We start from the raw sequence: 72089 nt of genomic DNA, 5'->3' as shown, positions 1-72089 counted from the left end.
AATGAGGAGACTGGCCACCTGGTCTCGCCTTTTCACCCTGAGAGTGTACAGGTGGCCACTCATTCAACTGCGACCTAGCAGGCACATGGAACGAAGAGATTACTAGTTACCAGGGGCTCTAACATTAAGCGCGTTATAGAGCTCCTTAGGTGGAAACCGTTCAGGGATGGAAAGAAAACCAATGTGCACTTGATACATCTGCCGGGGGGCCTCATCCGAGATGTGGTGGCGGCCTTGCCTGCGGTTATCGAGCGTACAAGGTGCAGTGGTCAACAAGTTGGGGCTCACGTCGACACCAACGACGGCTGTCGCATTGGTTCTGATGTCATCCTCAGTTCATGCAGGTGACCGGCGGAGGTGGTGAAGATGGCTGGCCTCACGTGTGGGATGCAAGCAGAGCTAGTAATTTGCAGCATTGTTCCCAGTGTTGATGGGATCCTTTGGTTTGTATCCGAGTGGAGGGTCTGAACCAAAGGCTTCATCGACTCTGTGACGGTATTGGCTGCAGATTTCTAGACCTGGTTTATCGTATGGCGAATTTTAGGACATAACTTGATACGTCATGTTGTGCACTACACAAAGGAAACAGCTACTTGGGTAGCAGAGTACTTCTGTAGTGGACATGAGGACCTTTTATGCTAGATGGTAGTTTGAGGTGGTCTGATAAACACTCGCCAGTCGATACGCAGCAGGGTAAGTCAGACGGCATTCAGAGTAAAGACCCATTGATTGTCAACATCTTATCAGTAAACTCTTGAAGTGTTCGGAATGACGTTCTCAAATTTACTGCCCTCCTGGAAAGTTCTTGCGCTGAAATTATTCTTGGAAGCTATAGCTCTGAGATATTTAGTGAGTCGTGGAACATATATCGGAAAGACGGATTAGAGGCCACATGAGAGGCAGTATTCATTGCAATTGACAAGTTGAGGGTCACAGTGAAATTATTTGGCACGTATCCAACCAAGTTAGTTGTTGAATGTTTTTACCAGCCACCCAATTCTGCTGTGACAGTTCTAGAGCCATTCAGAGAATGTCTCCAGTCAAAAACGCGTAAATATTCACATTATGCAATACTAACTGAAGGTGACTTTACCCTACAGAGTATAGACTGGAATGTCTATGGCTTAATTTCATTGCAGGGGGTACAGACAGACAATCATATGAAATACTTTTGAACACGTTTTCTGAAGTCTTGGGCAGCTATTTCGGCAGCCCACACGCAATGGAAATATCTTAGATCTTGTAGCTGTAAATAGACCGGACCTTATCGACAATGTCAGTTAAGAAACGGAGAATGGCGATCATGATGTCATCTATAGCAACTATGGTTACGAAAGTTAATGAGTTAGTCAAGAAGAATAGGAGAATGTTTCTACTAGATACAGCAGATAAGCGGTTACTAGCATCTCACTTAGACACTGAATTGGCATCACTTAGTTCTAGTAAGAGGAATGTAGAGGAATTATGGGAAAAGTTCAAGCACACTGTAAATCATGGTCTGGAAGGTTATGTGCCTAGTATGTGGATAAGGATGGAAAAGACGCAACAGGGTTTTATAACGAAAGATGCTGAGGAAGCAGAGTCTGTTGCACTCTCGGTTCAAAAGAGAGCAAAGGTTAGTAGTGATTCGTGCGTCTGTGAAAAGATCTATGAGCGAAACATACAACTACCATGGTCACACCTTAGCAAAATATCTGGCAGAGAACTCGAGAAAATTCTGGTCCTTTGGAAAGTCGCTCAGCGGGTCTAAGCCTTCCATTCAGTTCCTTGTTGACCAGTCTGATGTGGCAGATGAGGGTAGAAAAACGAAAGCTGAATTTTAAATTTCAAGTTCTAGAAATCGTTCACACTGGAGAATCGTACAGACATACTGTCATATGACCATCGGAGAGTATCATGTTCTCAAACAATGATGTAATTTTCTTGGATGACAATGTGCCTTATCTCCGAGTCACAACTGTTCGCAACTGGTTTTAAGAACATTCTGGGCAGTTTGAGCGTATGATATGGTCACCCAGATCGGCCGACATTAATTAAATCGAACATTTGTGGGACACAACTGGGAGGTCAGTTCATGCACAAAATCCTGCACCGGCAACATTTCAGCAATTATACAGGGTGTTACAAAAAGGTACGGCCAAACTTTCAGGAAACATTCCTCACACACAAGTAAAGAAAAGATGTTATGTGGACATGTGTCCGGAAACGCTCAATTTCCATGTTAGAGCACATTTTAGTTTCGTCAGTATGTACTGTACTTCCTCGATTCACCGCCAGTTGGCCCAATTGAAGGAAGGTAATGTTGACTTCGGTGCTTGTGTTGACATGCGACTCATTGCTCTACAGTACTAGCATCAAGCACATCAGTACGTAGCATCAACAGGTTAGTGTTCATCACGAACGTGGTTTTGCAATTAGTGCAATGTTTACAAATGCGGAGTTGGCAGATGCCCATTTGGTGTATGGATTAGCACGGGGCAATAGCCGTGGCGCGGTACGTTTGTATCGAGACAGATTTCCAGAACGAAGGTGTCCCGACAGGAAGACGTTCGAAGCAATTGATCGGCGTCTTAGGGAGCACGGAACGTTCCAGCCTACGACTCGCGACTGGAGAAGACCTAGAACGACGAGGACACCTGCAATGGACGAGGCAATTCTTCGTGCAGTTGACGATAACCCTAATGTCAGCGTCAGAGAAGTTGCTGCTGTACAAGGTAACGTTGACCGCGTCTCTGTATGGGGAGTGCTACGGGAGAACCAGTTGTTTCCGTACCATGTACAGCGTGTGCAGGCACTATCAGCAGCTGATTGGCCTCCACGGGTACACTTCTGCGAATGGTTCATCCAACAATGTGTCAATCCTCATTTACGGATGAGGCTTCATTCCAACGTGATCAAATTGTAAATTTTCACAATCAACATGTGTGGGCTGACGAGAATCCGCACGCAATTGTGCAATCACGTCCTCAATACAGATTTTCTGTGAACGTTTGGGCAGGCATTGTTGGTGATGTCTTGATTGGGCCCCATGTTCTTCCACGTACGCTCAATGGAGCACGTTATCATGATTTCATACGGGATACTCTACCTGAGCTTCTAGAACATGTGCCTTTACAAGTACGACACAACATCATGCACGATGGAGCTCCTGGATATTTCGGTCCAAGTGTTCGTACGCTTCTCAACAACAGATTCGGTGACCGATGGATTGGTAGAGGCGGACCAATTCCATGGCCCCCACGCTCTCCTGACCTCACCCCTCCTGACTTTCATTTATGGGGGCATTTGAAAGCTCTTGTCTACGCAACCCCGGTATATAGAGACTCTTCGTGCTCGTATTGTGGACTGCTGTGATACGATACGCCATTCTCCAGGGCTGCATCAGCGCATCAGGGATTCCATGCGACGGAGGGTGGATGCATGTATCCTCGCTAACGGAGGACATTTTGAACATTTCCTGTAACAAAGTGTTTGAAGTCACGCTGGTACGTTCTGTTGCTGTGTGTTTCCATTCCATGATTAACATGATTTGAAGAGAAGTAATAAAATGAGCTCTGACATGGAAAGTAAGCGTTTCCGGACACATGTCCACATAACATATTTTCTTTCATTGTGTGTGAGGAATGTTTCCTGAAAGCTTGGCCGTACCTTTTTGTAACACCCTGTAGACGGCTATAGAGCAGTACCTCTCAACGTGTTTACAGGGGACTTGTTCTGTCCACACCATGTCAAGTTGCTGCACTACTCCGGGCATAGAGTTCTTAGGTCAGGTATCGAATGACCTTTGTCGATTCAGTGTATTTAGCGATACATTACAATACTACACTATCCAGGACGGTCATCGTCGGGGAGTAGAGCGGAGCCCTGGGGGCAGATCCCAATCGTCCCATCTTTTGGAGAGACTGTTGTGCGAAGCCATGCTATACGGCGTCCGGTCACGGCTTACAGTGACAGGTGACCCTGACAACAAAACGGTACGTCACGGACACCCCATGTTTTCAACCGGACAATACTCGTCCAGAGATATCGCTGCTCTCTATGGACCGTCTGCAGGATGTTGAGGTACTTTCGTCGCCAGTAACGTCCACAGATCTGTCTCCGATAGAAGAAATGTGAGACCATGTCGGACCTCATCTTCGTCCCGTGTCAGTATCCAGGATACCAACGAACAGTTACAACGGTCGTGGGCTATCTTACCTCAGGACAAGGTACAACGGCTTTATAAGGATATTACCAACCAAATTATGACATGCATCCGGGCCACAGAGGGGTGCAATTTCAATATGTCGGGTGAGTCCATACTGCCAAGTCCCTTGTAAATCTGACTCGATTTTGTAGACATTACAGAGCCTCCACCAGCTTCAACAGTCCCCTGCTGACATGCAGGTTCATGGATTCATGAGGTAGTCCCCATATCCGTGCAAGTCCATCCGCTCCATACAATTTGAAACAACACTGTTCCGACCAGGCAACATGTTTCCAGTCATCAGCAGTCCAATGCCGGTGTTGACGGATGAGGGGTAAAGCTTTCTGTCGTGCAGTCATCAAGGGTATACGAGTGGGCCTTCGGTTCCGAAAGCGCATATCGTTGATGTTTCGTTGAGTGGTTGAAATCAGCAGCAGTTTGCGGAAGGGTTGCAATTCTGTCACGTTGAATGATTCTTTTCAGCCCCGTTCTTGCAGGAACTTCCTCCGGCCGTAACGATGTCGGAGATTTGATGTTTTTTGGGATTCCTGATATTCACGGTACACTCGTGAAATGGTCGTACGGGAAAATCCCCACTTCATCGCTACCTCGGAGATGCTGTGTCCCATCTCTCGTCCGCCAATTATAACACACGTTCAAACCCACTTAAATCTTGATGACCTGCGATTGTGGCAGCGGTAACCGATCTAACAATTGCGCCAGACACTTGTTGTCTTGTATAGGCGTTGCCTGTTTGGATATCTCTGTATTTAAATATGAATGCCTATACCAGTTCCTTTGTCGCTTCAGGGAATATGGATCGAGTTTACTGAAACTTCATTTTTTAACAGGTAGAATCTGCTCCTGTACCACCTTTGCCGCACGTCCTGCTATTATCATCGATAAAAACGGTCACGTCACCCTCATGTCAAGGCTGTGCGTGAATCGCCTGAATTATAATTGGATTACTTTACTGAAAAGCTTAGAACTCAGTGACACAACGTTCAATATCTTCTTGCTCGTGCTTACAGTCTGTACTGACATTAACTTTCATGTTACAGTACGTTCAAGTCCTGCATATAAAGTGATTTTAAGTAAGAAGAAATGAAGGAAGATTGGTTTTAACGTTCAGTTGATATCGAACTCAATTAGAGACCGAGCGCTTACTCGGATTTTGCCTAGGATGAGGAAGGAAATCGGCCGCGCCCTTTCAAAGGAAACATCCCGGCATTTGCCTGCAGCGATTTACGGAAATCACGGGGAACCTAAATGTAGACGGCCGTACTCGCATTTAAATCGTAGTCCTCCAGCATGCGAGTCTAGTGTGCTAGCCACAGCGCCACCTCGCTCGGTTTTAATTTAGTATTCGGTTTGTTAATTTAGTAATTCGTTGTGTGGGTGATTGCCAGATGGCATTTGAGATGAAATAAAATGAAATACTTAATTTCTATGATGGTGCTGACGGTGCCATATGCCACGAAAATGTGAATGACATGGTCCGTGCTGCTGAGTCCCTTGCATCTTGGATGGCACTGGTGGTGGGATCTTATGGCCTCCATCTTTATTGTTTCCCTTCTTAATCATATAATCCTATGTTCAATTATTGCAGTTTCTCACTGAAACGTTAATTTAAATTTTATTTGCTTGTTAAGGTAGTAAATGAAATCTACGTATTTTAAGAACTAACACCTGCACAACTTATTGGATAAATTTAATGAAAGAAAGCGTTCGTACAGTTAGCTATGTAACTGGGTGTCAATAAACAGAAATATATGTCTAATATCCTTTGTATCGAGGTACGTCAGGAAAGCAAGGGAAACGTGTGGTGCCGCTTTCGGATATCGCCGGATAGTCTTTGTGAATACCTGTCCTGCTGAAAACGCTCCATTTCGTGACTCAAGCTACGTGACGTGACCTTGCTATCTTGGACGGCTGAGTGAACGATATAGCTGTCCTCTCGGGTGCTGGTCGTGTGGGACCACACTCAGCTCCTGCTGTGCGTCGAGTGCGGCCCTCTGATCGGTGTGCGGCTTTCGTTCACGCAGTTTGTTCTTTGGCATTTTGTCACATCAAGTGGCGTCTTGTTTCTTCTTTACTTACTGGCGTAACGAAGTTGCTGGCTTGCCACCTTGAGTGGCAGCAGCATCGCTTATCGATACTAGTACTGTCGTACTATCTTTGGTGTGAGCGCTAGTATTTCCGGGTGGTGGTGATGGTGGTGGTGTGAGTGGTGGTCAGCCATTTTGGACGGAGTAGTGAGGAAGTCTCTGCGAGGCCAGGCCGGGACCACTGGCAGCATGCACGCGCTGTCAGATCGTGAGACGCTAGCTGCGAGAGCGACGAAGTTCGTTGCCCACCGAACCTGGACGCTGAAGTTGAGTGATCAGTTAAGCTTTATGAAATCTCAACTATTGTGACATTGTGACATCTCTTCGTTCATTTGCAGGTTGTTGCTCTCTGGGCCGTTTGATGTAGCAGCAAAGTATGATGCGTTGGAGTTGCCGAAATCTTGCAGCCGTCTTCCTATATTGTGATTAATTATTAAATTGACTGTTACTTGCCAGTGAAGTACACCAGCGGTATTTTCTGCCCTGTGGCCGTTAACGCCCCAGTTATCTGCCCTGGCCGTTAGCGTAGTTTTCCTGCAGTGTGCCTTTCCTCGTCGTGTTGATGGTGTCCGGCACGGCGTGTAGTTCGACAGACTTTTAAGTTGGTTGGTTCTTATTTTGCTTAGAGTGGTTATTGTTCCTTTGGCTGTTTTTAGACACCAATTTCTGAGGACGTAGTGCTGTTTGTATCCTCGTCGTCGGCTGATATTTTCCGTCGTTGTGCCATTGGTTGGACGGAAGGGAATTGGTTAAATAGTTGGTCGGTCCTTGGGCCGTCCACAGTTTGAGTTGCCATCCGACTATTTAACTTCAACTCTTGTCTGCCTGTCTCACCTCGCCTTACGTTTGAGCTACCTTCTCATGGCGACCCTTGGAGCACCATTTGTTACCTGTTTGTTTCATATTGTGATTTTCATTTTAGTTTGAAGTATTGTGTGAGGCCTTCAGCCGTGTATTAATTGAGTTCTTTTACATTTTACATAAACGCCTTCAGCCGTGATAAATTTGGAAGATTGATTTTATTTAAAAAAATTCCTTAAAATTTGTTCTATCTGAAAGGGTTTGTAATCCAGTTGAAGTGTTATGTGTGGCCTTCAGCCGAGGATTTACGTGTACTCTTTCTAATAAGGCCTTCAGCCGTGTGTACTCTTTAAAGGAAAACTTTTTATAAGAAGGAAGGGGTTTATTTTAAATTGCTTGCCTGACTTGTTGTTCAGGCCTTCACCCGTTGTTTCAAATTTGTTTGTGTCGTTCAGCTGTGCAATAAAATAATTTCCTTAGTTAGGCTTTCGGCCGTTCTATTGTTAGCTTAAAAACAAAGTTCTTGCTCAGAAAAATTGTTTATTAATGTCTTTTAATTACAGTTGTCTTTCAGACGTGTAGTGTAGGCCTTCAGCGGCTAATTGTTTTCAATTGTATTTTTATTTAATTTTTTACCTTCTATTTTTAATTGCTTTTGATTTCTAGGCCAGGCCTTCAGCCGTTCTTATGTTTGGTGTGGTTTTGGACCTTCAGCCCAGAAAGCATCTCAAGTTTTCTTTAAGTAGGCCTTCAGCCGTATTGTCTAATTGTGATCTTTTAAAGCAGTGTGTAGATAAGTGGTTCTTAGAAATATAAAGTTGTATGTTTCATTGTGCAACTCACAGCAACAGTTTACTGGCCCATTCACAATTGTAACTTTATCCTGTGCGCTCTCTGAGTACCTACCAACCAGAGTTTTGCCACCCTAAAGCCATACATCCCATTTTTCGGGACAGAAGTGAGAGAGCGAGGAATGCGTGCACTGATGTCACGGAACGGTAAATCTCCATCTCAGTGGGGCATGATAGTGCTGCAGTCAGTGTCCAGTACGTGCTTGTAGACGCTTCCCCATAGAATGATGTTCTGGTAAACAACCAAATCAAAATATGATTTCTTAGTGAGAAATCCACGTAATAACCTTTTATTATATACATACGATGGCATAATTCCTATCTACACTGTGCAACAGAGTTAAGGGATCACTTCCCAGAAATTCCCTGATTGTCTGTCATTGGGACGCATATGATTGAAATGTGGCTCAAAGGTGCGTACGACCTTCTTCTGTAGCGGTGCCAATGCGTGGCCTCCTGAAATGTCACCCTCGGGCTCGGCGACGGTTCAAACAGCAACGTGTCGACTCATGTGGAAAAATAGATCAGAACTCAGAAGCTCATGTGACGTGAAAAGTGTGTCAGTCATATCACATTGACACAAACTCTCACCACAATTCTGCCGAAAGCCATCGCGGACATGTCACAGGATGCGAACGTCTTCAGAACCCCTCTTATCCACATTTTACCCATTCTTTAACCGCTATGCCGGCCGCGGTGGCTAGCTGCTCTAGGCGCTTCAGTCCGGAACAGCGCGACTGCTACCGTCGCAGGTTCGAATCATGCCTTGGGCATGGATGTGTGTGATGTACTTAGGTTAGTTAGCTTTAAGTAGTTCTAAGTTCTAGGGGACTAACGACCTCTGATGTTAAGTCCCATAGTGCTCAGAGCCATCTGAACCATTTTTTGAATCTCATGGGTATTTGAACCGTCTTCTTGCTAAATACGAGGCCAGTGTGGTGACCACCGTGCCACTACCGTTGGTCTAATATGTAACATCTGATGTACTTCGCTGGCTACTGATGTCAAGTCCCATAGTACTCAGAGCCATTTTTTAACGGCTATACGTTGGATGTCACAACCCAGGCGGTCTAGCGTTGAAATCACGTGGTTTCCTCATAATTGGGCTAGGAAAACATTTCAGACATACCACCGCTCAGAATCGACACGACAAGGCCACAGGGGGTGGCATAAAAGGCGTCAATGAAACCACCCCTTTCTTTGAAACGTTGATCCTCACATATTTCGCTGTTGGCAACGATAGTTGGCAGTGCGCTGACGAATAGGAAGACGTCTTTGATACCACTTACATCTCCCCGCCGCTTCAACCCTTCTCTCATCGTGGCATATATAACACTTTGAACGTGGTCTGGTCACTTCCGAGTCTACTGCGAGCCCTATTTTTTACTCTTGTGTGCGGGGTCGAACCACTAGGGCGCATTCAAAGCAATTCGACGAAATTTGAACATGATTCACAAGAGGATCCTTATGCTTTTTCAGTGCTCTTGTTCCACGCTCTCCTGTGGCTTGGAGGGATGTGACATTCACACTCGAGTGAATAAAACTGAAACGGTACTTCTAAGGCCACCAGTTTCCCAATACCCTCTATGGCACGCTGACAGAATTTTAAAAATGCACAAAGGCAACCTGCAAAATAGGCCTGGGTGCCTGCAGGTAGACAACTAGCGTCGGAGATGTGTCAAATGTTTGCCTGCCTGCAGGTGCCTAGAACTACTATGCAGGTTTTCGCTGTAAAGATACATTTTACAATTCTAGGTCAATATGGGAGGGTGTCATCGGAGGTATTGACCAACTGGGGCGCCGTAGGAGACTGCATGGGGGCCCATTTAAATATATAATGATTGAAACTGATTTTTAGTAGTAGCTGTCTGTCCGATTACGTAGTGTCTCGTAATCGGTTGGCCCTGACTAGTATTATTACGCTATCTGACTGCAACAAACAATGTAAGAAAATTTTCGTAAACACAGTTAATTAATTAAGTCCCCAGCAACTATAAAACCTACAAAACCAATAAGCACAAGAGTAACTGTTCTGTATGTAGGAGTGTGACTCAACGTCCACATCTGGCACGGTTCTTCTCCAACAAGACAAGAATTCTTAAATACCAATTATACTGACGTGACAAAAGAAATTTAGAAAAACTATAATTACGCAAGAAAACCAGAATTCACTCTAATGCAAGAACACAAGCCAGATGCTTTGTTGACTGAACCTGTAGTGACGCATTATTTCAAACACACAAATAATAAAAGAACATTGTGGTTTTTACCTTCATATATATTCACGAAATGCACTCTGATCATTACAACAACATCTGCTATCTCTCCCATCCAAATAACTGCATAAAACATGGAACAAACACTCTTTACTACCACATCTCACTCCGACTTCACGACAAGCAGTGCCCACTAGCCCATCTCGGTACGAACTCTTAACACACACACTGCTCTCTACGAGCTCTCGACAGGCACTGACTGCCATGAACTCTCGACAACCACTGTGGAGGCGGCTTAATAGTACTCTTTGGCGCAATCTCTGGCGCAGTGGCACAGTGTAGCCACCTTTCAAGACCCTATACCGTTTTGTTGACGCGTGTGTCAAAAGAAGGGGTAAAGTGTGGGTAAGAGGATTTACAACGCCAGCTTCATCATGTTAAACGTTCACTGTAGTGTCGGGCAGAACTATGGTGAAATTTGGTGCCAATCTGACATCATTAGCCCACTTTACATACGAGCCTCAGAGCTCTGGCCTTTTCTTCGCATATGTCGACGCCCTGGTGTTTCAAGAGTCGTCGAGCCCAAGGGTTCCACCGTTACAGAGGGAGGTCGCAGGCAGAGTTGAGCCGTATTTCAAACTTATGAAATGCAATGGGAGAGACCTACCGGTTTCAAAAGTGATCCTTTTATTGTGTTGCGCATTGTACATAATAAGTAACTCGTCTAATTTCTAAGTAGGGTCATGAGCACGGCATACCTCCTTAACTGAAACGTCTTCTGTTTTAGCTTATTAATGAGTTTCTGAGACAAAGCTTTAGTCCATGCTACAGCAATCGCAGGTGCGCTCGGACCGGCAACAGGCAACCACACACACTGCTGGGTGGTGCGGCAGCCTCTCGTCCAAAGAAAGGCAAGGGGGGTGGTCCACGGTTCCCCGGCCGGGACTCCACAGTGCGGCTGTTGGGTGCTCGTGGAGGCGCCGGTGGAGCGTGTTGTGAAACTTACTGGCAGATTAAAACTGTGTGCCCGACCGAGACTCGAACTCGGGACCTTTGCCTTTCGCGGGCAAGTGCTCTACCATCTGAGCTACCGAAGCACGACTCACGCCCGGTACTCACAGCTTTACTTCTGCCAGTACCTCGTCTCCTACCTTCCAAACTTTACAGAAGCTCTCCTGCGAACCTTGCAGAACTGGCACTCCTGAAAGAAAGGATATTGCGGAGACATGGCTTAGCCACAGCCTGGGGGATGTTTCCAGAATGAGATTTTCACTCTGCAGCGGAGTGTGCGCTGATATAAAACTTACTGGCAGATTAAAACTGTGTGCCCGACCGAGACTCGAACTCGGGACCTTTGCCTTTCGCGGGCAAGGTTCGCAGGAGAGCTTCTGTAAAGTTTGGAAGGTAGGAGACGAGGTACTGGCAGAAGTAAAGCTGTGAGTACCGGGCGTGAGTCGTGCTTCGGTAGCTCAGATGGCAGAGCACTTGCCCGCGAAAGGCAAAGGTCCCGAGTTCGAGTCTCGGTCGGGCACACAGTTTTAATCTGCCAGTAAGTTTCATATCAGCGCACACTCCGCTGCAGAGTGAAAATCTCATTCTGGAAACATCCCCCAGGCTGTGGCTAAGCCATGTCTCCGCAATATCCTTTCTTTCAGGAGTGCCAGTTCTGCAAGGTTCGCAGGAGAGCTTCTGTAAAGTTTGGAAGGTAGGAGACGAGGTACTGGCAGAAGTAAAGCTGTGAGTACCGGGCGTGAGTCGTGCTTCGGTAGCTCAGATGGTAGAGCACTTGCCCGCGAAAGGCAAAGGTCCCGAGTTCGAGTCTCGGTCGGGCACACAGTTTTCATTTGCCAGTAAGTTTCATATCAGCGCACACTCCGCTGCAGAGTGAAAATCTCATTCTGGAGCGTGTTGTGTTCTGTGCCGCAGGCGTGGCCGCAGAGCGCACGCATACCTTTGATCATCGCACGAACCAGCCGCCGTCCCGCCGGAGTGTTCGGACGGATAAGGTCTAGCAATTCCCCACTTTCATCCTGCCAGACACTTTCGTTTAAACGACGTTTGCCATTAATTGCCGATGCTGGCGCCCCTAGAGACTGTAACCTTCCCGTATGGATAAAAATTATATAAAATAATGATGTGTAGCCTTTACGAACAGAAAATAAAAAATAAAAATAATTAAATTTGGTTAATTAAATTCTGACGTATGAAAATTGATAAATCGTAACTCATGAAAAACTGATAAATTTTGACGTAAGTAGCGCTACGCCATGGCCCTGTGAAATCAATATGAATCTGTCAGTGACAAATACAGTAAACTGAAAAATTCTTACCTCGTGATGGTGTCGCCGGATAACGCTGTCTATATGTCAGCTCGTAAATGGCACAGCTTAGTTCAATGCTGGCGTATCAACTAATAATGGATAACATTTGTCTGAGATCTGAATTACGACAAAAACTTACTTTACTGAGTAACACACTTGCACAGCTGGTCGTCTGATTATTAAAGAACACATGACTGTGATCTGACAAAAATTCTGGAATATTTCAATTTAGATAAATGACTGGATCGGGACTGGCAATGACTTAAGGCGAAATTATACCTTTATAGCTGACTGGTAAAAATTTTATTCTGAAAATTTTTACGTTATTGATAAAGATCTGCAATCCATTACACGGGAAAATTTAATATATTATGTGGTTGAGTCAAATGAAAACATTATATATATTTTTAAAATATTATTTATTCTCCAGAAGTGGTACAAAGCTGTATCACTTTTCAACATAATCTCCCCCACGCTCAATGCAAGACCTCCAGCGCTTACAGAGTGCATAAATACCTTTAGAAAAAAATTATTTTGCTAGTCCGCGCAACCACTCATGCACCGCGTGGCGTACCTCTTCATCGGAGCGGAAATTCTTTCCTCCCATTGCATCTTTGAGTGGTCCAAACATTTGGAAATCACTTGGGGCAAGGTCTGGTGAGTATGGTAAATGAGGAAGACACAAATTGCAGGTCTGTGATTGTTGCAACTGTTGTACGGTCAGTGTGGGGTCTTGAATTGTCATGTTGCAGAAGGACACCTGCTGACAGCAATCCACGTCGCTTTGATTTCTTTGCAGGCTGCAGATGATTTTTAGGAGATCTGTGTGTGATGCACTGGTGCCAGTAGTCCCTCTAGGCATGTAATGCTCCAAAATGACGCCTTTTTCGTCCCAAAAGAGTCAGCATTCTGCCCCATCTTCAGCAGGAGTGGCCACCAACCTTACTTTAAGCAGCAAAATATATGGAAACTATTTTAAGAGAGCCTCGTCGTTTAGAGCCTTAGAGTTAATTAAAGTATCAGTATTGTATTCAGAAATGAAAAAAAATTTGCATTAGTGAATAACGTCTTCTTACACGGCAGGAATTAAGAAGGTAATTTTGCGATATAGTGTTTCTTGTGTTCATATTTGCTTTTTTCTGTTTTAAATCTGGCGATGGTGAACACAGTTCGCGATACTAGATTTTATTATTCGTCAATTATCTCAGATAGGAATTTAGACTGAATGAGTATCACTGTTGAAGTTGATGATACGTAACAAGCACTGTATGTTACCAAGTCGACGAAAAAGTCTTTCTCTTTCTCGCAGGTATTCTTTAATTTGATCCCTTATCAGAAAAATCTACCTGGGACTTTGCCTACTTGTAGCAGGCTATGTAAGCAGTACCTAAATACATCGCCATTAAATCATTTGAAGTTTTCCTGCGTCTTGGTAGTTGAGCCGATGTATTTGGCAATTTTTAGAACTATCCGCATACCTTATAGATCTAGGCGTATCTGCCCTATAACTGTGTCACGGCGAGAAATATTTTTTGTGTACAGCGTTGTCAGGTCAATGACAGCCACACTAGATAGAGTGTGCTCACTATGTTCTTCTTTATCCTGTGAATAAACAAGGAATCTTTCGTTAACATCCACAAAGGCCTATAGATACTGCTGGAGCACGTAGGTTATCAAGTAAGCGACAATCCATAACTGCACGTGAGCATTGCGGTAGTCAAGCAAATTTTACTAACCCAGGCATCACCTGTGTTACCTGATTCTTATCAGCGAGAGGAGCGAAAGGAGTTACTAAGGTACTGAATTTCTTAAATGTGCAACACCATAAGAAAGCAGAGGTTGAAAATATCGTTACAGTTCTAAAGTTATTACTACACGACCGGGCTCTTATACGCCCATTGGAGCTCGTAGGTAGCACACCGCGATTCGTACACGTATACCGCGGCTCTCGGGGGTTACCGCACTAAGTTACGACACCTGAAGTTGGGCGTGTAAGAACCCGAAACAGGTAGTGTGATAATAAAAGAACTTTATTACTGTAGCGGTATTTTCAGCCTCTGGAAAAATGCTCAGTTGCGAATGTTCCTCCAACAGGATTGTTTGTACCATAAGATAGATTTAAATCAACAGAATAATTGGCTGATAATTAGAGTTTACGAATTTTAGCACGTACCCTTCTATGCAACCATTTCTCCAACTATAGTAATCTGAAGAAAAGACAAAGTGTCTAGAAACACTCTCTGAAACTCTTAAAAAGTTATATGACATTTTGCAAAGCTATAGCCCGCGCCGTAGTACTATCGTACAATGCCCGAAGACGGCGAACCCGCGCAACTGGTGTCATTACATAAATACGTTGAGTATTTCGGGTCGCTTAAAATGTAACATTTAAATTGACTTAATCTTTGTGTGTACATGGAACAGATTTCTATCAACATAATTTGATGCGTCATTGGTTTCTACTGACGTGCGTAAACGTCCTATGATCACGCAAGTCTTCACAGAAATGAACGGAATTGAAATACGTTGACAAATAGACATAAAAAACATCACAGAATGTGCCGAAATCTTTCCTGTTCCAACAGAGAAAATGTACTCTTGCTAGATGTTGTCAAGAAAGTATGCTGAATAAATATCTCATATCTAATACCCAAAGTACGCAGTTTTATAGCAGGTACTTGAGAAACATGGGAACAGGAAGTAAGTGAAAACTAGAAACACTGGCAACATGCCACTGCTGAAAGACGCCAAAAATTAATCACCAAGACAAAGTAAAAAATTAATTATGACGGAAATAAGTCAGAAGTTCGTGTAATAAGAAACTGAATGGTGATTAGAGCAACGAAGGAAAGAAAGCTGACAGTGGAATAAATATCTCATACCTAATACCCAAAGCAAGCAATTTTATAGCAGGTAATTGAGAAAGACGGAAAGAGGAAGTGAGCGAAAACTAGAAACACTGGCAACATGTCACTGCTGAAGGATGTCAAAAATTAATCACCAAGACAAAGTAAAAAACTACTTATGAGGATTGAAACACGTGGGAGGGAAGTTAAATATAGTTAAGTACGCAGGAATGAATGGAGGGACTAGAAAGGCGTTTTCTATAAACAATGAAAATTAGATTTAATAAATGTAGCTATATCTGATGGTACTTGACTCACAGCAGACATTGCGAAACTGACAATTTTTGCAACTGTCTGAATAACATGTGGATGTTGGACCACCTCTCATGCACAAGGTGTAAAGGCGACAAGGAGAAATAATATCATACTCAGTTGTGTTTGATGTCCCACGAAAAACTGTCAGCTGAGTGTTCTGTACGTCTTTTTCTTTTGTAACAAAATTTCACAGAAAAACGAAGCTTATACCAACAAACTGAAGTTGTCTAGTTTCTAGACGATGTAAGACAATTTACTTACCGGAAAGATTTGATACAGTGGCTAAGTGGGAATCCATGAAAGCTGTTGGGATTGCCACTTTCAATAATAAATGCGTAAGACAGTTTAAACATATTCTCCAACAGGCAAAGATGATGGTCAAGTTGGTACAGACCTTATAACCGACAGGACATCAGTAGCCATCGGAGTTCATCAGATGTTATATATTCGACCAACGGAAGTGGTACGGTGGTCACCACTCTGGCCTCGTATTCGGCAAGAAGACGGTTCAAATACCCGTGAGACCATGCAGTTATTTATTTATTTATTTATTTACACGTCAAGTTCCGTAGGAGCAAATCTCCAAGCTCATAGAACGTGTCAGTACATGAAATTACAACATAAAAGTAATAACAGATAAAAATAAATGTTCATGAACCTGCAAGAAAATCAGTCCATAAGTTTAAGCAAACGCTATCAGCTATACAATGAGAATCAGCTTAATTTTTCAAGGAACTCCTCGACAGAACAGAAGGAGTGACCCATGAGGAAACTCTTCAGTTTCAATTTGAAAGCGCGTGGATTACTGCTAAGATTTTTGAATTCGAGTGGCAGCTATCAAATTATTTAAGTGGTGCTCTGATATACCAATAATTTCAGAGTTAACATCTATTAGCAGTTCACTAACTTTATCTCTAATACCCCTTATATTTTGATGCAATATGCTATTTCCTTCTCTACTTGGAAGCATTACATCCTCTGGAGGTGAGCCCTTAGTTAGAGGCACTTCCTTTAAGGAAGTATACCTATCAGCTGAGTTCAGTCTAAAAAAGGTGCAGCTCTGACACCAACTACTACAGGAATTTTTCCATGAGTGATACCACTACCACCACCACCACCACAAACTACACTGTTACCTATAGGCTTAGCCAGCCTCCCCATCCCATACCTACTGAGGTGCAGGCCATGCCTAGTGAAACCCCATCTACTGATAGACCCAACTGGCACCACTGAGATGTGATCCGTGCCCTCCGCCATCAGTGCCCTCCCCAGCCCCACATTAACGCGCCTAACAGCCGCATTAAGGTGAGGCCGATCATGACGCTGAAACAGTTGCACGAAATGCACATTAGTGCCACCAGTTTGAGAAGCTATCTTAACCAAGTCACCACTGACATCATGTTCCCCGTCCCTATCGAATCTGTTCCCTGCTCCACCCACTATCACTACCTGATCCTCTTCCGTAAAATTCTTACATAACCCCCCTATGCTTTCAGTCACCTGAGCCAACCCTGTACTAGGCTTCACAATGTTGGTGACCTGGTACTTACTCCCAAGCACTTCTTGCAACTGTTGGCCCACACCTCTACCGTGGGAACTACCTAGCAGCAGAAACTTCATTCTGCTAGACTTTGCAACTAACCTAGGCCTCCTAATTGCTGAGGACTGCTGCAAGATACCTACATCTACGGCTACACGAGGCTCCTCTCCACTCAACTCTGACAGTTGGTCGTATCTATTGCATGTATGCAAAGTAAAACTATCTGAATACCTCCTCTTCCTAGCTACCTTCTTGCCAACTGCCAGTTCCCATTCCCCACCACCCTTCACCATCCTCAACCAATCTAGTTCCTCCTTTGCGCATTGTAACTGCACCTGAAGGGCACAGATCTTACGCTCCTGCGCCTCTATTAACTTGTTTCTACTACAGATTCTACATTCCCAGGAGAGGATCTTCCTAAAATGACCACTGGCTTCCCCACTGCATTCCTCCCAATGAAAATACTTTGAACAAATCCCACACCGTAATCCACTACTCACAAACCTACGACAAAGCCCACACTTTTCACTCATGATAAAATTTTACAGTTGCTGAAAAAACTATACGTCTACGTTACCAAAGTTCAGCTACACCAGTAGAACTATTTAAAAACTAACAATAATGATCTCGAAATTCTCTGCCTACTAAGATAGCAGCTACTTGTATTGATACTACTACAACACAGCCGATATCAATACCAGCAAAACTTTACAAAATTATTAGTTAAAACCAAAAAATTAAAACGACCACTGTAACATTAAGCGAAGTTAAAACACTAAATGAAATTTTACTGAAATATTTCACTAGAAAGAATAATAAACGTCAGTGGAAAACTAAAGCAAGAAATTTACTAAACGACTTCAACACACTGAAAACTCTATAAAACACAGCGAGCGAACGATTACAAAAGTTTATTAAGTCGTTATTTCGCCACAAACGGCACGCAACACCGCTGAAATCTATTAAATTTAATAACTGTATTACAGAGCACAAATAAGTTTGTCAGTACTTAGCTTATAACCGCTACAGCGTGATTCGCGTAAATATCTCCGGGCTAATGCGGAGATGGTTCCTTTGAAAGAACAGCTCCATCCTTCCGTAATCCGAGCTTATGTTCCGTCTCTAATGACCTCATGTTAAATTCTAACCTTACTTTCCTTACTGCATATTCCAAGCTATTAATTAACTACACTAGGTGTCTAGTACTTACACTGAACAAGTGTAAAAGTCGTCGTTCATCATTTTTAATGCTTGTAAGTACTTCTTATTACAGAATGCAAGATTTTAATAATAATGATGTTAATTCTCTTCTTTCCAGTTTTTATAGAAGTCAATCAAGAGCTACATGCTTTTCGTTATGATTTAGAACTGTGATATTTGTGTCTAACTTGCTTTGGCTGCTTTCCGAGAACAATATAATAATGTCAAATTTAGATTATAGCATGTTCCTTACTATGGGTGCAGCAAAATGCAGTTAAACAACTTCGCATGGTTCGAGAAAAAAACGTACATTCGCACTGAAAATTTGTATTCGGCTCTGACGCATAAGAAAATTCTGTAAGTGTATCGAGGAAGGCAAAATCAACGCGTTCTCAACCCTTTTTCTGATGCTGGTAGTTACGAGCTGCTCCATGCGTATCGTTTGTGGGTTGCCTGCCTTTTCACAAAGCGAGGCTCTGGTGGAAGCATTGTGTGTGTGTGTGTGTGTGTGTGTGTGTGTATGTGCGTGTGTGTCTGTATATATCTGTGTGCGTGTTTGCAGCAAACTATTGTCCTTTCATCAAACGGTTAGCAAATGAGAGACTCTTCAAGGGCTGTGGACAGAACATTGTGTTCCTACATGCTTTTATTGCATCCGGCCTCCATTACGCAGTGCGAAAGACACGTCATATGTCCAAAACGGAGCTCTGTTACATCACCCAGATACGACACCGGAGGGAAAAAATGATTTTTCTCTACGAACTTCTATTTCACCGTAACAGTAGTTTAACGTAACGTTTGCTTTGCATAAGATGCAACGTTCTCCTCAAAGATCTCTCAAAAACAACTGATGCATCGTAATTGACGAGAAACATGGAATAATGTATGTGCAGGCTCTTTTTCTGTACTTATTCTCAAGTGCACTTGCTATTTGGTGCCGGCCGCGGTGGTCTCGCGGTTCTAAGCGCTCAGTCCGGAACCGCGCGACTGCTACAGTCGCAGGTTCGAATCCTGCCTCGGGCATGGATGTGTGTGATGTCCTTACGTTAGTTAGGTTTAAGTAGTTCTATGTTGTAGGGGACTGATGATCACAGATGTTAAGTCCCATAGTGTTCAGAGCCATTTGAACCAGTGTTTACTATTTGGTTTCAGACAAACCGGCGGACATAAAAACATACTGGATACGGCATTACCCACTGGTACACATTAATACACCTGTTTATAGTGGTAATGTAGGACCATAACGGCAAATTTATCTGGGCATTCGTCACAATTTACATTAATTTCATTGTGATACATATTCTATACGGGGTAGTATCGGACGCAAACTTAAGGTGAACACAAACTACTCTGACGCGACGTGAGAACACGAGGCCTCACGTCATAATGCACGTGGAACAAAATACGCAATACAGTGTTTTGTGCGCTTATGTTTATACTGGAATGACGTGACGTGGGAATGCATTGGACGATGCAGTCTGACGCAACACATCGTATGACGCGTGGGAAGAATGTCAAAATGATGTAGATTTTTCGTCAATAGTGGGAAGGCGTTAGAAGATTCAAGTGGTTTCTCCTGTACAGTTTCCAGTTATTATCTGAAGATGAGGTCGACTTTGGTTGAGTACGTTCGATCAAATTCGGTGCTGTATGACCCTACAAAACTGGAATATCGTAACCAGCATTCAAGGAAAGAGGCTTGGGACGAAATAGAACAACTCGGCATTCCAAGTTAGTGAAATCATTTTTCCATATATTTTATTAGTTTGTTCTTTTTTTCTACTATTTATAATAGTTCAATAGGCGTTATATTTGATATTGATAGGAAGAAATTATCAATCGATTTTAAATAAAAAAGGAAATGAATATAACATTTATCATATAAATTAGGTAATATGAATTTACAATTAAAAATAACACCCAAGATTAAAACTGAAACTAGGTTATATTGAACTTAAAACGCTCGTTTATAACGAATGCGCCTATTAAATAAATAATAGTAGACGCCTCACGGAGCAGTTCTACCCTTTCGAATGGGGCGCCATTGTCAAGGACAAGTTGCTGAACCATAATCAGAAACGAAGTACTTTTTGAACTTATCTCTGGTGAAGGCCGCTTCTGTCACGAAATTTCTACGAATGGTTTCGAGACTGGCTACACCATGAAGGTGTTCACTTTCAATTTGGATTTGTTCCTCGAAAGGGGAAATATTGGTTGATGTACTCCGAAGCATGCTATGTAGACAGGTGAAAGCTGAAACTATTATATCGGCAGTTTCTGGTTTAGTTTCAATAGGTTTTGAGAATATTCTCAAGCTCCCGGCTAGAATTCCGAACGCATTTTCTACAGTCCGTCGAGCTCTTGAATGGCGGTAGTTGTATACCTTTTCTTCGTCACTTTTAGTGGCTGCTTTGCAGTATGGACGCATCAGATAGGTTTTAAGAGGGATACATAAGGAAACTTCTCCATTGGTCGTAGTAGTTCTTTGTCTCGTGGAACGGCGTATTTGTTGCCTGCAAATCTTTTCCTCATCTCAGATCGCTCAAACTTTACCCCATCGCTACTTTTGCCGTAAGCTCCAACGCCAATGAGCCTGAATTTGTAATTTACATCTGCCAAAGCCAATAAAACAATGGAATATGTGCCTTCGTAGTTACAGTACAATGAACCAGCACCAGCTGGACATCGGCTATGAACATGCTTGCCATCCAAAGTTCCTATCCAGTGTGGATAATTCCACTTCATATCATAAGCCTTGGCGATCTGTTACCCCTCGACATTGTTTCTGGCATGTAAATCGGTTCTAGAGTTTTTCAGATTACTTCGCAACACCCTTTAACTATTTTTGCAATAGTCGAAAATCAAATCCGAAAAGAAGAACCCAATCTTCTGTAAGAATTTATAGTTGCCAAGTGCCTGTGAACAGTAAAAAACAGCCCTGTTATTGACGTATTACTCTTTACGTTGTCCTTTGGCAACTAGGCCACTATTTATTGTCTTTGGGCGCCAAAGGAGAATAAATGATAATAGATAACTAAAGACTAACCTAGAATTTTAAACTAATTTCTCTGTTCTAGGTAATGAGAGTAAAGACAATTGGAATAACCTACGTAATGTGCACATCCAGGCTAAACACCCTAGAGCCACAAAATCAGGTCAGGCAGGAAAGAGTTTGAGCAAATGGAAATTTGATGATGTATTGGCTATTTCGAATCCAACTATCGTATCAAGAAAAACTCGAGGAAAGGCGGAAGACAGCCCCAGTAATGAAGATTATCATGGAACACGAGAAGAGATTGGCATATGTCCGATTGATCAAACAGTCTCACAAGTGGTCCCGTCTGTATGTTTCCAATCCAATCCACCAAGAAACGACCGATTGCGAAGCGCAACCTCTACTATGGCGGAGACCACCGACAGTCCCACGGCCAATGTGTCAGATTCTCCAACAACTTGTTCTCAACCTTCAGCGAATCCAGTCTACGTCTACGTCTACGTGATTACTCTGGTATTCACAATAAAGTGCCTGGCAGAGGGTTCAATGAACCACCCTCAAGTTGTCTCTACCGTTCCCCTCTCGAACGGCGAGCGGGAAAAACGAGCACTTACATCTTTCAATGCGAGCCCTGATTACTCTTATTTCATCGAGATGATCATTTCTCCCTATGTAGGTGGGTACCAACAGAAAGTTTTCACAGTCGGAAGAGAGAACTGGTGATTAAAATTTCACGAGAAGATCCCGTCGCAACGAAAAACGCCTTTGTTTTAACGATTGCCACTCCAATTCACGTATCGTGTCTGTGGCACTATAGTCACTATTTCGCGATAATACAAAACGAACTGCTCTTCTCTGAATTTTTTCGATGTCATCCGTCAGTCAGACCTGATGTGGATCCCACACCGCACAGCAATACTCCAGAACAGGGTGGACAACCGTAATGTAAGCAGTATCTTTAGTAGATCTGTTCCCCTTCTAAGTGTTCTGCGAATGAATTGCAGTCTTTGGTTTGCTCTATCTAGAACATTGTTTATTTGATCATTCCAATTTAGGTTGTTTGTAATTGTAATCCCTGAGTATTTAGTTGAATTTACAGCCTTCAGGTTTGTGTGACTTACCGCGTAATCGAAATTTAGCGGATTTCTATTAGAACTCATGTGAATAACTTCCCACTTTCATTTATTCAGGGTCAATTGCCACTTTTCGCACCATACAGATATCTTATCTAAGCCATTTTGCAAGTCGTTTTGATCATCTGATGACTTTACAAGACGGTAAACGACAGCATCATCTGCAAACAATCTAAGACAGCTACTCAGATCCTCTCCTATGTTGTTAATATAGATCAGGCACGAATCCAGCCGCACAAGTGAGGCGATATTGGATACCCGCCCAGGTTGATTGACGCTTGTGAGGAACGGTATCGAAAGCCTTCTGGAAATCTAAAAATATGGAATTAATTTGAATCCCCTGTCGATAGCACTCATTACTTCATGAGTATAAAGAGGTAGTTGTGTTTCACAAGAACGTTTTTTTCTGAATCCGTGCCTTGTGTCAATAAATCGTTTTCTTCAAGGTACTTCATAATGTTCGAATACAGAATATGTTCCAAAAACCTACTACATGTCGACGTTAGTCATATGGGCTTGTAATTTCGGGTATGGGTGTGACTTGAGCAATTTTCCAGTCTTTAGGTACGGATCTTTCTGTGAGCGAGCGGTTGTATATAATTGCTAAATACGAAGCTATGGTATCAGTATACTCTGAGAGGAATCTGATTGGTATACAATATGGACCGTTGCCCTTGCCCTTATTAAGTGATTTAAGCTGCTTTGCTACACGGAGGATATCTACTTCCATGTTTCTCATCTTTGCAGTTGTTCTTGATTGGAATTCAGGAGTATTTACTTCGTCCTCTTTGGCGAAGGAGTTTCGGAAAAACGTGTTTAATGGCTCTACTTTAGTGGCACTGTCATCAGTGATTTCACCGTTGTTATCGAGCTGTGAAAGTACTGATTGCGTCTTGCCACTGGTGTGCTTTATGTATGACTAGAATGTCTTCGGGTTTTCTGCCAGATTCCGAGACAGTTTCGCTGTGGAAATTATTAAAAGCAACTCACATTGCAGTACGCGCAATATTTCGAACTTCTGCAAAACTTTGGCAATCTTGCAGATTTTGCGTTCTTTTAAATTTGGCATGCTTGTTTCGTTGCTTCTGCAACAGCGATCTGACCAGTTTTGTGCTCCATGGGGTGTCAGCACCATCACTTATTTATGTAAGTGTTACATATCTCTCAATAACCGTCGATACTATATCTTTGAAATCATTCCACATGTTTTCTAAGCTTACACTATCAAATCGGATGAAGTAAAGAGCGTCTCTTAAAAAGGCGTTAAGAGCATTTGCATCAGATTTTTTAAATAGATATACATTGTGTTTCTTTTTGATGGTTGTATGTATTAAGGTATTCAGCATAGCAGCAACTGCCTTGTGGCTACTAATCCCTGCATTCGTCACGATACTCCCTATTTGTCCTGGATTATATTACGTATTTACCCTTAGAAATAGTTTTGCCATAAACAATAAAAGCAGAAATTGCAACAACATAATAAAGTTACATATATTATAAGCGATTGTAAAAAGTATAGCAGATCGATTTGGATTTACAAGTAATACTGTGAAGGGGCTGTTATCGCAGGTCGGAAACGTCTTACGGGTTTGTTTACATCTTTTATCCTGCAACTACTATAAAACTGAAGGGCCAGTGTGGCCGAGCGGTTCTAGGCACTTAAGCCTGGAACTGCGCGACAGCTTCGGTCGCAGGTTCGAATCTTGCCTCGGGAATGGATGTGTGTGATGTCCTTAGGTTAGTTGGGTTTAAGTAGTTCTAAGTTCTAGGGGACTGATGACCTCAGATGTTAAGTACCATAGTGCTCAGAGCCATTTGAACCATACTATAAAACTAACTAAGTAATCTTACGTTTCACGAGTTCAGAAGTAGGAAACGGATAGTACTGAAATATGAGAATAGCATAATCCGTTGGCACAGCGCACAATGGATAAAATGACCGATTGAGTAACTTTCATAATTGCGGCTAATACTTTGTTAGAAACTGGCATTAATTTAATTTGCGGGTTTTGTGTTGTATTTGTTCTTTTGTTCAATTTTGTCTCGCCGATATTTTGATTAACTAAAGCCTACAACCCACACTGACTGCATGTTTCGTTCTGCTTGTTGTTAGTTGTGGCATTCTGTTTCTACTTCACACGTAAGAGTAGTAAGAGTAGTACTTTCAGTAACCGCTAGTCTAAAAGCTTTCAGAGCGGAGTAACATGAAATATTTTTTCTTGTCCTCGGTTTCATGTCAGCATAGTACTTGGTACTCAGTTCAGCAGGAGCCATCACGACTGTATAGTCGGAAATAAATAGTATTTCAAAGGAATTTCGTAAAACGAACGTCTTTCTCTCCGCCACAGCTAGTTTTGGTAGCAGCAGAAATAAGCACCGTTGTTGTTATATTTCACTGCAATCACACAGTTTCGTTACTGCAGGTAATTAGGCCTTTTTCAAGATTTCCGCCCTGATCTGTATCGCCAGTTCTGCGATTATTCATTAATGTCTACGTCGGTTCATCAGCTATTTTCAGAATGATATTCTGAGCTGAATCAATTCTGATAGTTGATGATAACTGCGGTGTAATGTATTTTGTATTGAGCATATTTCACTGTACTTTCGGTATTACACACCTCTCACCAAAGATCTAGTACACAAACGTTCCGTATGGATTTTCATGATATGCCACAGTTTAGTTTTCATTCAAAACCATCTAATCAAAAACATTCTGGCACCTATTAGTCAGCATTAGTGAATCTCCGGTTCTTCAACGAATCGAACACTCACATATGAAAGAACTTCAAATATCTCTTTACTTTACAATGAGTTATTACGTTAAATATTTGATGCCAAGCATATAATGGTGAAACACATTGGAAAGGGTTTGAAATTGTATTTAAAGTTTGCTGGAAGGTCTAACTGCTCTTATTATCAAACACTGGGTGATTATAGTCCGGGCACTTTGCTGTCCGTTTTAAGCAAAGCCTAGTTTTTCATACGCATCAATGTTTGTGACGTAATATCACCAGAACTGTAATTTTGCAGGTATATTCAGCGGTACAGGGGATAATACCTGCAAAAACTGTTGCAAATAGATTTAATAGTAAATAAGTAACAAATTAAAACATCAAGGCTGATACTGAAGTTTTACTGCATAAGCGACGTAAACTTAGCAAACCTTAAACGTTTTTCCTTTCATTTATTTGTGGATAGTGTCAGTGAGGGAAGGTTTAGTAAAGCTTTGAAACATTGTGTAAAGTTTGCTGGAAATCTGTAAGTGCTCTCGTTTTCAAATACTGAGTAAATAAAGTCTTAGTAATTTGCGCGTAACGAGTTACGTTGCAACATGGTTTACACTTGGCTTCTAACTGAAATACTACCTCTATTTGAAGTTTGCTTTTTTGTCGCATTACTCTCGTTGTATGGCATTTACCTAAAGAATATGATTGTCTCTAGTCACAACATGTTTTTTTAAAGTATAAATCTACTTTTTGCGTTGACATAATATTTAAATATAGTTGTTCATTGTGGTCTTAACAAATCGTATTGACTGCTTTATTGATTTGAATCTTTTCATTTTGTTGACGTCTTCAATTAAATAAATCCCATATTGTATATTATAGAGCGTTACGATTCGTTGATCACGTACCGTAATTGCGTTGGCATGTTGGTAATTCGTGGCTGATCTGTCTTTCTTATTTTTCGTGTGTTTCTAAGTTACATTTATGTGAGGTAGTACTCATGCTTTATCCGAATTTATTGTATGTATTGGTAGATTCGGGTCTGTCTGCGCTGATCTGATCGTGGGAAATAAATTTAATTTTAGTACTAGATAACTCGTGTATGTTAAAAGCTGGCCCAATCCAGTATTTTTCGTTCTACATTGATTTCCGTTGCTATGTCAACCAACAGCGATCTGTTCTCAATTAACTTTTAACGGGTTACCGATCAACTTTTAATTGTATACTAAGTCTTCTTAAATAGTCTATTTCGTTAATTGATTTACCGAAATTTAGTCATTCGGGTCTATTAAATTCACGTGAACGCTAAACGGCTGACGCACAGCCATAATTTCATTCACTAGAGATGTTATAACTTGCCTCTTCATTGACAATTGCCACATGCGATAGGCAAAGTTATACCTTTGGTAGAGTTAAAAAATCATTTAATTGTCCTTTTCTGTTACACATCCACTTTAACTTATCAACATACGACATCTTTAACCGTACTTAATAGTCTCGGTTACTATAGAGACGATAGCACAGTCTTTTTATAGTACTTAATTTCTTCACAAAAACTGTCGTAAGTACTGTTCTGCACCAGAGATAATCACCACTTCATAGCCATTAAATCCTGTCACATCTGACCTACGTAACCAAAATGTCAGTTTAGCAGAAAGTCAATTTATGGTTAAGTCCACTTCCCAAGAAACTGGTTAACGTTTGTTGCACGTCACTGCCCTTTGTTAAATTTAACGTTGCCTGGCACCAACTTAGCCGCATTTCCACAAAGTATTTCTTTTATATTTGGACACTAGCCTGCCTGCCGAAGATCTTCTTGCACATTTTCAGTCACTCAGAATTAAGCTTGAACTATACTTCCATTTGTCGAGAAATCCTACGGTTATTATCTTTTCAAAATTTTTTATAAATCATAATATTGATACAGTTTTCGGATTAATTCGTTTTCATTACAGTTTTATTGACGTTAAGCATACACCACATACGTTTACACATACATATTTTGTGTATTGATGTTCACATGTCAAAAATGTGTACAGAAGTGAACTTCACAGAATTACAAATTCTTAACTCATTAACTTTTATTGTTAAAGTATGAAGACCACGGAAGATATTCGGTGCTTCAGATATTTTCTTTCAACGAGTAGCCGCTGACTAGTAGATGCAACTGTCTACTTGGTTTTGTTTTGAGTTCTTTCGACTCCGACGATGCCTTTCGCGCTGCTGTCCGGCACATGAAACAAAGAAGTAACAAATAGTGTAGAGACAATTTAGAATACTTTACGTATTCGTTATAATAAAAATTCCATTCTTATTAACACACCGTTTGCTAAAAGAACTCATCACCATGTATCCTTGACGCCGTTAGAACCAGTAGTGGCTTTCATAGTGCATTGGGGATCACCACAGTATTAAAATTTTATTCAGTCGAACAATAAACATTAAATAACATGCTAGAATTCGAAGACTGCACTGAAATTGTCGGTTAGTTTTCTCAAAGCTTCGCCTAGTAGTGCCCGCAGCACGACTCAGCATCAGGATCTGGATATCCTGTAATATATTGATTATTCTTTGTTACTGTAGTGTTGTCTTGCAGCTGTGATAAATGAGGACAGGCGTTCCAAGGCGCGGAAGCAGAGACGATGGTGAGGGCAGACGAAACCAGGAGACATATTGGGTTGCATGAATAAAAACGAGAACATTCTCCAGAGTTGATACTCAGAGCAAAAGAACATTCTCAAAGAAAGTTATCAATTTCGTATGAATAAAAACTAGGAAGCATAATCTCTGACCCTGGAGTACTTTCTCTCTACCTCCCCTCCTTACTGAGTAAGTTCTCAACAAAGAGATTAAAATCCAACATCTTTGGTTCTCAGTTTGTTTCGTTTGCGTGTGTTTGGTGTTAGCGAAAGTTTTCTCAGGTTATTTCTGTGCCGAAATGGCACAGAAATTAGAATCAGAATTAGCCTTTATCAACGTTATTAAAGATTACCCCGCAATCATCAGTAAATCACAAACTCCGGCCGCAAGAAGAGAGAGAGGGGATTGTATTAAAGAAATACAACACCGTTATATGGTTAGTTTCGGGAAAGAAATAACGGACGGGCAGATAATGAAGAAACTGCACAATATGAAATCCCGTATCAAGGAGAAAACGGATGTTAATAAGACGGGAAACATTAAGATTTCCCTGAAAAATTGGGAGCAGATATTTTTTAAGTTTTTGGACGGAGATGACTGCAACCCAACTATCCACAGAGTTCCTGGTAAGTCCCTTACTTTCCGATTTTTTTATTACGCGCTTAATGCTTTGAAATTGTGATTCAGAAAAATACGTATTTTTAATATGTGAAAATGAAATAATGTTTGGTAAATTTCGTCTACTATATCACCACTTTTCAGTAAAAGTATCACAGTGTACTATGCATGAAATTGGACGAACCCCTCCCACATTTCTGCGTAAAACTGTTTGGTATATTTACTAACTAGAAACTGAATCCTGACACACTACTATTACTTTTTTTTTTGGTAATTTTCATTAGGAGCTTGTGCAGTAGGTGGAGGTTCCACCTCTGTCATTACTTCACCAAGGAATTCGGACGTAGCTGACACAGACTGCACATTGTATGAACAAGAGTCAATTTTGCAGCTACCACTAATTGTTCCAGCCGACCATATGGATCTCGTGGGCCCCGAAGTCGTCTTACCTTCTCAATCGTCTGCTTCGGGGCGTGAGAGTGTGCCTAAACGTCGGAGATTAAGCATGGAAACAGATGAGACACGTAATTTGTCTACTCCAGAGCTCAAAGGCTGGTGCTAGTGTATCAATTGGACATACTGAAACGAAAGCAGCAGAAATTGATGCGTGATGAAGATAAACAATAAAACAAATTGTGTGGTGTCTTATTTACATACCGAATTTTATTAATAAAAACATCTTTTTAAGTGAATGTTCATTTACATTCCTCATTTACCGAATTCCATATCCTCTTACAAAAATTATTCAGTACAAATGTCTTTTCAATGTAACAATAAGAGTAATATAATCCAATTTGAAATGTTAAAAAAGTGTACGCACTTATATTGTTGTGTCTGGCCAGTATCTTCACCACATCATTGAAACAATTTCTGGTAAAGTAAAGCAAAAAGAGTAACTTGTTCTACTGTAGCATCTGGCAAATACCTCCACCACTAATTTTTGGTACAGTAAAGCAAAAAGAGTAAGTTGTTTCTATTTTAAATGCTGCAGGTAAGACGGTTGTGCTCTTATTTGCTGTAGCACCTGGCAAATATCTTCACCACATCCTTGAAACAATTTCTGGTGAAGTAAAGCAAAAAGAGTGTGGCTAACTTGTTCGTATTTTAAATGCTGCAGGTTAGACAGTTGTGCACTTATTCACTGTAGCACGTGGCAAATATCTTCACCACATCCTTTGAACAATTTGGGTAAAGTAATAAAAACTTGTGTCATCAATCTGCTGAAGTTACAGTACAGAAATTACATTAAGGTTCCAGCAGTTCATGTTAACCTGTCGTGTCCAAAGCTATTTACAGTAGTATCTCTGTTCCAATTTGAATAGTTACATGATAAACAAATTTTGTTGAAAGTAAAATCGATGATAGAGAATGAAAAAAAAACAACACTAAACAGCATTTTATTACGTAACATCAGAGCACTGTGCTTTATTTTCATGAGGGAATAATTACTGTAATTACAAAAAATATCAAATTGGGTTTAATTATTCAATGTTTGGGCAGACACTCATACATTACAGTTGTCGTATTACATTTACAATTTCCCGTCTTCTATTTGTTCCACGTACACATACGTTTGCTGCTTCCTCTTCTCCCAGTACTGGAAGATTGTTGTCGTCATCACTAGGTGCCTCAAAATCCTCATCCCCTACATGTTTTGCTACGTTGTGCAAAACAAAACAGGCTATTATCACACTGGGGATTTTTGTTTGGGCAAGCCTTATTTTATTTTGCAGAATTGGGAAACGCCTTTTCACCTGTCCAAAGCAGCGTTCGATTATCACCCTTTCCTTAGAGTGAAGTCTGTTGTATGCCCTCTCATCAGGTGTTTCGGGATTTTGAAATGATGTCATTAACCACGGTGCAATGCCATATTCTTCGTCTCCTAAAATTAGGGCGTTGCACTGGTTCTCACGCAATATACGATAGACATCGGAGTTTCTCCATATCCTAGCGTCATGTACAGACCCTGGCCATGAAGCATCAACACTCGTAAACATTTCACTGTTGTCACACGTCGCCTGCACGTTTATAGATGGAAAGCCCTTTCGATTGACGTATTCGTCTCCATGTGAAGAAGGTTTAATTATAGGTATGTGAGTGCAGTCTAGGGCCCCTACCGCACATGGAAACTTGTATCTCGATTGCCATTTAACTTTCGCTGTTTCTAGTTCGTTAATATTTCTCGGAAATCTGATCCACAACGGTGCTTTCCTGTTGACCTGTTGCAGAACATTCGAAAATGTTAGTGATACTGTAGTCTGGTGTACTCCCAAATCTTCTCCTACACTTATCTGAAAGCCTGGATCCGCTAAATAGCGCAAAAACATTTTCATTTTGCATTCATTGGAAAGGGCGCCTCCTCTTCTTTCGTGATTTTGCGGAAGAAAGTGATTCGCCAGCCAATTAATGTTTTGACTGTTAAATCTATACAAACTTCTACAGTTCCTATGTTTTGACTGTTAAATCTATACAAACTTCTACAGTTCCTTTCTTCTGTGTTCCTGCGTACTACGTATATCTTTTTTTGCCTTTCAAGAAACATAAATTCCGCCATTTTCGCTAAAAACACTCGGTAACGCTTAATCACAACACAACTCACTCAGCTCGAAGTATGCTACGGAGCTCACTCACAAAAACAGAGAATGTTCTCCGCTTGTGAGAAACTTCTTTGGCTTTATTCATACGAAATCGGAGAATATACTTTGCTTTGAGCAACTTCCCCCGCCCTTCAACCCACACTGAGAACATACTCGGGTGAAGTATATTCTCAGACTCGCTTTATTCATGCCAACCAGAGAACTTTCTCCGAACATCTGAGTATGAAGTATATTCTCTGTTTTATTCATACGACTCACTGTCACAAGAAATAAACCCTAAGTGGAGAGCCTTGCAAAAATGCAGACGCCCCCCAGACGCGGTCCTAGGGCGCTAGTTACTCTTCAAGGAATTAACATGTAACTTCATATGTCGTCTAGACGCTGTGGTAGGTTGCCACCATAGAATTTTGTAACCAACAGGCACGTACTAGCATATAAGGCCAGCTTGATACCAGCCCTGAGAACAGCAACGTCAGTAGGCTCACAAGGGTTAGAAAGACAGCGAAAACTGCAAAGACTGTTGACCTAGCAGTCCCTACTCCGGGGAGCGCGAGGGGCGGGGCTAAATGATGTATACCGATAATGTTTCAAGCCTTATTTGGCTGAGCAGTTACGTTTAGCTTTCAGCTGAACAATGTTGATACCAAATAGGACTTAGTGCAACTGCATTAACATCCCCACCTTAGGAGGAGTAGAGGGGACCTAACTAAACCGTGATTGGCAGGCACCTGCAAGAGACATACGGGATTGGTTGGGTGGTTTTAAGTGGGAAAAACAGTGCCCCCATGCGACTCTTTAAAACCCCTAGATTCCTCATTTTGGCGGAGTTCTCAGTCAGACGATCTGGGCGCCGAATCCGCGTCCGTCGACTCCATCCTCGGTCCAGCTCCGCGTAAGTCTGCTCTCTCCCTTGGAGTGCCTCAGTGAACAGTGTTTTGCAATTGCCTTAAGATGCTCCTAGTGTTCGCTACTGTGATTAGCATCTACTCCTGGGACTTCTGCACTCGCTTCTGTGGTAACACTGTTATTTATGCTTCTTCTAACCCTAGAACTTTCCTCCAGTGTATTAGTTAGTCCTGTCTAGAATAAACAATTATTTGAAAACCCTGTTTGTGCAAGAGTCTCCGCAACGAGTTCCCTACCGAGTCTCACCACCCGCTTTTCTAGTAAATGCCTGTACCGGTGTCAGCTCAGATAGAGGAAAACAATCAAATTCTTCACTGTGAATTGTCCTTCTGCCTTCTGCTCTGTACCGCTCGGGAGCGCAGACTGACCAGTAACCCCTTTTTGCCCTCTCCCATCTATGTCAGGACACGACAATCTTAATCACGGACGCGACCGTGACGTGTGGTACCCACAGCAGGTTTGAGGCTTGAGGAGCGGCTCGCTGCGTAGGAAAATACCTTGCGTGCTAACACAGGTATCGGAAATTGGCAACAAGATGGACGCAAAACAGTTATAACTATAATGAAATCCTTTCGGTTTTCAAGCCGAGTCAGTTCGAATTAAATTCTCCACCTTCTTCGAGAATTTTATTCGAACCGACGCGGCTTGAAAACCGAGATGATTTTATTCAGACATACCACCGCGAAAGTTTTCGAGGAATCATAACTACAGATACAAGTACTGATAAGCATGGGGATTCTATCCAGTCACTTGTTGTCCAGTCTTGTATGACAGTAGAAGTCAACGAAAGGAAAACCGAAGTTTTAGATTTCGCGTTTGAGAAACCGTTCACGCGGAAGAATCGTACAACCATATCGTCATTTGGCCATCGCAAAGACTGCCATATGGAGTGCATAGCAATAGGCAACCCTGGCGCAGAGAAGAAGCTGAAAGTGTTGAAAACAAATAAGACGCCAGGTCCCAAATCGGGTTTACAAACAGTAATGTGCTTGCAATTATCGCGACTCTCTACCCCAGCGCAAAGTGCCAAGTGAATGGGAAAATTCTCAAGTGACTCCTGTATATTTGAAGCCTAAGGAAAGGAATACGCAAAATTACAGTCCAATATCCTTCACAGCAGTTTGAGGCATAATTATTGAACATATTCTCAATTCCAGTATAATAAATTTCCGTAAGGCAAAAAAACTTCTGTCCACGATTCGTCACGTTTTTAGGAAGGATATGCGAGTGGCTCGAAGACTTATTAAGAAGCAGAAACCAGCATGTTTTCCGGGACGGCCTCTGTTCATCGGGGACAAGGGTATCGTCTGGAGTGACTCAGGGAAGTCTGATGGGACCACTGAAATTCTCTGTGCACATAAATGTTCTGGTTGACATGGTGGGGAGCAATCTGCGGGTGTTTGCTGATTGTGCTGTGATGTAAGGGAGGGTGTCGAAGTTTGCAGGAGGATGCAAGATATCTCAGACAAATTTGCAATCGGTGAGATGAATAGTACCTAACTCTAGACAAAGGAAAATGTAAGTTAACAAATACGAGTAGGAGAAACAATCCTGTAATGTTCGAATAAAGCATTATTAGTGTGCTGCTTGACAGAATCACGTCTAAGCTTGACTTTGCAAAGCAATATAAAATAGAATGAGCATGGAAGAATTGTAGAATGGAAGGTTAATGCTCGACTCCAGTTTATTGGGAGAATTTTGGGAAATGTAGTTCACCTCTAAAGCAGACCACATATAGGACACTAGTACGACCCCGACCCATCGCTGAGTACTGCCAGGGTGTTTGGGACCCGCACCAGGTCGGATTAAAGGAAGACATTGAAGTGGTTCCGAGGTGATCTGCTAGATTTGCTGCCGGTAGGTTCGAACAACATGCAAGTATTACGGAGATGCTTCATAAACAGAAATGGGAGTCCCTGGAGGCAAGACCAATTTATTTTAGAGGAACACTATTGATAAAATTTAGAGAACCACTGCAGACCGATTCTCTACCGCCAACGTACATTTCGCATACGGATCACGAAGGTAAGACACGAGAAATTGGGGTCCATACAGAGGATCTAATTGCGAGTCGAAAAGGAAATAAAATGACTGCTAGTGGTACAGGGAACCCTCCGCTAACACCCTACGGTGGCTGGCGGAGTACGTAAGTAGTTGTATGTATATGATTCGTTTCTGGTCCAGAAAATGTCAGGTGAAGTTTCTCAGTCGTTGGCCGTAGTTATGGCATTATTACGATACAATAAACATCTATCTTTGCTAAGTAAACGGCAGTGAAGTACACGAGAATATACAAGAAAGTACGAAACAGCTTTTCCAACATCAATCCTGCTGAACAGTGGAAAGCTCCACTTGAAATGGCTGATTTCACATCCAACTTGCTAAGTGCACTACTTGTAGCAACCACTCTTCAGTATCTTCATCAACGCAATACAAACTACTGTCAAGTGTGTCGCAGAGCGCACCTCTATTGTACCATCTATTAGAACTTCTTCCCTTTCCACTCGCGTATGGAACATAGGTGCATAAATGCTTTTCAACGTGCTGTGCCATACACAGTATATAGGGGGAATGCAAGCTTTCTAGGCGAATTTCATTGATAGAATCTTCTCACGTTATTAGTCGAGCCGCGTCGTATTGTCGCAACGTTGCAACAAGTTTCCTCCTCGTCAACGTCAGGCAAGTTGTCGGCTTCACGCAATTTGTTCCTTTACAGCTGCTGGACCACAGACAATTTTTCCGAGGTCCCTACTCGTGGGACAGCGGTTTCCAATTGAGCTCCGTATGGGATGAGACGTTAGGAAAAATACATCCCGAACGTTCTGACGTAGAAGTAGTGGAACCAACAGACAGCACCGGAATTCGACGCCCGGAACTCCCTTCACGCCCGTCGGGGAGTGCTAGTTGGCCGGTGGTGTGGGGGAGGAGGGGGGGGGGGGGGCAGCATCGGTCGCAACGCAACATCTTCTCCGGAGGCGTTAGACTGGCTCGCGTGTGAGTCTGTCGTCCAATAGCTATAAAAGAACGAATTGGACGTGTACCTGACATTTGACCTGAAGAGAACCAGTAGGAAACTCATCGAAACATTGCAACATGACGCCACGTTTAGGTTGATAACTGGAGAAGAATCTATCAACAGTGTAGGTTTTACGGTCCTTGTGAGACGGATGCATGGGGGTCTCTAGTATATTCTTTGATTCCTCATTTAATACTGGCTCATAAAACTTCGTACTCTGCTAGGTTCGCAGGAGAGCTCCTGTAAAGTTAGGAAGGTAGGAGACGAGATACTGACAGAAGTAAAGCTGTGAGGACGGGGCGTGTGTCATGCTTGCGGAGCTGAGCTGGTCGCCGGCACGGTAGCTCAGCGTGTTCGGTCAGAGGGTTACATGCCCTCTGTAATGAAAAAACTGAGTTCATCAAAAAATGGCTCTGAGCACTAAGGGACTCAACTGCTGTGGTTATCAGTCCCCTAGAACTTAGAACTACTTAAACCTAACTAACCTAAGGACATCACACACATCCATGCCCGAGGCAGGATTCGAACCTGCGACCGTAGCAGTCGCACGGTTCCGGACTGCGCGCCTAGAACCGCGAGACCACCGCGGCCGGCCTGAGTTCATCTATCAACAACGAACTCAAACGGATGTCTTACGATGTCCGCCCCGAGCAGATGCAACGAACAAAACCGAAAAAAAAATGTTGGTAGAGCACTTACCCGCGAAATGCGAAGGTCCCGCGTTCGAGTCTCAGTCCGGCACACAATTTTAATCTTCCAGGAAGTTTCAACTTCGTACGTTTTTGTGGGATGGTTGACATATGTCCATAAGCATCCTTCATTTCGGGTTTTCAATTCCCACGAATGAATATTGATGATAAATTTCTTTGTTTAGGTTCAGTATGCGCTATTGCTAATGTTTGGTACGGATTCTGAGTACCTGGGAAATAATTTTAGGAGGGATGGTGCGAGTGTTTCTTCAGCAGTCTGCTTTCCAGACTGACTGCAACAGGTCGGTAGGTGTAGCCGAGCGGTTCTAGGCGCTTCAGTCTGGAACCGCGCGACCACTACGGTCGCTGGTTCAAATCCTGCCTCGGGCATGGATGTATGTGATGTCCTTAGGTTAGTTAGGTTTTATTAGTTCTAAGTTCTAGGGGACTGATGACCTCAGATGTTGAGTCCCATAGTGCTTAGAGCCATTGGAACTATTTTTTTGACTGCCACACCAGTGAACCAGTCTGCACACTTTTTTAAACTACAACTGAGGCTCTGTGACCTTTCCATTTCATATCTCCACATACGACTACACTCAACTATTTGTATTTGCTGATCAATACCATTTGTAGTTACCTAAAATTGTATTCATAGGATGCTACTTTTATCCGCTTTGTGTTGCAATTCCGAATGTTTGAATCAAGTGCATAATCTTTGCAACACTCAAAAATATTATCAATATCTGACTGAAAATTTATGAAGTTTCTATTTCGGATATTACTTCGTTACAGGTTTGGACTCATATTTCAAATTCTGACAGGTCATTTATGTACCACACGAACACCAACGAGCCTAACACGCTCCCTGGTGTACACCTAACACTCCATCTACGTTAACGAGCCGTATCTTTCCTACCACGATATTTTCAATTCAGTCACGCAGTGTAAAGACCAAGGTACGTAAAGTTTGTTCCTCCCTACTGTAAAAATTTTATATGCGGAATGGAGTATAATGAATATTAAACGGTTGCTTAGAGATGGAAGAAGGGCGAGAGGGAGAAAAATTTCCTTTATTAATATCTCTGTAAAAATTTATCCCATGTAACAACTGTCAAAGAAGACTATGGCAGTTATTCCGGGGAATGGCGTAGTGGCAAGACTGATGCAGATGGATCTGAGGCGGGGAATAACTCTCTAACAGCAGGAGGCTCTATTGTACACCGACAGTCAGCCGTTGTTTCCTCAACATTTAAGAAAAATACGAAAATGTCATACAGTTAGTATGTTTTTTTTCTCAATAATTAAGAAAAATATGACATTGTAAAATAGTTAGTCTTGATGTTGCTCTACTGATTTGTTTCGCCAGGCGAGAGCATTTGCATTTCCTGTTTGTGGTTAGTCATGTTGTTAGTAAAGTTAGTTCCATGACGTCTAGCGGCAGCGGTTTTACCATATCGGAGAATATATTTTTCATCCAGTAAACAACGGTTTGTATTACACAGCGAAATGATATGAAAATGTACTCGCATTATTTTCAGTGTTTATCTGCTGTGTCCAGTTTTTCAGTCACCGCTGCGAGAGTCATTTACTCCATGGAATTGCTATTTGTGATTCAGTGTTTTGTTAGCGGCGCCGAAACGAGGAAACAGCTTTGATACAATCAGATGATAATCTAGGGTCCCAGGTACGTTACTGTTACCGGATAACATAGGTCTCCCAAGGGACTTTTAGTTACTCAACTGAGCAAAATTAGAAAAACAAACTTACTGTTTTGCCGAATTGTAGCGCTCGGAATTTTACACTGTGTGACTATATTCAAACAGAAGCTGCCTTCTTCTTAGAACAGAACCGAAACAACATTTGTTTTAATATCATGCACGAACGAGCTTAATGAGCGTTAGTGTGCATTGAGCTACTTGCTTTTCGGAAGTAAAAACTGCAGTATACGCGTGATTTTACCTCAGTCTGCCATTTCGATTACTTCATGTGAGAAAAATGTGAGCTGAGTTGCGTAATTATGATGTTTTGAGAAACCATGTTGGACGGCTTGAAGGACATCTCACCCCAGGATATGTTGTAACATTCTGCAACAGGAGAATACTGTGTGGAGCTTACGTGGTTCACTTATTCATTTGTGCTTTCTTCCAACTACTTTGCACAGCGTTTGTTCGGTGGATCTACGGTATAATTTTGGTTAATAGAGTGACTGCCTCAAAAAATTCAGTATAGAATGAGACGTGAATTGCATCAGGTCCTGGTGCTTATGATTCTAGGGGGAGTTCGTTTCGAAGACCAGTTCTGCTACGATTCTTTCAGATGAATGTGACCTTGTAACCTCCCTACAAAAATTAAGAATAGCAAAGTTAAATAAAAATGGAGCCAAGTGTAATCCCCCTGCAATTAAATCTAAAGACTGACAATGACAATTTAAATGAGAAATAGGAATCTGAGCCAGGTGTAAGCTCCTCACAAAAAAATGGAAGACTTAAAAATGTTCCAAAATTCAGTTCCCCACAAAAATGAAAGATAATTCAATGATAATGAAATCTCAGTGACAATGAAAATGCAAATAGACCGAAATGTCGATCTTTCGGCCCTGTGCAATAATCCGAATTCTTACCTCAGTAAAGCTGCATATCTCTTATTCTTCGCCATAGCTTGGAGGAAATGCATCGCAAATATTCTTTGAATTTAAGTGAAACTTTTGTTTAAGGAAATGCAAGGGAAATATTCTTTCAATTAAATGGCTCTTTTGTTAAAATGCTTGCAAAACAAAATTATTATTGGGGCACTTGTTGAAAATTAATTACAATAAATATACATTACATTATCAGATGTGCACAATGCAGCTTCGTTACCTTATTTAACAATATACCTTATTCAGCATCTTGACCAGAGACCCATGTCGACTCCCGCGGACTCCTCACACACACCAATGACCGGCTACTACTCGCAACTGACTACATGCTCTCGCGACTCGCTACGTACAACCACTGTACTAGACTACTACTGCCGACAGACTGCTGCTCGCAACTCTCGCGCGGTCAAGCGCAGACTAGCCACGATAAATAACTCTCTGGTCAAAGATTCTGTTACGCCTCGCCATCGCTGCATACGTGTTTCAACCTATGTCTCATTCCAGCCACATCGCACAGAAATTGGTTTGACAGGTCTGTGGTATATTTTGGCAAATACAGGAGTTAACTCAGCTACGAATTCTGTGTAGAAACTGAGTGGAATTCTATCAGACCCTGCTTCCTTGTTCATTTTCATCGATTTCAGCTTTTTTCCAAAGCCACTGACACACATATCTATATTACTCACCTTGCACGGAATGTTAAATTTCTTTCATCGTTCCATTTACACTTTTCTGTAGATATTTTCATGCATTGTTATGCATATACTCGGCAATCTTTATCTGCACAGCGTTCTTCACTGAGTAACTTTCAAAAGAGGAACGTCGACTTCTGTCGTCCACTTTCTGACATGTCATTGAAGTGACAAAGCACAGTCTCTGGAAAATTAATAACTGCACTACATCTTTCTCCACTTTTTTATTTTCTTGTTAAGTGATTGAGCCGTGGCGGCTTTATCTTTGATAGTCATGGCACTTCGCTGCCACCACTGACTACTTGGGATGCCGATATCAATGCTGTTCATATGCACCGAGTACAAAACAGAAGACACTGACAAAGAAAATGTATACAATGAGTACAGAGCGTATCAGCAAATCAGAAAAATGTATATACAGATCATATTGATAAATGTCAAAAGTGCACACTTACTGACGTTCAGCACAAAACATATTAACACATGACATAGGTGCACATGCACTGGAAAATTCTTCATAGGTGCATGTGTACTGTAGTTCAGAACATATCAGCAAATCAAAAATGTATATACAATATAAAAGACAACAGTGCACATATACTGTACTTCAGAATATATCAACAAATCGAAAAAAATGTCTTTATCATTTTCACAAAAAATAAACATAATGGCAAAAAATCATGTTGACAAGTGACATAAGTGTACATGCACTATAGTTCAGCAAATCGAAAAAAAATGTATAGGCCATGAACATAAATGATGTTAGCAAAAAATGATTTTCACTATGTTACAAGAATTAGGATAGGAAAGGGAAGGATTGAATCATGGTTGTAGCACTTTAGGTTGCACACAGCTGCTCTGAAAGTCCATATCTTTACACAGAAGTACAACACCAAGTGAGACAATGTGAAGTTCTTTTCCCAGAAGTGTTTACCAGCGTAGCCAAGACACTGAAATGTCGTAGTAATCTTCCATGTTATCATTTTGGCAGTACATCAGGTACACCAAACAGTGGGACCATAATAATGTCTCCATCGCTCACGGCGGTGGACAGCATGTCGTGTCAACACCACGCTCTTACAAGGCACACCAACGTAGAATTAGTGCAAAACCAAATATAGTGCTCCATGATCATGAGGATAGACAGGACAAATGGACATTGCAGTAATTCAGGGTAGTTAGGTCAGTAGTTGAAGGACATTAAGTCACATACTAGTCTTCATTGAGAATTACATTCGTAGTTTGTGGCATTTATAGCCCAGTTATTGAACATTTCTGTACCATGTATTTAGTATTACAGAATAATGTTCATAAATCATCTGATTACAATCAATATTGCCACTTATCAGCCAGTTACAAACGTCAAAAGTCATCATTGAAAACAGGAGTTAATGAATGGCATAGTATTAACATAATTCATTTAGTTATACAAATTATTGGCACTAAATGGCCAGTTACAGACATCAAAAGTCATCATTGAAAACAGGAGCTAATGAATGGCATAGTATTAACATAATTCATTTAGTTATACAAATTATTTGCACTAATAGGCCAGCAAGTATTGAATAGTACACAACATTTTTAATTCTTCCAGAGACATATACAGTATTCAAAATGTAACACACTGTAATTATTACTCAACGTCTGTGACTAAAAAAAAAATCATACAGTATTACTCAGAACTCTCTTAAATGGGTAGCATTACTTGTTAGCAATGCATTGCTTGGGGTAATTATAGGGGAAAGCAAGAAGACTAAAAGAAAAAAAAATTTGCTTCTGGTTTGTTCCTGTAACTTAAAATGTGTAACATCATTCGTCATGAGTCAAGGATATGAAACAAGTAGAGTGTATATAATGACATAGATTTAATGAACAACTGCTTATAGCTCATTAATCTCATAAATAATTTCTCCTGCAAAAAATATATATAAAATGGACTATTAAGCTGAAAGAAGAAATGCATTTTGTGCTGAAAAGTAGTGAACTTCGAATTAACAGGTAGTGAAATGTGTATAAAAAATGTGTCCCATAGCAGTCCTTTCCAAAACCTTCAGTCATTATACTATGCAATATAAAACATACTGTCAAAACAAACTGCAACAAATACTTAAATAACTACATAGCATAAATACATAAACTTCAACATCATCCTCATCTGTAAAGAAAAAACTTAATTATCCATGTTATCATAACTTCATTATTACCATCACCTGTAAAGAAAAACTTCATTATTCATAGTAGCATATTCTTCATCATTATTCATCACCATTCATTATCATCTGCAAAAAAATCACTTCATTACTCATTACACAACTATTCCTTATGTCTAGCACATTTCATCACTAAAACTAAGATGTGTAGTTCTGTCCGACAGCCTGCATCAATCGCCTTGTATTCTGAAAGAAAAAATTACTTAAGACTGCTATTCTACGATGTGTATAGTATATTCTTGTTAATGCTTGCTAATCCTAATCCATTTACTCTTCCTCACAAGGTTATTGCATCTTCTTTCGTTTATTCCGTAGGTGAAATACCCATTTCTGTTTAATTTATTTCCTTTACACGTTGTTTCTTTCTGAAAATGATGAACATAGATTAATGTCTTGCATTTACATCATATACTCACTAAATAATGACTGGTTTATGGTAACATAATTAAGCATACAGCATAACATGACAGTAAACGTAATATGTCAAAAACATTGACAGTGTTCAGATGCAAAAATGTACACAGAATAATACAATGCAGCAGCAAAAAATGTAAAACAGTCACGATCTTGAGATGTCGTAGGGCAAAAAATGTCAAAGTCAACTGGTGTGTGTTATGTCTTGTTTATTTCATAGTGCATACAACAAAACATGAAACAATCGTATATGCATAAGAAAGACAAAAAAATGTGACGTTCGTTTTATTCAGCTTGTATGTAGTGTAATTAATAGAGGCGAGAATTAAAGACTTTAATGGAGAGAAAATGTAACAAAATTAACATGTCATTAGATAACATGGCATGATTATTCATAAAATACGTAAGTGTCTCCGGAAAAAATGTGCACAGTCTGATATATAACGACAAGAAAAGCAACCTGCTAACCTTACCTTGCCGGGCATTTGCCAAGAAAAAATACGATAATCATCAGTAATTAGTCATGTAATTATAATTGCATAAGTGGTCATAAAGATTAGTAAATGGCATCATAGCATGTTATATCATAAAGTGGTTTCATTCAATAAAGGGTTTAACATTGTATACATGGTGGTTCCCCTTGCTTTTTCTGGTTCTCAAAGTTTCGACGTGTACAGCATTGGGGTGAGGAATGCTGCGAATCCGATATGGACCTGCGTATAGAAGTTCAAATTTACTGCACTTACCTTTTATTTTGCTGGATAAATAGTGTGTACGTACTACTATCTTCTGTCCAATGTGAAAGTCTCGGCGTGTACAAACCTGTTTTTGCTGTCTCCTCTGGCGCTCTGCGGCACGTTTAATGTTGTTCAGCGCAATGTTAATTATTTCATTGTGTCGTAGTCGACGAGATGTAGGAAAGTTTACTAATGCTGTAATTTTGTTTGGTGGTTCAACGTTTTTCAGTATAACAGACGGAGATAGCATAGTGGATTCATTTGGAATGGAATTAATTACATCTTGTAATGAGAATATGTGTGTATCCCAGTCAATATGTCTTTTGTGGCAGTATATTATACACAGTTTACCAATTTCTTTCATTAATTGTTCACAGGGGTTCGAAGAAGGATGGTACTTGGATATATAGATCGGAGAAATGTTTCTAGCTCGTAACATGCGTGTCCATATAGCAGATCGAAATTGTGATCCATTGTCAGAAATTACTTTCATCACATGCCCTACATGAAATAGAAAATGTTTTACAAATGCTTTCGAAACAGTTTTAGCAGAAGCTTTGCGTAACGGAGTGAAAGTAACAAATTTTGAAGTGAGTTCAACAGCGACAAAGATGTAGCAAAAACCTCTATTAGTTCTGGGAATCGGACCAAAAATGTCTACTGCGGCCATATCTCTTAATTTAACAGATACAATGGGATATAATGGAGGAATATGTGAAGTCGTGTCTGATTTAGCTTTCTGGCAAATTTTACATGACGCTAAAACTCGTCGTATACGTTTCTCCATGTTGGTAAAATAACAGTTCTGTCTCAGTATAAGAAAACATTTTCTGGCTCCGTAATGTGCGTAACTTAAATGAGAATACCTTATTAATTTGTTCACCAGTTCGTCAGGAATGCATAGTAACCAATTATTGCTGTCAGGGTGAGAGCGGCGAAACAGAATGTCATTGCGTACAGTGTAATGGTTCCTAATCGTAACATTATTCTTATCTTGCGAAAGGTGTTTAATTTCTTTCCACACGTTGTCTTTATTTTGCTCTTTTCCTATGTCCTGTAATGACGACGAAATAAAATTTTCAAATGCAACTTGTTGAATGTACATAACGCTGAAATTTGCTTTGCAGAAGTTGGTTGCGACGTCTTGCTGATTGTTGCTGAGAGAACGCAATAGTGCGTCTGCTATAACATTTTGTGTGCCGGGAATGTGAACAATCGTAAAATTAAATTCCTGTAAATAAAGTTTCCATCTGCTTAATCTGTCGTGAGTGAATTTAGCCGAAAGTAAAAATTGTATCGCTCTGTGATCTGTGTAAACGGTGGTATGTCTGCCATAAAGAAAGTGCCGAGATCTCGTAAAAGCCCATACAACACATAATGTTTCCAGTTCTGTAACGGAATAATTTCGTTCAGCAGGTGACAGAATGCGACTTGCAAATGCAATGTTTTTAATTACTGTTGAGCCATCTTCTTCAATTTCCTGGAAAATATGTACGCCTAAAGCTGTGTTAGAACTGTCGGTGGCAATGGAAAAATTTCCGGTAAGGTCTGGGTGCGATAAAAGTGGAGCATTCAACAAAGCATGTTTCAGGTTCATGAATTCAGAATGTGCTTGCTTATCCCAAGACCAAATAGTGTTTTTACCTGTTAATTGGCTTAATCTAGGTGTGTCTAAAGCAGAGTGATGAATAAATTTACGAAAAAAGTTAATTAAGCCCAAAAAACATCGTAATTGCTTCTTCGTTGTAGGAATAGTAATGTCACGTAGAGCTTGAAGTTTTTCCGGATCAGGCGCAATGCCTTCTGCTGAAATTACGTGTCCAAGAAATTTTATAGAAGTTTTGCCAAAGTGCGATTTACTGAGAGTAACTGTAAGTCCTTGTGCATGAAAAGTCTGTAACAGTCGTTCTAAAATCACATTGGGTTCAGACCAGTTATCTTCTGCAATAAGAATGTCGTCTACGTACGTCGTGATTCTGTCTCTAAGTTCTGTCGGAAGTATTGTGTTCAAACCGCGAATAAAAGCTGCAGAAGAAATAGTTAAGCCGAATGGTAATTTGCAAAATTGATAACAGTCGCCAAAACAGAGAAAAGCTGTATACTTTCTGCAATTCGGATGAAGTTGAATTTGCCAAAATCCTGATTTCAAATCTAATGTGGAATAAATAGCAGTACCGTGAAATTTCTGTAGAAGTTCCTCTAGTGTCTGTGGTCGATCTGTTTCATTAATAATAATGTCATTAATGTGACGTGAATCAAGTACGAGGCGAAGTGAGCCATCTTTTTTCTTAACAATATGTAGCGGGTTTAAGTACGGACTAACTGCTGGTTCAATAATTCCTTGGTCAAGCATATCCTGCAACTCTTTTTTAACCTGTTCTCTATGAATATACGGAATGGGGTAATGCTTGGCTTTAAATGTGTCGTGCTGTTTGACTTGAAATTTACACATAAAGCCGGACATAGTACCAGGAACATTGTCGAAAACTGGAGCTTGCTGTAAAAGAATTTTGTGTAGTTGCGTGCGTTCGTCGTCTGTATTTGCACTGCTTTGTTTAACTTTATCAGAAATCATTTGCATTATGTCGTAGTCAGCTTCGTCTGGAGTATTATAGTTATGTACGTACGTATCTGTGAATAATGTGGAATTACACTCTATATTACGTGATACGGAAATGACCTCTGTACGATTAATTGTTTGTTCTTCCGCAGATAAAGAATGCTGAAATTCTAAAGCCAATTGCACAATTTCATCCTTCAACAGTAAATAGGAATTTTGAAAATCGATAACTGCGTCGTGTTGTACTACGAAATTATTACCTAAAATAACGTCTGTTGCCAATAAAGGAACAATCCAAAAATTTGAGTGAAAAGTATGACCTGCAATAAAAAATGATAAATGTGTCTGTAATTTAACGTCTACTCCTTTACTCGATACTGCTCCTTTACTTTCGTTTTGCCTAAAGGTAATGTATTATCTTTGTATTATCTTTGTTACACTCATTGAAAGTTTCTTCATTTATTACTGACATAGGTGATCCAGAATCGATTACTGCTGAAAATTTCGATGAATCAATTTTAATTTCGATGACAGGATGTGAAATGGTTTTCTGAACAACTGGTCTTTCCTGTAAAAGACTGTCTCGTATGTCATCAAAAGTAATAACATTTTCGTGAATAACATTCTGCGTGTCTAAAGTTGTGCTTGTGTTACTGGGAGACGTGACCTGTACAGTATCTAGTCAGATTCTATCCGACGTGTTATTATTATCAGGAGGATTCTGTGGCATTTCCACTATTTAAACTGTTCTATTACTTCTTCCAGACGTATTACGTTCTGGATGATACCTACTGTCGGGTTCATTCATGAGAATATGTTCTTGCGGATGATTTTGCTGTTGGTATGACCGACTGTTGTTAGATGTACGCTGAAAATTGTCCTCATTATTTTTACGTCTGTCGTAATAGTTATTCCTATACGGTGCATTGCGATAGGAATTAAAATACTGTGTTTTCTGTATTTTTACGTCTGTCGTAATAGTCATTCCTATACGGTGCATTGCGATAGGAATTAAAATACTGTGCTTTCTGTACGTAGTTGTTCCTTTGCTGCCGTGCGTTACTATTTGTTGTACCAGGGACTATACGTCCACGCGGCGAAACATTAAAGTTAGGTTGACCTTGTGCATTACATTGTTGGTTAGGTAGGCTAACCGGTTGACTTTCATGTTGTTGCGGTGGAAAACTTCTATTGTTACCAAAATGTGGTTCCTGTTGCTGATAATTCTACACATACTGATGATTATGGTTTTATCTGTTATCAAAATTACGGCAGTAGTTGTCATTACGGGAGTGCCTAATAAAAATTGTCACATTCGGTAAAGATTTGTCATATCCGGTTTTCATTACATATTCTTAATCCTAGATAGAGCAATAGTTAAAGAGCTGTTTTGATAGATATAAAGGATAGTAGAAGAAAAAGCAGCAGTGCAGAAAACTAAAGATGAAACAGCACTACTACAGCTCGGGGCCCTATGCACGCTACGGCACATATTCATTAAAGTGTAATGAATTCCCTGAGGTCTATTACGCACTGAGAATAAATTTTAGTTTTTGCGTTACAGGCAATAGCAGTAAAATTCCAAACACAAATTGCTGCATTCTTGCTAATTCCAATTTCTGCATTACAGGTAATACTGTTGAAAGTACAATAGCAAATTGTCTTATCGGGTTCAAAGCCAGCTTCTGCATTACAGCCAATAGCGGTGAAAGTACAAAAATAAATTGTCTTATACAGTGCAAATCGTGTATCTGTGCTCTGTCATTATTAAATTCCTTAGATTTTATTACGGATAAAAACTGCTCGTAATCAACGCTCTCGTCACTGAATTTGAGAACACGTTCAGGTTTGTGTGAGAATCTATTTGTCTGTGTCCGCTCTGAATCTAAGTCCCGTACTCTTTGTAAATTGCCCAAATCATACGCGCTGCGTAAGTCTGACAAATGTTCGCAAAGTGGCGTCTGCTGTGATGTGTTATTAACTGAAATATTTTTTATCTCTGTTACCTCTTGCTGTAAGCTTGACAAATTTCTACGTAAGGTGTTATTAGATGAATCGATCTCATTAATTGTCTGCTGTAGATTTTGAAATTCTGGTGTTTGATTAAATGAAATCGGTGCAGTATCGTCTAATTTGTTCTCATTATTACTTTCAATAACATCAATACGACTGGCCAATTCATCACATTTTTCAGTCAGTATTTTTACCTGATCATCGGTTTTAGTGTCTGAGGCATTAATCTGTTTTTGCAATTTACGTGTAGCTTCGTTCAGTTTTTTAACGTCAGCTTTGACGACATCGGAATCCTGTGTTAGTTCTAATTGTTCGAGTCTGTCGGTCACTGTTTGAGAGTCTGCTGTGTATGTGTCTGTTTTCGACTTAATATCTGAAATTTCGTCACGTAATTCTATGTTCGACTGTTTGATGGAATTAATTTCGTCGGACACTGTAGCAATATTGTTGTCTACATATGTCTTCGCTTTCGCGAAAAATTTACGTTTGTCTTCCTGTCTCTGAGCAGTGATTGTTTCCATGACTTGACGTTTTACTTTATTTTGATCCTGAATAAATTTGCGGAAACGCTTATCACTGTTTTGTATGTGGTGATTAAAACGTTCGTCAATTTGAGTGTTCTGTTGGTCGAATTTCGCGTCAATATTTTCATCCATTGTGCGCGAAAGTTCTGCTGTCATTGCTTTAAACTCGTCGCGTAATTGTGTAGCTTTTTCAGAGCACTGTTTAGCGACTGTACTAATTTCCGCTCTAAGTGTTTCTGTAGCGGCTGTTTGCATTTCCCTTAATTCTTCAGCAACAGATCTAATTTCTTCGCTATTTTTCTTTGAACAAGCCTCAATTTCCTCGTGTAACTGTTCCTTAGTGTCATGACACTGCGCGGCAACGGCTCTAATTTGTTCACTAAGCTGGTTGGAATTGTCGTCTAATTTTTTATTTAACTGTCTGGAATTGTCGTCTAATTTTTCGTTGAAATACTGTTTGAGTTTTTCGTTATCTTGTTTGTTATCTTCCCTCTGTTGTCTGAAATTGTTGTCTATTTTCTCACTTTGCTGTTGTAGCAATCTTGCCATAATTCGTTTCAAGTCAAAATTAGCGTTTATATTCTCTGTGCTGTTTAGTGGTGGATCTGGAATTGTCTCGCTTTCTGTAACCATTTCGTTATTCTGAGATTTACAAAAAGGTTTGCCAGTCAAATGTACACTGTCACTCACTATTTCGGAATTAAATAGATCCATCGTACTTTCAGTACACTGTCCATTTTCATTAGAGAAATTTGTTTGTACGTTATTTGAATTTTCCAAACCGGGTGTGTTAAGCTGGGCAGCGATCATTACAATAGAACGCTCCGCGTCATCAATTGTCGTCAAATTAACCGAGGAGATAATTGAGTTCGCTTGTTCATCATTAGGGTAGAAGTCATCATTAGTGGTTGGAACGCACTGATTGTTAGTGAACGCAGGATTGTCATCATTACACTGCGTGTCACAAGTCCTATCGGTGAAGGTGTTTAATTCGGTCATTTCATTCATTACACCTCGCGATGTACTATTAATTGTCTTACGCGGCATTTTTACACAAATCACAATTATTCACAAAACAAATATGCACAAATGCAAAAGGCAACAAACACAAATACAACAGAGCAACGAATTGCCGATGATCTGAGGAAAGAAAGTCACAAAATTAGTAAAAGCGTTGCGCCAAATCCTAATTATATTTAAGCAAAGAAGAGCAAAATCTGACTACTTTTCAAAAGATTCTCAACGAAATACGATCCTGGACCGGGTGTCGCCAAGTGTAACCTCCCCACAAAAATTAAGAATAGCAAAGTTAAATAAAAATGGAGCCAAGTGTAATCTCCCTGCAATTGAATCTAAAGACTGATAATGACAATTTAAATGAGAAATAGGAATCTGAGCCAGGTGTAAGCTCCCCACAAAAAAATGGAAGACTTAAAAATGTTCCAAAATTCAGTTCCCCACAAAAATGAAAGATAATTCAATGATAATGAAATCTCAGTGACAATGAAAATGCAAATAGACCGAAAAGTCGATCTTTTGGCCCTGTGCAATAATCCGAATTCTTACCTCAGTAAAACTGCATGTCTAAATTCTGCTCTTATTCTTCGCCATAGCTTGGAGGAAATGCATCGCAAATATTCTTTGAATTTAACTGAAACTTTTGTTTAAGGAAATGCAAGGGAAATATTCTTTCAATTAAATGGCTCTTTTGTTAAAATGCTTTCAAAGCAAAATTATTACTGGGGCACTTGTTGAAAATTAATTACAATAAATATACATTACGTTATCAGATGTGCGCAATGCAGCTTCGTAACCTTATTTAACAATATACCTTATTCAGCATCTTGACCAGAGACCCATGTCGACTCCCGCGGACTCCTCACACACACCAATGACCGGCTACTACTCGCAACTGACTACATGCTCTCGCGACTCGCTACGTACAACCACTGTACTAGACTACTACTGCCGACAGACTGCTGCTCGCAACTCTCGCGCGGTCAAGCGCAGACTAGCCACGATAAATAACTCTCTGGTCAAAGATTCTGTCATGCCTCGCCATCGCTGCATACGTGTTTCAACCTATGTCTCATTCCAGCCACATCGCACAGAAATTGGTTTGACAGGTCTGTGGTATATTTTGGCAAATATAGGAGTTAACTCAGCTACGAATTCTGTGTAGAAACTGAGTGGAATTCTATCAGACCCTGCTTCCTTGTTCATTTTCATCGATTTCAGCTTTTTTCCAAAGCCACTGACACACATATCTATATTACTCACCTTGCACGGAATGTTAAATTTATTTCATCGTTCCATTTACACTTTTCTGTAGATATTTTCATGCATTGTTATGCATATACTCGGCACTCTTTATCTGCACAGCGTTCTTCACTGAGTAACTTTCAAAAGAGGAACGTCGACTTCTGTCGTCCACTTTCTGACATGTCATTGAAGTGACAAAGCACAGTCTCTGGAAAATTAATAACTGCACTACATCTTTCTCCACTTTTTTATTTTCTTGTTAAGTGATTGAGCCGTGGCGGCTTTATCTTTGATAGTCATGGCACTTCGCTGCCACCACTGACTACTTGGTATGCCGATATCAATGCTGTTCATATGTCTCGATCTAGGGTCTTTGGTCGAGGTGTGTATTGTTGGTTTTCGCCGGCTCTGGTGCTGACATATAGCTAGAGCGCACGTGGCTGGCAGGGTGTTGGTTTTGGGGGCCTCAAGAAGCTGTCAGTGGTTAAATTGGTTGGAGGCAAGCTTTGCCGGCTGGATTGAGGATTGATAGCAGCGAGTTGCGGGAAGCGCAGTGGACGTCGCCGGCAACCAGCTCAGCAAGTTCCCGGCCGACTCTGCAAGCTTAAATTTTACGGCACCATGAAGATCACCTGTACGAACTGGAGGCAATAACATCACTGCTTGTAATCATGGAAGTCAGGACTCCTTCACATCCGGGTGGAGTTAATTTTTTTATGGTACTTCGTATCGTAAAGCCACGTCTCTGTTACTGAGGAATTAGACATGTCACATTAACGTGCCTCCGAGTGACTGTGTGAGCGGTCATCGGCCAGTGTAAATGACAATAATTTGATGTTCCAGGCCATATTTCATGCAAGTGTACGTGCATTATCTGAGGCAAATTGAGTCGATGAAACTGAAATTGTGACATAGTCGCCGAGCGGTTCTAGGCACTTCAATCTGGAACCATGCAACCGCTACGCTCGCAGGTTCGAATCCTGCCTTTGGCATGGATGTGTGTGATGGCTCAAAAATGGTTCAAATGGCTCTGATCACTATAGGACTTAACTTCTGAGGTCATCAGTCCCCTAGAACTTAGAATTACTTAGACTTAACTGACCTAAGGACATCACACACATCCATGCCAGAGGCAGGATTCGAACCTGCGACCGTGGCGGTCGCGCGGTTCCAGACTGTAGCGCCTAGAACCGCTCGGCCACTCTGACCGTCGTGTGTGATGGCCTTAGGTGAGTTAGGTTTAAGTAGTTCAAAGTTCTAGGGGACTGATGACCTCAGACGTTAAGTACCATAGTGCTCAGAGCCAATTTTTTTGTAACATAGTCTGTCTCGAAGGAAAAGCACTTCTTATAGATAAATCTTCCCTAACGATTGTAACTGGAGGTGCTGATATTTAACGTTGTTAATTTGCAAGTAACATTATAGAGTGTTAAGCTTGCAACTTGTATGTGTAGTCAGTTTCGTAATAATTTAATATGACCTACACCCTAGACATTGTCGTTTGTAGTCTTATTTGGGCAAATTACTGTTCCATTGTGATGTGTACTGGCAGTGTAGTTTTGGCAGCCGACGTTGTGTTTCCTGGGGCTGGAGCAGAGGCGCGTTTTTTTTCTGCTGCGGCGACACTCCCATCGTCGCACGATGTCCAGGTTAGCCCGCAACCTAGCGCCTCCACCAGCCGCCTCATGTTGGCTCAGGTTAAGTAAATTTAATTGTTTGATACGTGCCATGGCGGAGTGTCGCCGATTAATTTAGGAAATCTTGATCCACTCAATACCGAGAATTCGGCGAGCACATAAGCTATGAAGCCCTGAGTTCATTGCCACTGTACTTGCTCTTTAATTACTCGTTCAAACATGACACCCTTATTGCTAGTTCTGGAGCATGTTAAGTTTTTATGCCCTTTACGTATGAGTAAAGCTGTTGAGTTTTTTAATCCACAGTCATTAGCTAACTCCACTCATTCTGTAACTTGGCTGCTTGTTGCCTGTTGGTTGTGATAACCGCCTGCTGCATTTGCCAGCTTATATCGCATTTGGGGGAATTGTACATTTATTTAAAGGTCATTGTCATTGTTTCTGCTGGTGTGTACGAGCTGGGAGTCACATTTAAATTGTATGCTCGTATTTTGGGAAATTGTGTATTTTACTGCTTAAGGGATTTTATTAAGCTTCATAGATTGTTAAGGGCTTTCCAACAGCCACACGCAGTGGCGCAACATGCTGTACTTTCTATATTTTGGGTGGGCGTTATCTATCTGTTTATGGCATTGTCCGTGCTTGGAAATGGTTAGTACCTTTAGTGGCAGCCTTTTGTAACGCATTTTACTGGTAGCACAATGTTTCTTGAACCGGCTTATGGTCACACCTAACTGGTGTCACAAGTAACTTGTTTGTTGTACATGAGGACTGCGTATTCGTGGTTTCACGCCCTGTACTTAATGGTATAAATGGCCAAAGTTTGATATTAATGGACCGATCCTTTCAAGTTCTTTAAATTATTGTGAGTGTTGTTATTCTCTTGACAACGTTTTTAATTTGTAATCATAACAATTGTCATTAAGCAATGAAGTTTACTCCATGAAATGACAAATGACGAAATATATTGGTCCACCTTCCATGTGTTCTTACTTAAAATTATCCCTACTCTTGTGAGTTATCAGTGATATTCGAAACCATATAGCTCGGCGTGCCCTGACGGAAGGGTACAATTTAAGTTGGAGCACCTAATTAGGAATTAAGCCTCTCCCCAGTCCTGACGTCTGACATAGAACATGTAACCGCGAAGGCTGGCACTTAAAATTCCACAGTCTTCCGTTAGTGCTTTAACTGCCTTATACATAACATCTAGTTAAATGAAATATCTAGTTAAATATAGTACATCTTACGAGCTGCGACATAATCTCGAATAAGACAGTGATCCAAGAAGTACAGAATTCGTTTCTTTAATTCCAGGCAATAATCACATACAGACTGACGTCATCCTATCGATCTCTATCGACAATGTTCATCTTCAGATACTATTAAAAACAGAAGAAAATTTAATCATATTCAGTTAATATAAGACTTCTGTTTTAATCACACCTGGAGACGGTCATCATGTGCCGAAATGAATGGTATGACGACAACTTGTTTATGAACATAGACTGGAATTTATTAAGGAAATTCTATGCTAAATCTTTGCACTAAGAGTACATATGAATAAGGGTAGTTTGTAACAAATTAATTACGCCACCAAGAGAAAATACGTAGACTTCTCTATAAAATGCACATACTCAATGTCAGAGTTACAAAATGTTTCGGTGTTTGCATAATGAACAAAACTTGCAGGTACCGAGCCTATGATGATTTTAAAACGGTCAGAAATTACTCTTAATATCATTTCATTTAAGGAATGTATGCTAAAGAATTGAAATCATGTTATAATTTTTCAGCCAATCAATGACTATTTTGTAAGCGGCTGGATATTAGTAAACAGAATTCAACACTGCTTGCAGGGCCAGTTATAGGCCAATGTCCTCTTCAGATTATTAAACAGGCAGTTCTATGTGTCCAAATTCGCTTTTGTAGTTCTCTGTGCAGCCTAATAGGAAAATATATGATTTAATACGGAAACATAATGCTCTAAATATGATCACCTGAAGATGGAGATAAGAACGAAACCTGTCATGATTTAAACAAACAACCTTCAGTTGTGACAGGTAGCGGATTTTATTCAACATTAACCTTTAAAGAAATATCGCAGAGTTGATTGCCCCCCTTCTAACAGCCGTGTACCGCAAGTCTCTAGAGGAACGGAAGGTTCCAAATGATTGGAAAAGAGCACAGGTAGTCCCAGTCTTCAAGAAGGGTCGTCGAGCAGATGCGCAAAACTATAGACCTATATCTCTGACGTAGATCTGTTGTAGAATTTTAGAACATGTTTTTTGCTCGAGTATCATGTCGTTTTTGGAAACCCAGAATCTACTATGTAGGAATCAACATGGATTCCGGAAACAGCGATCGTGTGAGACCCAACTCGCTTTATTTGTTCATGAGACCCAGAAAATATTAGATACAGGCTCCCAGGTAGATGCTATTTTTCTTGTCTTCCGGAAGGCGTTCGATACAGTTCCGCACTGTCGCCTGATAAACAAAGTAAGAGCCTACGGAATATCAGATCAGCTGTGTGGCTGGATTGAAGAGTTTTTAGCAAACAGAACACAGCATGTTGTTGTCAATGGAGAGACGTCTACAGACGTTAAAGTAACCTCTGGCGTGCCACGGGGGAGTGTTATGGGACCACTGCTTTTCACAATATATGTAAATGACCTAGTAGATAGTGTCGGAAGTCCCATGCGGCTTTTCGCAGATGATGCTGTAGTATACAGAGAAGTTGCAGCATTAGAAAATTGCAGCGAAATGCAGGAAGATCTGCAGCGGATAGGCACTTGGTGCAGGGAGTGGCAACTGTATTGCGAATACATAGAAAGAAGGACCCTTTATTGTATGATTATATGATAGCAGGACAAATACTGGTAACTGTTACTTCTGTAAAATATCTGGGAGTATGCGTACGGAACGATTTGAAGTGGAATGATCATATAAATTTAATTGTTGGTAAGGCGGGTGCCAGGATAAGATTCATTGGGAGAGTCCTTAGAAAATATAGTCCATCAACCAAAGAAGTGGCTTGAAAAACATTCGTTCGACCTATACTTGAGTATTGTTCATCAGTGTGGGATCCGTACCAGGTCGGGTTGACAGAGGAGATAGAGAAGATCCAAAGAAGAGCGGCGCGTTTCGTCACAGGGTTATTTGGTAACCGTGATAGCGTTACGGAGATGTTTAACAAACTCAATTGGCAGACTCTGCAAGAGAGGCGCTCTGCATCGCGGTGTAGCTTGCTCGCCAGGTTTCGAGAGGGTGCGTTTCTGGATGAGGTATCGAATATATTTCTTCCCCCTACTTATACCTCCCGAGGAGATCACGAATGTAAAATTAGAGAGATTCGAGCGCGCACGGAGGCTTTCAGACAGTCGTTCTTCCCGCGAACCATACGCGACTGGAACAGGAAAGGGAGGTAATGACAGTGGCACGTAAAGTGCCCTCCGCCACACACCGTTGGGTGGCTTGCGGAGAATAAATGTAGATGTAGATGTAGAAAGATACAGAAAAATGAACTGGCCGACAGATAACGATTCATTTTCCTCGCCGTTTCTCCGTAACTTACCAGCCCCTGATGCCAAACCGGACTACATACAGCTGCCTAAGCACGCCGGCGAAAGATATTCGTACTATATTTGTTGTCTGACTTACTTCCTTAATTCATAACTTTTACAATCAGCAATGGTATGCGTCTAAGTGCCATTACAACTGGAAACAAACTGATTTGCGATGCTACTGCCCTTCGATTGTCTAATGTAGTATGGGCCACATACATGGAGAAAAAAATTAACGGATACCAAACTAGTGGCAGAAAACCGCAACAGTTCGGCTGTACATGATCAAAACACTAGTGTGATGCATACATTGACAAAGCGATCAGAAAATCGATAGTGCTATGTATGAATTATACCTTACTTGTATATCTGTCGTCTCGTCTGCCACTGCCATGAGGTCTAGCAGAAATCGGTAAATCAGTTTTCGTATTTTTCAAAACTTCAGGTGCGTGTATTTCATATAATCAAGTATCGTTACAATTCAGGCGCGTCTTGATCACAGTTAACACCGTTTGCTCCGACTGTCACTGTTGACTATAAAAAACTACGAATTAAGCATGCAGGTCTTCATTAAGTATAACCTGCTATTTAAATGTCCAAGATCCACCACAGCTCACTATAAAGTGAAATATTTGTAGAGTAACTGTCCTGCCACAGGAAAATTAAAGGGGCTTTTGGAGAAAAGAAAAGCACCTGTATGAATATCAAAAGCTCAGATGTAAAACCAATCCTAAGAAAAGAAAGGAAAGCTGAAAGGTGGAAGGGGTCACAGAGACACGTACTGTAAATGTGAGACTGCATATGGGAGGACAGTCCGACGCGATTATAGCAGCATGGTTGGAATTAACAGACTTTGAACCTAGAATGGGTGTTGGAGCTGGAAGCATGGGACGTCCATTTCATAAACCGTTAGGGAATTCCAAGATTCACAGTTTCAAGTTCAAACGTGATCGTATTTATTTAAGCTCGTGTTGACATCGAAGCATGTAAATTTCAGCAAAGAGCAACAAAACCGTGTGAAAATATAATTTTGAATGGAAATACGTGAAGCACACGCTACACGATTTGAAATCCAAGCTAGCCGTAGATAAAACAATTCATCTGAGAGAAAGAAATCAGTCTTCCATGAAATTTACATATACGAGATGACTTCAAAACAGATGTCTCAGGTTAAAATGTTGGCTCTGAATATAGCTAATCTTTTTATCTTTAGTCTTTCACACAATCACTGTACCAGAACTGTTATTGTAATTATACAGCAAATGATCATAAAAATTAACGCATCTGACTTTTTGATAAAACTGCTTGAAAATTCAAAGGATAGCATTTTACTGAAATCTTTTACTCGTATGAAGCCACAGAACTGATACTGATATTTCCACAAAAACACTCTGACAATCACTATGCCCTCCGATAGACATGAGCTTTGTTGGTAATTAAATTATTTGGCGTACCTGTCCACGCGAAACGCCGGTCTGCTCTGCAACCTGTCACTATTAAGATAGTTAGGAGAACGTCAAAAAATCAAATTTCATTTACCGTGCTTGCAGTGTACAATGCGAGACGGTATCTTAACAGTTTTCATCAGAATGTTCCTCAGTACACAACTCGGGAAGTGCAAACATAGTCATGAAAGTAAACAATGAAAAATGAGGAACTAAAGTTAATGACTGATAAATGAGAACAAAGACTCCACGGATAACTATGCTTCATTAAGCCATAACAACAATAAACATTTTCACAAATTTATCACAACTAGACGAACTAGCAAAATATTTCTTAATAGCTTTCTTGAGCATAACTGCGTTTCTTGAGACTTATTTCAACTATCAGACAAGTCCATATGCTTCACTATAATATTTCCACCACACACAATGTTCTAACAACAAGAATCTACGCAATTACACATATAAAAGACTGCATTACCTTAAATATTGGCTTCGTCATTCTTGCGTTCATATCATCGCATTTCCTCGATTTTTTTCTCAGAACATACTCTTACAAAAATCGTTTTTAGATAATACTGCCTCCATTACACAGCTGGCTAGCTTCCACCCTTCTCAAACCAAGTACATTGCCAGACTGTCCAACACACACTACTCACTGCTACTCTGTGACTCTTTTGACTTCCTTGGTCTCAAAACACAGACTTACATTTAGACATTTCAGACGTTATCTATCTCCAAGGGCAACGAAGTGTTCGACGGCCTTCATTTAACGATACAGGGTACTTTTCCTGCTCATTATGTAATAATCAACAACTATTTCTTTCAGGCACTATATATGGTATATACGTTTTACAGATTTTTTTGATATCAGGTAATGCAGCACACTCTCTAAACAAATTAGAAGTATTTTGAATGTTTTCGAACCTGCTTAGTGTTATTGAAAATTACAGAGAAATTGATGTAATTTTTTTCCAAAATGCTTCTTCAAATTGAGGTACCATTTAATCCAATGTTACACATTTGAAAGAGACCACATTTTACCAGATATGCATGACATGATGGCTGAGGTACTAGACCTATTTAATTCCGCCTATTATGTATATTACAAGGATAAAAAATATCACATCTTACATTTTAATTTTATAATCTTTTTTCTGATAAAAACGTTATTTTTTCTATAATTTAGTTGAGTATGCAATAAAGTTTAGCTCTACTACATAAATATGGACTATTGCAAGTTACAGAAAAAAATTAGAGCCATGCTTTATAAACTTCAGAAAATATTTGTACCCGAATTCTGAAAAATACAACTTGTGGGAAATTGCGAATGAAGATCTGAGTCCAATTAAACAGTGCTTCAGAACATTCCTGAAGCATAGTCTTCATCCTGCAGCATTTCTTCATCTTCAAGCTTCCTCTTGGCATTATTTTTAGCACTTCTTGCTTCTTTGCTAACATGAATAGCGAATCTTTCAGCTTGATGCACCCGTAGTTTGTCACGTGGAAGCAATTGATCTTCCATATTAGAGCCGCATTTTATGTCTAAATTTCTCAGAACTACCAACCTTCCTATCACTCCATCATTGAAACATATCACTGCATCTAGTACACTAGCTTTTAATGTATTGAGTCCTACAAAAAGATTCTTGGGTAATCTTTCCCATATGCAATGGTTGAAACTTTCATTTGTATTCTGAGCGCCTCCATGAAGACATTTACTAAGCAAAACAGGGTCACTCAGGTCTCTAAAATTTGGTTTTATTTCATTTATAACAGGCTCAGTAAGAAAATGCTTATTACGATGTGTTTGACCACTTTCTTTTGCGTTTTGGTAACCACACCAACAATCTATTCCTATACAGCAAAGTCCGTGGAGAGAGGGTGGTCATCTGTGGACAACTTACGAAAGTAGGTGACCTGTACAGGTTTTCTCATTGCTGTAACATCATTCAGATGAACATTTCGTCTAATGGCCAGTCTCTAAGGACTCTGAAGAAGGTCTATTTCACTTTCTATCAATCTGCCTCGGCCATACAGAGATTTTCCATCAGATGGCAACTTTCCTTTCATTTCTCTTCGTAGCTTCCTCAATCCAGCACCCATCCTCTTTTGCAGATGTCTCAAAAACTCCAGTTTTGTTACCAACGTATCACCATATTCGCTGAACTCATCACCTTTATTGAAAGCTTTAGAGGCCCCATCGCCTAGGGGGCACTCAACACCAACGACTTTTCCCTTTTCCATTCTCCAGATAAGTTGCACTTAAAACACCATTCAAGGAACGATGTCCTCGATGTTGCCATGTCGCATCAAGCGCAACAGTAGTGTCCCTGGTTTCACTAATATTTACAGTTTCTTCTACTGCACGTTTCATAGATGCTTTAGACACATCCGCCAAAGCACCTAAAAGTATTTTATGTACTTGCTGAACCAACTAGGAGGAAGAGGAAGGTCCATAAAACCACAAAACGTTTGAGCAGCTTTTTTCATTTTCCTGTTGCATGCATTGCATACACTAACTTCAAATGCCCATCGTATGAATTATGCACAATGTTCGAAGTAATTTTCGAGGCAGATTTATTGCACGGTGTAAACAGAACAACTAATTTTGACCCTAAATCCTTCCTGCTACTTTGTTGTTCAGTTATTTCCAGACAGCCTACACCATCACATTGTTTACATTTCACCACTTTCTTTACCAAAGGAGATAAGATGCCCACATCAACAACGACAAACCCACTACAAACAGCGTCATTGTAAACACAAAAATTTGAATCACCGGGTGGTGTGCCATGTTGGAGTTTCTTCCCTGAAGAACTGATAGCCTACATACGTTACTTTCAACAGTGTGGCTTGCTTTATTTGGGAACTGGTTACCACGGAATTTCCTTTTATTGAATTTCTTGATGCGTGCCATAGTTCGTACTTATTGCACACTAAAGGATTTTTACTTCCACAAATATTTGTAGCAATCGGGCAACAAACGTTCTGTAACACGAGAACAAACTGCTTCAGCGAAACAATAGTAAATACTAGCAAAGATAATCATTTACAGACACTAGAAACCTGAACTGTTACCAACATATACAATGTATCATACGTATGATCGCTGGAAACAGAAAGTTCACAGTTCTTTTCGAAATAATACTGGTTTCTGTAACAGAAATAAAGGGGGCGTGGCGGCATACATTAATAAGCGAACCCAGTACAGCGTCAATTCTGGACAGGAAAATCCTGTAGCATGAACTGGGGATTTCTGGAGGCTTATCATGTGGAGTTTTTCCCCTGATAATTCAAATTCTCCTGCAAAATCTTCATACATTTAATGATTAAAATGTTTTGATAGAACATTTCTTTTTAGTGATACTTTACATTTGGCACAAACAGACAATCCTTCCGTGATTAGCGAAATCCTTGAGTAGAAATCAGACAAGATGTGCCCTGCGAAAGAAAGCCTGAGTATCTATTTGCTACGTATATGATGCTCTAAGATTCAAGTACTGCCATTCCAACATGTGGGAGACTCTTTTTCATCTACCTTCCTACCACAGCTGCGCAAGTTGTTTTAGGAATTTGGTGTTGAACCCACGGCCTGTGAGGCAGGAAAACACCAGCTCACCATGCAGAGTTCAGAAGAGTGCAGCAGGACAGACAATGATCTCTATGTCGATTCCACTACCCCTCCTAAGAGAAACTGGTGTATGGGTTCAGGTGTAACTATATGTTAGCACAAATGCCAGTCTTAGATTTTTGTTATTAAGGTTTATTTTTAATATAAGTATGACTTCGTGACATAGCAATCGTAATTATAAAAAATACAGGATGGTAAAATATAAATATTGGGTGTTGACAACTGTGAAACGAAATTCCTAATGATTCTAAGGTTCTTTAATAGTATGATGGTTAAAGACCATGTCTGGGGGTCGATAAAATACTATCAAATTAAATACAATTGGAGCCACAGTTATCAATTAAGCTAAATATGCACAACGAAAATATCCAAAATTGAATGAGGTCTTTCAGTGCATAATTAAAACAGTTCAGTAACTTCAAAGTATGACTCACTGTGCAGTGGATGGTCAGTCCTTTTTGTTAGATCGGATATCTCGCGTTTCTGCTTGAATTAAATCCGACAATCGTGAATATGTTTAACTACAGGTCATGGTTGAACGTACAAAAATGGGAGAGACGGACAGGACTGCAATTCTAACTATCAATTGAATACCACTTGCTGGCGTAGCTCGAGCACACATGTTTACCTTTCGTCGGCGGCGGCAATGGCTGCTGCCGGCGCGAGCTGTGAACCTGAGAATCTATTCTACATCCCTTTCGACTGTTAAACCCCAGTCTGATACATTTCCTATGTCTTCAGTGCAGCCAAGACTCCTAGTTGTTCCCTGGATAAGTTAACTGGCGTGGTACAGGCTATTTGGCTGTAGTAGCCCGTTCGTCATTGCCCTAAAATCACTCGCAAGCATTAAATGTCATTGCTCGTTGCAATTTTTCATACTAGGAGACTTTTGCAGTTTAAATCTTTCAGAGTTAAGACGAGCCTGTGGACAAATGTTTGCATAATTACTCTCGCAATCGTCTCAGTGCGGCGCAAGACTCCTTGCTCAAACACTTGATTATTTTCTGCGAGAGAAAAGCGAATTCTTCTGTCTGGATTTGCCTATATCATTGGTGGTGGTCATGCTTTTTCTTTTCTGGACAATCAGAGCATTCGTACTTGTTATAGCTCGAACCACTAGAGCTTCTGTAACCAATCAAAGGCGTTGTTACTTTTGTAGCGTAGAGTTCAACTACTGCTACGTAATACTGAGACAAACTGCTTTTTACCACGCGGGTTTTACGCAGGTGTCCAGAGTGAGTCACCACTGTTTTGAGTTGGATTTCTCCAGACGTTTGTCTGCCAACTCCACCCATGTTTCTGCAGAAAAGCTTTCCGAAGTGTCATTGTTAAAAGCAGGGACAAGGGCGGCTGTTGCCGCGGGTCTGCACAGTAACTCCGGCGTCGCGTTGTGGGATGGGCGTTGCTGTCGTAAGATTCTCCTTTCCTGAGAACTGCATCTTATAGCTCGGTTCTGGGAAATTACTTGCTTCCAATCACTAGTGTGAGTGTTAGTGGTTTATATTCACGAAATGTCGGCTTGTTTATTCGATATGCATATCAACAAAATTAGTACATTTTCACTTAACTATGTCATTTGTCATAGCGATGTAATCGGAGTTGTTTCATGGAATCAATGTGAGGTGTGTTATTTGTTTAAAATCTTACACCATAGTCAAGAACTTTCAGTATTTCATCTATTTTACTTCTAACTCCCTTAATATTTTGATGAAGTAAGCTTCTGCACCTTCTGATCCGCATTTCCCTTTTAGTGAATTGTGTAGCAGCATCAAAGGGACATTCCTCAAGCAGAGGCACCTTCTGATGACTTAGTCCCAGGAAAGATCTGACCCTTCTGCGAAATTTAGTGTTAAATCTACATAATGGCACTTATTAGCTTCACCAGCCATTCCTCCGCAGTCTTTTTGACGTGTAGGCCATGTCTAGTATAACCTGACCTCAGCTGTCATCAAAGACATGTGTGCCTCGTCAGCAGACTACTCTGTCAAGTCACATACTAACTCACCAGACGTCACAATCAGGGTGTGGTTCATTTTATTACCAATGCAGTGCAATGTAAGGAGCCATATCAATTTGTGCTGTGGTCATTTACGACCATCAGAAAAAGGGCTTGGTAAGATATGAACACATACGACCTGTATAATACTCTCAACATTAACTGACATTACTTCATTTTACATTAATATGAGCTTTAGTTGCTCACTAGGCTGCACATTTGACTGTACAAGGACAACATTCGATATCTATCGAATACTATCTGAAACAAATTTTAGAAACAACGTTCGTTTTGCCTTTTGCCCTCGCCATTCATTGTCACTGCACTGTTCACATTTCCTAAGGTGGGATTTGAACGCCGCTTCCAAACATTATACTAAGTATTACTAAAGTTTCTTAGAAGAGATTGGATTACTTCCAAAACTCATTAACTTGTCAACTCCGGAATGGAACTTTCATCCTGCTGTAGAGCATATACTGACTCGTACCACTAAAATCAGAACCTATTATCTGACCCGTAATGATTAACAGAACAGTCACACACACACACACACACACACACACACACACACACACTCGTCCAGAATTTACATTGTTATCGAAAAAATGTAGTTGATTTTCAAGCCCATATGGGTCCTCAAAGCAAGACAAAATGCTCGAATTTCACAATGAACAACCAAAATACCAAGTTCTCAGCACGCAGAGTTTAAGATTTTTAATTTATTTATTTAATAATTTTTAACTTATTTATTCATGAATGGATGACAACTCAGAATCTACTGCGCGACGTATTAGAAAGGTAACTATGTCAGTGTAATCAGCTTCCTTTTAGTGAAAACGGAGCAACCTACGGGTTTAGTTTCACCATGAGGAAACTACTTTCTCTCTGTAGCGCAGCACTGATACTTCCATTCCTGTTTATGTTGAGATTAGTTTTCTCTCATTTAACTCATTTAATGTCCCTGTCTCAGAGACATTGTTACTGGGAACATAAAGTGGTCGAAAACTCTTTCCTCAGTTCGGCTGTCATCATAGAGAGACATTTTGTGACGCGTTGCAGCTGCTTGCTTCCACCATATTCCCATCCGGCTTGTATTCATTCATCACGTTCTTAGTTTTATCACGGTTTAATTTTGGATCAACTTCAGAGCGGAATAATGCAAGTTAGCTAACCAATATTTGACGATCTAAATTATTTGCAAATAATGCAATATCATCAAATAACTTTATGTTATTTAATCTTCTTCCCAACACTTGAATTCCCTTTCTTTTCACATTCGAATAATACGTTGGTTTTCTAGGACTGCTGAAAACAGTTTTGGAGATATAGAGTCACATGCTTTTATACCCGTTTTAATGGGCAGTACATTGGTTTATTCAACAACACTCACATACGCTGTGTAGATTTTCGGATAGTTGTACAAAATTTTAATATAGCTTGAAGAAAGCGTATATCCCGCAAACTGTCTCTCGCTTGTTTATGTGCAATCTATCATTTACCACCACAATCAGCAGTGACAACTCGCAACAAATGGAATCGAAATTCACTAACCAATTCGCTACGACACCGTGTAACGGTCGTATTAGCTACGGCATTCACTGCAGACCGCTTATTGTCTGTTGGAGAATACAAGACCCCGGTGCGCAGAACAAGCCTAAACTCAACCGCCATCGTTCATGACTCCAAGCATAACAGAATCGAATGCCTTTTCAGGACCTGTAATGTTCCACTAATTTTCGGGATCTTCTAGAAACGAAATATAGTGAGCAAAAATGAAACTGCGAAATGACAGGAAGCCTTGAAACTATACAGCCAAAGAGCTCTTACTGGCTACCATAGATGAGTATATCTCCTTGTACCACTTTCGTGGAACAGAATTAACAATGAGAGTGCTACTACTCAGTTGTTTACAAGCTTTTGCTAAGACGTTCAGTGCTATTCTAAATCCACGAAACAATGCGTCTTCCATTCATAATCTGTTGACTATAACATAACGCGACGACGATTCCACATGTGACACATTGAAGTGGGCACAGAGAAAAATGGGAGGCCAGCCTAGGACCTTGAGTGACATACATCGCATGACACACATAGACATGTGGCATACACAACATTAATCGTTTCTCTGCTTTGGGCATGTATACACGTTCTGCTATGCCGTTTTCCCGGGAGCTGTAGTCGTGTGTACTTCCACCGCATGGGTTTCTCTGCAGTGCTATGAGCGTCCGTATGCATCCTGAGCTACCGACCTCTCACTGCTGCAGACGACTTACTCGTACTTCCACGTCTTGAGGAATAAAACAGTTTCAAGTATTTATCAAACAACATATGTGCCTAATTGTGTGCTATCTGCTGCAAAAAAAACCTCGTTTCGTGTATTTTGAATCGTTTATGAGATATATAGATTGTTATGACCACATCACTTGTGATGCGCAAGGACGTGAATGTGGATGTTGCGCGCTACCATCTGTCAGATGTGAAACCCAAGAACCTGAGAACGAAACGAGATACCGTTCTGCTCCCAGTTTTAAAAGAAATTTCGATACCGGTATGTTATCTACATTCCATTCCTAACAATGCATGAGATAAAATCAAACATACGTAAAGCTTACACAATGAGTTCCCACTTCTGCAAAATTTCAAAATTGCGAGCAATATCTGACGAAGATGTGCAAAAATAAAGTTTTTTCACCTAATAGTTATCGAAACGTTATATGGTATTTCGTATTGGCCAGAACGCTGTCTCCCACACGCAGGCACCAGTATTTGGCGAGCAGTACAGCCGTAACAAAAACCGCTGTCAGCACGGAATGCAGGGAGCACGTCCGTAGGGCTCTAAAGGTTAATTACAGCTTGATGATATACCTTTGCAATACCCAACGGCTATCCACACTGTAAACTAAGCACTGTGTAGAAGTTATAAATGGTCCATAGTGATGGTGCTAAATATATTAACCTTCTACCGGGAGCAAGCAGCGCATATTGAATCGGAATTACGTCTGCTGAGCAAGTCAGCTACTGCAGGTACGTGCTGTCGTCATGTTGCAGTAGTGTTCCAGCAGTACTCCCCCCCTCCCTCCCCCCCTCCACGTGGTCAGGTGGCATCACCTGACAGACAGATACCAGGTGCAGCTTCTGATGGTGGAATGGTGGATGTGTTTAAGCGCCAGGCTGAGCGCAGTTATATAGTAACAGAATTTAGTTTGACCACACTGTGGGAAGAAAATATGTTGTGCTAGAATAGACCACACTTTCGGAACCAACTATGTCTTCAAGTCCTGAGTGTTAGGATAATAAGTACTGAATGCTTCTGCTGTTTATACGTCAATCACATCACTATCAACATTATCGTAATCTTATATGTAAAGAGGAAAAGTTCTCACAAATCGTTTAGTTTGACCATACTGTGGGCAGAAAATGTTGTGACAGAATAGACCACACTCTGCGAACCAACAATGTGTTCAAGTCCAGAGTATCAGGCTAAAAAGTGCTGAATACTTCTGTTATTTATACATCCATCACATCACTTACAACATTATCGCATTACAATAGGTAAAGAGGAAAAGTTATCACAAACCTAACACCTTTTTTTAACACGATATTATAACAAACTTTCACGCGGACATTGGATACAGATATTTGTTTAAATTAATGTACAGGTTTTATATGAGACCCAGCTGCGAAAAAGACAAATCTGTGTTGTGAAAACTAGCGGATTCGTTTTACTGCCAGCAGTCGGTGCGAACTACGATAGCAGGGCATTTAAACCAACGGGCAAACTGTTTCCACCATATTTACTTTTTCTCTGTGTAAATAATTCTGCTGTTTTGTTTCTTCCTGGCAGTCGATTTTAAAAGAAAACACGTGTAGTATTAACGTTTTATTTATGGGTTATCGGCTAATAATTTCAATAATATTATGCAAACTGAATTCTCCTAAATTTTGCAATGCTACCCGTTTGAACATTAAAACTATGTGCATTGATGTTACTGAAGCTACTGTTCTCATACATCTAGGAGCTGCAGATACCTTTCTCAAACTTCGTACACCAATGATCCCAGGAGACGGACCCATTCAACTTAAGCGAATCAAGGTTTCTTTTGCAGCAACTATAAAGAAGCCAGTAGTATGGACGTTCAAATACTATGAAACTGATATAAGATACGAGTATTTTTTCCCATGGTCATTTATATATGCCCATTTACTAACACTTAGTCCACAAGGTCTGAAGTTACAAAAAGGTGCGGTCAAACTTTCAGGAAACATTCCTCCCACACAAAGAAAGAAAATATGTTATGTGGACATATATATATATATATGGAAAAAATCGCAATACCAAAAAATATTTAACGCAGAGTAATGGAATATCAAGAACACGTTCCAGATAACATATGTAAGTGATTACCATTGTAAGATCATAGGTTCATATAAGTGTGAGATAAGCCATTGCAAATGTGAAATGCGGTTACAACAATAACCGGTGTAACCGCCAGAATGTTGAATGCAAGCACGTAAACGTGCATGCATTGTGTTGTACAGGTTGCAGATATCAGCTTGTGCGATCGAGATCCATGTCTGTTGCACTTGGTCAATGCAGGGACAGTTAATGCTACTAGCAGTCGTCTGTCCCATACATAGCTCGATTGTAGACAGATCTCTTGATGGAGTAGGCCAGCACAGCATATCGACATTTTGTAGTGCATGTTGGGATACAACAACGGTATGTGGCGAGCGTTATCCTGTTGAAAAACACTGCCTGGAATGCAGTTCATGAATGACATCACAACAGGAGGATTCATCAGACTGACCTAGAAATTGGCAGTCAGCGCACGTGGGATAGCCACGAGAAAGATTCTACTGTCATATGAAACCGTGCTCCACACCATAAGTCCAGTAACCGTACATTCTCGCGATCAGCGCTGACAACAGTCGTGGACAGTGGCCACATTTCTGCCAGGTTTTTCTGCAATATCGAAGAAGGTACATCCAGCTTCTCGTAGCCTGTTACACTAACTCGCTCGAACTCAGCTGGTACTGCCGACTTTTTCACCTTGAAGGCATTATTCACTAACATCGACTCACCACGTCCAATCTCAAAGCTAACTAACGCTCACGACCGTTACAGTGTGTATTTAGAGCGAAGCTGATCTGTATCTTTATAGAGGTGTCGCTCCTTCGCGACTGTCGCGAAGTTTGAATAGACATCACTTCTCAGATGTAGAAAGAAACCTACCAACTTTCGTTTATGTCGCCAACTCCTTTTTGGTGTTGCGAATGTTTCCCGCTCAGTGTAGATGTTCAAGGTGTAACAGGTATAGGCGCAGATACCAGTATATGTACCACTTTAATATGTACACACATCACTTTCTTGGTTGTTTTGCTTTTGTGCAGTACAGTCTTCCAACAAACCCCCGCCAGGATTGCCGTGAACGCTAATGCGCTGCTCCCTGGTCTCGGGTAGGCGCGCCAGCCCAGGATCGAATCCAATTGGCGGATTAACGACGACGGCCGATGTGCTGGCCAGCCTGGATGTGGTTTTTAGGCGGTTTTCCATTTCCTCCTAGGTGAATACTGGGCTGGTCTCCACCTCCCGCCTCAGTTACACGACTCACAGACATTTGAAACACATTCACACTATATCACGATTTACACCACACACAGACAGCTGGGCTACACTAATTCCGTTGCGGGGGATATGAGGTGGCGACAGGAAGGGCATCCGGCCACCCCTTCAAATTAACCATGCCAAATCCGTATTTAACCCTGCCGACCCTGCGCACAATGCGGGATAAAGGCTGCAGAAAAAAAAGTCTTCCCACAAACATGTCACAGTTCGTATTGCAATACTAAGTGGACTACATTTGCTTGTGTAGACTTGCAGTAGACTAACCGTTTTGCATCCACGTGTTCACACTTCAACACCTGACTCGTTGCCCAGGGAAGAATTAGCATTAATCGTGTGTTCTTGCCCCATGTACTTGGAGTTTCTAACTGACCCGAGAATGTATGACCTTCAGTGGCTATAATTATGATGATCATATAAATAGTGATACAATATTATTCAGTACACTGTCCTCAATCACGAACAGAAATATCGGAACTCATATCCATTACACCCTGCCTAATATATCGTAGGGCCCCCGCAACCACGCAGAAGTGCCGCAGCACGACATGGCATGGACACAACTAATGTCTGAAGTAGTGTTGGGGGAACTGATACCATGAGTCCTGCAGAGCTGTCCATATATCCCTAAAAGGGAGTGGTGATCTCTTCTGAACAGAACGTTGCAAGGCATCCCGGATATACACAATAATGTTCATTCTGGGGAGTGGGCAATGGACATGTTTAAACTGAGAAGAGTGTTCCTGGAGCCACTCTGTAACAATTCGGGACGTGTGGGGTGTTGCATTGTCCTGCTGAAATTGCCCAAGTCCACCGGAATGCACACTGGACGTAAATGGATGTAGGTGGTCAGACGGGATGCTTACATACATGTCACCTGTCAGAGTCATAACTAGGCGTATCAGGGGCCCCATATCACTCTAACTGCACATGCCACACAGCATTACAGAGCCTCCGTCAGCTTGAACAGTCCCCTGCTCACATGCAGGGTCCATGGATTCATGAGGTTGTCTCCATACTCATGCACGTCCATCCACTAGATACAATTTGAAATGACACTCGTCTGACCAGGCAACATCTTTGCAGTTATCAACAGTCCAATGTGAGTGTTGACAGGCCCTGTCGAGGTGTAAAGCTTCGTGTTGTACAGTCATCAAGGGTACATGAGTGGGCCTTCAGCTCCGAAAGCCCATGTTGATGATGTTTCGTTGAATAGTTTACGCACTGGCACTTGTTGATGGTCCCTCATTGATATCTATAGCAATTTGTGGATGGATTGCACTTCTGTCATGTTGAACAGTTCTCTTCAGCTGTCGTTGGTCTCGTTCTGGTAGGATCTTTTTCTGGCTGCAGCAATGTCTGAGGTCTGATGTTTTACCGGAGTCCTGATGTTCACAGTACACACGTGAAGTGGTTATTTGGGAAAATGCCCACTTCATCGCTACCTCAAATACACTGTGTCCCATCATGTTCCGGCTTAAAGTCAAGCGCCACCACACCAGGCGGCAACGTTAGAGCGGAGAGGGCGGTGAGACGACCTCAGCCAATTGAACCATGACCGACCCCTCTTCAGGACGACAAGGCGACGGTAGCGCCATCTAGGTGAAGAGAACATAAGCGCTGTGCTGCCTGGCCACAACCCGTGCTACGAGCTCTACAGCAGCTAGTTCGAGAATAGCATCCAGCCTGGTATTTTGGCTTCTACTACGTCGCGTTGTCTACACTGAAGAGTTAATTTTATCTGTCGCTCTTTGCTTGCGACACATATGTTTAACACAAATTTAAGTATTGTAATCATTTCATTTTGCAACAAAATTCATTAACACGATTAGCCACACAGTCTGATGCGCCTTTTCATGGTCCATGCATCTCCCCACGTCACAAGTTCTAGTCTCCCTCGGGCATGGCCGTGTGTCTTGTCCACAGCGTAAGTTAGTTTAATCTAGATTAAGTAGTGTGTAGGCTTAGGGAACAATGACCTTGTAAGTAGGCTGTTTATGTTTTCTTATTGGCAATGTAACGTAGTGCTCTGTATGAAAATCACTGGCTGTGCTGTGTGCAGTCTGTGGCTAGTTTGCATTGTTGTCTGCCATTGTACTGTTGGGCAGCTGGATGTGAACAGCACATAGCGTTGCGCAGTTGGAGGTGAGCCGCCAGCAATGGTGGATGTGGGGAGAGAAATGGCGGAGTTTTGATTTTTGTAAGACTGGATGTCATGAACTGCTATGTATATTATGATTTTTCAACACTATTAAGGTGAATACATTGTTTGTTCTCTATCAAAATCTTTCATTTGCTAACTATGCTTATCAGTAGTTAGTGCCTTCAGTAGTTTGAATCTTTTATTTAGCTGACAGTAGTGACGCTCGCTGTATGCAGTAGTTCGAGTAACGAAGATTTTTGGTGAGGTAAGTGATTTGTGAAAGGTATAGGTTAATGTTAGTCAGGACCATTCTTTTGAAGGGATTTTTGAAAGTCAGATTGCGTTGGGCTAAAAATATTGTATGTCACTCTAGTGAATGTTTGAGTACGTTCAGTTTTGCTCAGCTGTTTGAAAAGCAAATAATGTGAGAGGTTTATCAGCACAGTAATTCAGAAATTTTTCTAAGGGGACGTTTAATATGGCGACCCTGCCAGGATACCTCACTGGAATCTTCTGATTTTTCCTTGTAGTTTGTGCAATTAGTGCAGCCTTTGTTTATTGCTAGCACATAATTGTAGAGAGAATTTCCTTTGTAGTTGTAGTTTTTCATTCTTGTACAGTAAAACAGTTGTGGCATGCATGTAGATTAGCACCAAGTATTTCGTAGTTGCACTTGCAATTAACGAGATATTATTTTCGGTGCTATGTTAATGTGTTTTCTTATTTTGCTCTTCAAATTGTGCTTCTCTGTGTTATCGTGTGAAATATTCTGTCAATAATGGCGTGTGAAAAACGTAACAGTGAGCTCCAAAGTAAACTGAGAAATAATAGTGATGACGAGCGTAGCTTATCAGCACCACTGTGTAATGAATTAACAGACATTCAAAGTAGTAATTTGGTAATTGTGCATAGGGAAATGGAGCGGGTGGCAAATAATGGCGTAAACTGTGAAACAATTAGTGAACAGGTAAGCATTATCGTTCGATCGGTCGGCAATAGCTCGCCTCAGGAATCCGAAATGACAAGACACAATCTTGCAAATACTGTAGATTCAGGTTTTGGGTCCTCACCGTTTTCTCAAATAAGTCAAGACACATTTTCTGCTTGTCAAAATGTGAATGTTGCCAGTGCAAATTCACTGCTGAAAAGCACTGAGGAACATGTTTCAGACACCAGTGCATTGTTATTACAATTAATACAACAAATGGGACAAACACAGCAAAAGCTTGAAAAGTTAGAGACAATGGAACTAAATCTTCGGAAGTTAGACACCACGCTTGAACAAACACGTGAAGATTTAACTACTGAGTTACACAACATTGAATCGAAATGTCAAGAAGTCTGTAATGACGTAAAAACACAAATTTGTGAGCATTTTCAACCTATTTTTTCGTGGCATTTAAATGCATTACAGAACGACGAAGCAGCCATAAAAGAACTGGAAACTGTTGTTCACGAAAATCATGAGACCTTTCAAGCTAAAATTGACTCAGTTGCATCTACCGATTCGGTTACACAACTTGCAAAAACTCAGGAAATCTTAAAGGACACAGTAGATACTCTGAAAATTGGTTCAGAAAGACACATTGAGGATATTAGCTCATTATCACAGAAAGTAGTTGAACTTTCGGATCAGCTAAATAGTTTATCTACGAAGGTAGAGGATAATCTGAATGATACAAAACTGGTAGTCTTTAATGACATAGAAGAGTGTGAACAAATTAGGTAATTCAAACAAAATCAGAATCAAATTAATACGCAACACCAAAGAGAAATCCGGGAAGTACAAGATCAGCTGACACAGGTAATACAAGAATTACGTATTTCAGAGGACACTCGCGCTCCAACACTGGAAGAGGGACTTAGAAATACGGAAAAGCCGCAAAATAATAACACAGGGCCCTTCGGAAATTATGAAATAAATTTGCAAGGTGCACCGAATTTTGAGATGGAACCACCGACACGACGTAACAATGACCGATATGCGACTCGCCGACACGATGATTTTGACTATAAGCTGTTCATTACTACATGTAAATTTAAAACATTTAAGAATTCTGGCAACGAGATTCATCCACTAGCGTGGCTCCGTCAATTCTCTCATTGTTTTCCTCCCAACTGGTCATTAGAGCACAGATTAGAATTTATGTGTGGCTACTTAGAGAATGAACCAGCTGAAAGAATGCAATCGGTCATTCACGATTGTCACAGTGAAGGAGAATTTTACCATGCCTTCCTCTCAGCATATTGGTGTCGAGCTACACAAGACCGAGTAAAACATAGCATCATAA

This window comes from Schistocerca piceifrons, chromosome 5 (assembly GCF_021461385.2).
Source record: "Schistocerca piceifrons isolate TAMUIC-IGC-003096 chromosome 5, iqSchPice1.1, whole genome shotgun sequence".
Taxonomy (NCBI): domain Eukaryota; kingdom Metazoa; phylum Arthropoda; class Insecta; order Orthoptera; family Acrididae; genus Schistocerca; species Schistocerca piceifrons.
This window is presented reverse-complemented; position numbering follows the sequence as displayed.